This window comes from Nicotiana sylvestris, chromosome 9, assembly GCF_000393655.2.
Source record: "Nicotiana sylvestris chromosome 9, ASM39365v2, whole genome shotgun sequence".
Taxonomy (NCBI): Eukaryota; Viridiplantae; Streptophyta; class Magnoliopsida; order Solanales; family Solanaceae; genus Nicotiana; species Nicotiana sylvestris.
The window spans coordinates 20,092,881-20,164,969 of NC_091065.1; the positions used below are offsets into that span (position 1 = coordinate 20,092,881).

Consider the following 72,089-nt stretch of genomic DNA (forward strand, 5'->3'; position numbering starts at 1 on the left):
CTTGAAAACTCTAGAGCGGAGGTGCACTAATAGGAGATGGTGGTGCGTTGTAGGCTAACTGATTGGAATAATGCATATGAGGGCCATGGCCACATGAAGCACCGTCGGATGCCTGAAGTGATGAATGAAACGGCCTGGGAGGATGTCCTCTACCAAAAGTACCCCTGCCTCTAGATGAGTCACCACTAGAATGACGAAGTCTCTTGTCAGATCCCTGACCACTCCCCTGAGCTAGTACCTTCTCGACTCGCCTGGCAACATTGGCAACCATCTAAAAAGAAATCTCACTCCCAGTCTCCTTAGCCATCTGCAATCTGATAGGCTGAGCAAGTCCCTCAATAAACCTCCTCACCTTCTCTCTCGATAAGAAGCAGTAGAATAGCATGACAGGCTAAATCAACAAATTGGGTCTCGTATTGAGTGACAGACATAGAGCCCAGCTGAAGACACTCGAACTACCTCCGATAGTCCTCTCTCAATATGACAGAAAGAAACTTCTCAATAAATAGCTGAGAAAACTGGTCCCAAGTGAGAGCAGGTGACCCAGCTGGTATGGTCAACATATAATCCCTCCACCATTTGTTGGCGGAACCCGATAACTAGAATGCAGCAAAATCAACCCCATAACAACTGTCTAGATAGTCTAGGGGGTCCTCTGATGATGCACCGCTGAAGTGAAATGAGAAAAGCTTAGTAAACTTATCCAATCGCCATAAAGCCTTAGAAGACATAGTTGATCCATCACCGGTCTGTGCAGTAACACCCGACTGAACTACCCCAACTGGTTGGGCTACTGGGGTCTGGAACTAGGGAGCCATCTTCTCCAGAGTGTGAGTAGCAGGAGTCTGTGCTCCTCCCCAAGCCTGAGCGATGGCTAGTGCTACAAGAAATGTTCCTGCTTGTACCACACTCTCCATGAGGCCCACTAAACGGATCAAAGCATCCTGAAGCACTAGGGTGACAATGAAACCCTCCGGGACCTGAGCTGGAGCAACCTCAGCAAACTCCACCTAAGTCTCCACTGCTAGTGCTGCTACTCGAGCTCTAGGTTGAGCCCTGCCCCTGCCTCGGCCTCTGGAATAGCCTCAGCCTCGACCTCTGCCCCTCGTAGGAGCTGCCACTGGGGGCTATGGCTGCTGCTCAACTGAAGATGTGGTACGTGTTCTTGCCATCTGCGAGAGATTAAGAGTAGAAGATTTCAATTAACAATGAGAACAAAATCAAATGACAGAGAAGAATAGAAGTGTTTTTGTTCCTAAATTTTATAGCCTCAGGAAGATAAGTACAAACGTCTCTGTACCGATCCTCCAGACTCCACTACGCATGCTCATGAATTGTGAGAGCTAGGAAACGTAGTGCTCTGATACCAACTTATCACGACCCGAAATTCCCACCGTCGGGACCGTGATGACGCCTAACATTTCACTTGCTAGGCAAGCCAATGGTAGAAGATTATTACGCCAAACCTTACTCAATTCAACAAGTAACAGTAAATAAGTTAAAGTGAAATATCCACATACGGAATAATATAATAACTTCATCATTTACTATTACCCGGATCTGGTATCACAAATTCACAAACATTCTAGGATTTACTATAAGTAGAAGTCTGAGAAAAGTAAAACTATTTGAACGAACGAAACAGTAAAACAGAAAAAATAGACGGGGACTTCAAGGTCTATGAACCCCGATAGATCTACCTTGAGTCTCCGGTGATCCGGTCTGAGCTGCTATGCCTCTCAATCAACATGGACAAATACAAAAATCTACACAGGAAGTGTAGATTGCAGTATCAGTACAGTCGACCCCATGTACTGGTAAGTGTCGAGTCTAACCTCGGTGAAGTAGTGACGAGGCTATGAAAAGACACCTACAAATAAACCTATGTCGTATAATGGTATATGTACAAAGATAACGGCAAGTAAAAGTGAGACAAGAAATATCGGGAAGGGGACATGCTGAGGGGACCACAAGATAAAGAATCACAGCAGCAATAAGAACTTAACCAACCAATATACCTTGAACAAATAGGAACAAGTAAACACAGTAAAGGAAAATGCACGACATCACCCTTCGAGCTTTTACTCTAAACCTCACCATATCATTCAATAAAAATGGCACGACATCACCCTTCCTGTATTAACTCTCTCATAACATGGCATTGCATCACCCTTCGTGCATTAACACTCAAAATATGGCACGACATCAACCTTCGTGCATTAACACTCACAAACATGGCAAAACATCACCCTTCGAGCATTAACACTCTCCCTCAGCCAAACAACGAACAATAATAATAGGGAGATGGAAATAACATGCACAAGTCTTACTTCAATGTTTGGATCCACAATACCAACCTAAACTTTGAATCAATACTTAATCAATACCAAAGTCCATAAACATGATAAGAATGATTAACATAATGATTAACTAGTCTAAGCATGGATAATATGATCACGGAAAGCAACAATTGCAAGAATAAGACCCACCGCATGCTATGACCCATCAACAACGCATAAGTACTCGCCACCTCACCTATACATTGTGCCCAACATTCAAACATGTTGCAAATAGGCAAATAAGAGCTATTCTCTCAACCCAAGGTTAACCAAGACACTTACCTCGCTACAACGGCTAAACTCAAATCTCAACCACGTCGTTTTCCTTCAAACAAGCCTCCAAACCAATAGAATCTAGCAAATTACCAAGCAAACTATTCAAATAATTCCTTAGGGACTACCCATGATTGCAAAGAATTCAATCTTAATCCATTATTGAAATGGTCAACACTAGGGCCTGCTTGGTCCAAACCCGAAATTCGGACCAAAACCCGAATACCCATCACCCCCTAGCCCGGTTATGTAATTTATTTTGGAATCCGACCTCAATTTGAGGTCTAAATCCCCAATTTATCAAATCCCTAGTTCCTACCCAAAAACCCCCCAATTCCACCATGAAAACCTTAGATTTGGGGAAGAAATATTCTTTGGAAAATCGCCTCTAAGGTTTTAGGTTTTGAAAATATGAAGAATGGGAGAAAAATCCCGTCCAAGTCATATTTACCAGTTGTAGATGTCGCAAATGCTATTTGGAATTCGCAAATGTGAAGCCGCAAATGCGAGAAAGGATTCGGAAATGCGAAACTCCCACACTTTTTCTGCCTTCGCAAATACAAACAAAGTGTTTGCAAATGCGGAACCTGAGGATCGCAAATGCGACCCATGTCTTCGCAAATGCGAAGAATCCCTACCTAGACTTACTTCGCAAATGCGATGGATATTTCACAAATGTGAAACCTGTGTGACCCAGCTTCTCTTTGCATTTGTGATGAGAAGATCATAAATGCGAACCACTCAGAGGTTGCAAATGCGATGCCTGATCTCGCAAATGGGAGATCAGAGGCCTGCAACAAGATCAGATACGCCAGCAATATTTCCAAGTTAATTTTACGTAGCCTATCTGAAACTCACTCGAGCCTCGGGGTTCCCAACCAAATATGCACACAAGTTCTAAAATATCATACGAACTTTCTCGCTTGATAAAAACACCAAAATGACACCTAAAACTACGAATTTAGCACCAAATCAAATGAAATTTTCAAGAAAAACTTTGAAACTTATAATTTCTCGACCAGACATCCGAATCACATCAAACCAACTCCATTTCTCACCAATTTTCATAGACAAGTCATAAATATGGTATTGGACCTATACCGGGTTCTAGACCAAAATACAAACCCCATATAAAAAAAGTCAAACTTTGATCAAACACTTCAAATTCATTAAACCTTTAACTCTCAAATTTCAACAAAGTCCGATATCTCGGGCGAGGGACTTTCGATTTTGATTCTGGGCATACGCCCAAGTCAAAACTCACAATACATGCCCACCGGGATCATCAAAACATGAATCTGGATCTGTTTACCAAAAATATTGACCGAAGTCAACTCAAATGAAGTTTTAAGCAAAATTTCTTAATTTTATCAACTTTTAACATAAAAGCTTTTCGAAAACACGCACGGACTGCACACATAAATTGAGAAGGGTAAAAAATGAAACTTTTAAGGCTTAAAAGCGCAACATTGAGTTTTAAAACATAAGATGACCTTTTGGGTCAGCACAATTAAAGTTTGACTTTTGAGTAAACGACCTATGAATCGGGATTTGAAGATTCCAATAGGTTTGTATGATGATTTCAGACTTAGGCATATGTTCTCTTTGAGTACCGGGTGGTCCGGGACAATTCGGCGCTTATTATGGAAAGTTTGCATTTTGAAGGCTTTAAAATTTCCTAAGTTTGGTTTGAAGTGGACTTTGGTATTATCGATGTTAGTTTAAGGTTACGAGCCTTGGAATAGGTTCGCATTGTGATTTACGACTTGTGCGTAAAGTTTAGCGTCATTCCAGAGTGTTTAAGTACAAATCTGATGCATTCGGTGAAGTTTAAGAGTTTGAAAGTTTAAAGAAAGGTTTCGATCATCGATTCATAAATTTGATGTTGTTTGACATGATTCGAGGCTTCGACTAAGTCCATATCATGTTTTGGGGTGTATCGGTATATTTTAATGGGTTCTCGGGGGCCTCGAGGGTGATTCGGGTTGAAAATAGGTTGAAACTTGGATTTGATTGAATGTTGTTGCTACTAAAGACTGGTGTCATCGCACCTGCGGAAGGAGTGGCCGCAGGTGCGGAGGGGTTGTTGGAGGTGAGAAATTTGTGTAAGAGACTTGGGAGCGCAGGTGCGAGGAATCTTCCGCACCTGCCAAGTCGCATATGCGGGTAGGCGGTCGCAGAAGCGGACTTTGATGAGGGAGTCTGTTGTCGCAGAAGCTGAGGGTTCTCCACAGAGGCGGTCTTGCAGGACAGGACTTTGGACCTAAGAAGCGGGATTTCTGCCGCAGAAGCGGCTAGTTAGATTCTTAGTGACCTTCGCAGAAGCGGAGATTTTTTCGCAAAAGCGGACCGTAGGTGCGGAAAGTCGTTTGGGCAGATTATATTTTAGCCAAGATAGGATTTGCTCATTTCATCTCATTTTTCTCTCTTGGAAATGACATTAAGGCGATATTTGGAGGCCTATTTCATCCATCTCTTGGGGGTAAGTGTCTCTAAGCCACTTTTGATTATATTTCATAAACATATATAGGATTTTAACATGAAAAATATGGAAATTGCGGGATTTTAAGAGAAACCTAGAAATTGGTACTTTTGGATTTTGACCATGAAATTGGATGTGGAATTTGAAATAAATTATATATTTGAGTTTGTGGTGTTATGTATAATGATTATCTTCAAGAATATTTCGGAATTCATGCACGTGGGTCCGAGGATATTGTTGATTTTTCGAACGAAGTTGAGAATTATTATAAATTGTAAAATAATACACATTGGAGTATATTTTGATTGATTTGCACATTATTTGACTAGTTTCAGATCGATGGGCATTGGTTTGAGGTGTTAGAGATGGGTTGGATCCAGTTATGGAACTTCGGAGCGAAGTAAGTGTCCTGTCTAATTTTGTGAGGGGGAAACTATCGCATTGGTATTAAAAATATTATGTGCTACTAGTTGTGGGTTTTACGCATGCACATACGAGAATCCATACGTAACTAAACCATATTTAAGTCCGGGTAGACTTAGGACTCTATCGTGTAATATTTGAGTTATATGAACCCAATCCTCTAGTTTGATTAATTGAATTTATAATTGGAATCGATTTAGGAATATATATTAGGCGAGCCTTATCATCTTGAGTTGTTGTCAAATTATTTGAGAAATGGTAAAGGTTATATTCACTTTATGCCCCTGTACCTCTATGTAAGCATGTGTCTCGTAATTCATTAAGTTCCTTCCTTTCTTTTGGAGTGGGCCGAACGCCTCAATAGTATATTGAGATGCATCTACTGTTTGCATCGGTCGACCCTCGGCAATGTACACACCACTCTAGATCGGGTCGTACGGCCTCGGCATAATCGTACATTATATTGCTAGCATTCCGGATATTCGCGAGAATTCCCTTCTACTGGTGCCTAGCACTTTATATGGTATTCCTTATCCGTTTGAGATTGTCACTTGATATTTCTGATATATTGAGATATTTATATCGCCAAGGAAATGTTGGGGGATTATGCTAGTTAATGTTTTACCTCATTATTATTGTTGTACTTCATATATGTTAATGATTTATCATACTGATTTATTGGACCACTAGTAAGTGTCAATGTCGACCCCTCGTTACTACTTCTTCGGGGTAAGGCTAGATACTTACTAGGTATGCATTTATTCTAAATGAGGTAAACCCGATAAGGCTAAGGTCACAGTCTTGGCATGACAGTCCAAGATAGCGTGGTAAGGTGATAACCAGTCCATCCCTAATATGACATCGAAATCGACCATGTACAAAAGAAGCAAATCTACATGAGTCTCAAGACCTCCAACCACAACTATACATGAATGATGGACTCGATATACCACAATAGAATCACCCATCGGTATAGACACATAAACAGGATCACTTAAAGAATCACTAGACATGATCATATATGGTGCAAAATAAGAGGACACATACGAGTACGTAGATCCTGGATCAAATAACACTAAAGCATCTCTATCACAAACCAGAACCATACCTGTAATAATTGCATCGGAAGCCTCAGCCTCGGGCATGGGCCCCACCACCTTGAACTATATCTCTGGGATGGCCTGTTGCTGGCTGGCCTCCACCTCTAGTGGCCTGAGCTCCATCTCTAATACATCTACCTCTACCTCCACCTCTAGAACCTCTACCTCCACCTCTAGCTGGTTGGGCGGGCTGTGGAACACCTGGTGCCTAAACCATGGCATGGGAACCCTGATGCTGAGAGCTACTCAGTGCTCGAGGAAAATACCTAGAAATGTGCCACATGTCGCCACAAGTAAAACAAGCCCTCGGCTGCTGGGGCTAACGACCCTGGAATCTCTAAAGCGGCGGTGCACTGATAGGAGTTGGTGGTGCACTGTAGGACTGCTGATCAGAATACTGCATCTAAGAACCATAGCTACTTGAATCACCGTGAGAAACCTGAAGTACTAACTAAAAAGGCTTGGGAGGATGTCCCCTACCGTATAAATCCCTACCTCCTGATAAGGTACCACTGTATCTACCTGAATGACGAGACCTCTTGTCCAACCCATAACCGCGTCCCTATGACAGAACCATCTCAACTCTCCTGGCCACATTGTCCGCCTCCTGGAGAGATATCTCACTCCCAGTCTCCCTAGCCATCTGAAGATGAATTGGATGAATAAGCCTATCAATGAACCTTCACTCTCTCTCTCTCTCTCTCGGCGGGAAGTATAATAAGAGCATGACGAGCTAGGTCGATGAATCTGGTCTCATACTAGATAACAGTCATAGAACCCTGCTGGAGATGCTCAAATTGCCTCTGATAGGCCTCTCTCTGGGTGATGGGGAGAAACTTCTCTAGAAATAGCTGAGTAAACTGCTCCCAAGTCAAAGCTGGCGATCCAGCTGGTCTAGCCAAACAGAAATCCCTCCACCAAGTCTTGGTGGATCTAGACAAGCAAAAAGTGGCAAAATCGACCCCATTGGTCTCAACTATCCCCATATTCCTGAGAACCTCGTGACAACTGTCTAGATAATCCTGAGGATCCTCAATAGATGCACCGCTGAAAGTAGTAGTGAAGAGCTTGGCGAACCTATCCAACCTCCACGAAGCATCGACAGACATAGTCGCTCTATCACCGGTCTGAGCTACCACACCCGGCTGAACTGCTCCAACTAGATGAACTGCTGGAGTCTGGAACTAGGGAACTACCTGCTCCGGAGTGCGAGTAGCAGGAGTTTGGGCTCCTCTTCCAGCCTGAGATATGGCTGGTGTTGCGCCCTCTTTTTCTCGCGAAATCGGGTTTATGACATTTGGGAGGATAACTCGTTCCCTTTTAGGAATTGGGTTTTTTGATTTGAAGAGTCGCCACCTAATGATTAAGTGCATTAGGACACTAGGAAGAATTTGTTTAGAAAAACCAGAGTTTGGGTAAGGGCTAGAAATTATCTCGAGGGGAAGGTGTTAGGCACCTCTCAAGATCCACTAGTGTGGTTCCTGACCATGCTACAATCGTGACTTAAGTACAAACAACAAATAAGCAAATAAGGGTTTCAAATATGAGGGGTTGTCATATTGTGATTGTAAATAAGTTAAAGTTTGAAGAAACAAGGAAGCTGAAATTTGAGAAAAGGGGAGTTTTGAAATTTTGAAAGTAATAAAATAAACAAGTAAAGGGAAGGGGGTCTTAGGTTTATAAATAATATGGATCACATCAATGCAATACCCGGTAATCACTCCTCAGAAGAGGGGTTACACGTGATATTAGTGCACCGGTTATCATATCCATATCTACCTTTTCCCACCCCGTTGAGGTATTAAACGCGGAATAGTTTCGTTTACTTATTGCATGCTAGTACCTGCCCCAATCCTATCAGTCCCGGAGGCATTTGGGACTACTAGTCCTAAAGGGAAGGGAGATTTGGGCTTTGTATGGTTTAAAAGGATAAAATTCTAAAGCGACAAACAAAAACTCATAAGGCAGATATGGGAAACACATAACAATTTAAAAGGCTCAGACAGGCCTCCTCACTTAAAGAAAGATTGTTTAGCATGTCTTGTAGATACTGGTTATGGTCGGAATTAAACTTAAATGTTAAAGAGGCAGACTAGTCTATTACACATTTCAGATAAGAAACTGGATTCAGACCTGCCTGCTGGTTGGAATTAACAGAGTCTAATTCAATTAGCTAATTTACCTTATAGCTTGCCTAGGTGAAACCTATAGGCATGATATCTAAATACGAGAGAAAGATACTGATTTCAAAAGCAGGTTTATTAACAGCAGGAACATAAGTTCTGCAAGCGTTAAGCAATGCTATTACTGATTTTAAACTTATAAGCAAGTTGAGGGATTCAGATTAGTTGCTTATTCCTATAGGCATGCTTTCTAAGTGTGACTGATTTTAACCTTTACGAAAATGCAGAATCCTATAGTCATGTTCTCTATATGAAATGCAGAAATGCAAAAGCTATTGATATGATATATCCAGAACTTATAGGCAGGATTTCTAAGATACAAAAGTGTAGAAGTTTATAGACAGGATTTCTATATAAAAATGTAGAAGTGCAGAACCTAAAACAGGATTTCAAAGATGCCGAAATGCAGAACTTGCCATGATTTGCAGAAATAAAGACCTAATGAGCATGATATCTACCCTTATGCATACATGAGTACCCCTCCCCTTTCACTATAAGCCCCCATGAGTTATTACAAATTATTACAGCCCAGAATGAAGAAAGGAAAGTAAAAATTACATCAGAAAGCTAAAATCCCAACCAAGGAGAGCCTGATTCAGACTTCTGTCTGAAGCATGAAGTAAACCAACTCCAAAGATCAAATTCCAAAGCCTTTCTCCTATTTGGGATGTGTCAGAGTTCCCTAAGAGTCTCAAGTGGACTCCGGGCAGTGCTTACACCCAAATATATTGTAGAATTGGATTATAGTGCAGTGTGGAAGGGTCGTCCCTCAAATGTCCAAGTTTAGAGGGAGCTCAAGGTCCCAAAGCAAGGCTTATAGGAAGGGGGCAGAACTTAGAATCTAAGAGAGAGTGTAAGTGTATAGAGGGGATTTTGGGGAAGGCCAAGATAGGATAGTGGTCATACCCAGCAATTAGGAGTGCTGGCACACCCCTAACCAGCATGTTAGCCACATTGTTTGGGAGTTATGATCCATTAAAGGATCAGGTCCAGACATGAGCAACAATTTGTATACTCCTATGCCTGAACCTTAACTCAAAACATAGAAGGGAATAAGGGTATGAGGAATTCACACAGCAACAGATACAAAGAGAACAACATATTCAATACAGAACATAAACAGCAAGTAGACAAGATTGTTGAAACTGTAAAGCAAACACAAAGGGATGAAGCCGAAAGTTAAATTATAACATACTAGTTTTAGGTAAATAAGAAGAGAAGAGCAGTAGTAAAGCCAAATTGTGAACACACAACCAGAAGATTTTAGAAGAGAGTAGAGTGTTGAATTGAGAATGTAGAAGTATGAAATTGAAAGAGTTCAATAAATGTTGAACTCAAGGTCTTAAAGAGTATTGAATTGGAAGTGTGTAAAAGTGCAGAAGGGTCGTGCCCTTTATAGTGCAGAAAGCAAGTAAGAAAAGGTAAGAAAATAGTTTCGAAATAAATCACATAAGGTCTTCCTTCAATTAAGGGATTCTGATTTCAAACGGGCAAGATAATTAAGGAAAGAGTTTGATCAAAATATTTTCCAAAGTAGTACAATAAAGGCAGATTCACAGAAAGTATTTAAGTAAAGAGTTTGATATCAACACAGTTTGTGCAAATAAGGAAAGGCAATCAATCAACAGTCAGTAAAAATCAGAAATTGAGTTTTGGTATGAATGAATCCAACCAGAAAAGGTGAAGAAAGGATCAATTAGAGAAAAATCAGTAACAATCAATCAGTCCTTATTAAAAGAAATTCTGAATTAATCACAAATTGGCAAAACCTTTTTTGAAGGAAGAATTCATCATATATAAAGTGCACAGATATGTGAATCAAGAAAGAGTTGTCATGCTAATTAGAAAAGCCTAGCATAGAAAGGTTCTGAGTCAAAGAAGTTCGAGTTCAGTACAAAGACTCAAAACGAGTCTGAGAAACCTAGAGTTCCAAAATAGAACCGTAGTCTAAAACACAAGATCGACACTCGCCAAAAACCCCAAACCCTAGGGTTTTCAACTCGAGTCAGATAAAGAGAAAAGAAGACAAATAAGGAAAACATGCTCAGATGTATTTTTCAGAGACTTATGAGAAAAAAAAAGATGTAATAGCAAGTTTGAAACAACAAAGTGAGAAAGCTGATTTGAAGCATAAAGAACACATTTTAAGAAAGCTTGGAACTTAAACAAGTTTCAGAAGAGAAACGAGATAGTATAACACTTAAGAGAACAGTAGAGGAAACATGTTTAACAAAGAACTCAAACAAAGTCCAGAAGAAGACAACTAAAGACCTAAAAGCTTAGTAGAAAATACAGTAAAGGAACATAAGGGTAAACGAACACATAAGATAAACATGTGAAAGCATGATATAGAAACCAGTAGAAGAAAGAACGAAGCACAATAGAAGAACATGCAAAATAAGGAAAACATAAAGATATAGAAGAAGAACATGCTAGGTAGAAAAATAAAACATACAAACATAGCAGAGATAGATACACACAAATAAAAGAAGAGGAAGAGTCAGAGAAATTTTTCGAAATTTTTTCAGAAACCCTAAATCGAAGAGAAACAAATTTTGAAAGAAAAAATTGGGGAAAACATTTTAAAACTCTAGTAGAGCAAAGATATAACATAGATTTAAGAAAACAACCATATAAAAACCTCGAATGGATAGGGTTTCAAAGAAACCTTAGAAATGATAAAAGCTTGGAAGAAAAGTTCGATCTTGAGTCGGATGAGTTAGAACCAGGCTCGAAATTCTTTAGATGTGCCGGAGCAAGGCCGGGGAGGCTTCAAAACCATGGATCTAAGAGTATATGAATGGACACTGCTGAGGTCAGACCTCAAAGCTTCGAACCCCAGACATTTGAGAGTGGAGGGAGGTGAGTACAGGCCATCCATGGCCTGAGAAGCCATGGATTCTAATGAGGTTATGGTCGGAGAGGATGCGAGAGGCTAGGGTTCCAGGGAACCTTCGAGAGAGTTTGAGAGAGGAGAGTATTCAAAGGCGACTGAGAGATGGAAATGAAGGGATTAGGGTAGGGTCGGTGGATTAAAAATGGTAATGGGTGATCGTGGCCATTGATCAAAACGATCAACGACCTGGATTAAAAGAAAGGTCGGACGGGTTGGATAAACGGGTTAAGGGATTAGGTTGAAATTGAAATTGGGCTGGTCCAATTGGGGGTTAAGATTGGGTCAATTGGAGGCTAAAATTGAAATGTAATGGGGCTACAATTGAAACGAACTGAGGCTAAAATTACATAGCCAGTTTTTCCCTTTTATTTTACAAAAATAGTAAAAATGATTTTGAAAAAATATTAAAAGTACTGAATTAGTAAATAATATATAAATATTAATTTAAAAATATTGGAATAATTTTATGATTATAAAAATGCTATCAAATCTTAAAGTAGGCTAGAATTGCAATTATATGCAATTTAGCTTTAAAAATACCAAATAAATTTGTAAAAATATATGAAAATTACGTTAACTATAATATGGTATAAATATGGGAATAAAATAAATTATCCACCAAAAAATGATAATTTTGGGAGTAATATTGATTTTGTACTGCTAAAATGGACAATAAATTGGTTTTAAAAAACTTTTAAAATTTGGAAAAAATACTAAAACAATTGGGCATTCTTATATATGCGTACATATGTTATTTTGAAAGTATTTTGTATATATGAAAAAATATACAGGGAAAAATTGGGTATCAACAGCTGTCCCTCTTTACCCGGGAAGGATGAAATTGTTGTCGGGTAAAGATATGATAGCCAATTTTGACCGAACAAAATGACTTGAAGAATTTGACCGTGCTCTGGTTCCTGAGATGCCTACATTTCCCTGGCCTTACAGGAATCAGGCCATATGTAGTTCAGGATCCATCGGGGGAATATGCGGACGAAGATTTTTTCAAGAACGGACGAGATATTCGGGTTGGGGTGGATGGTTATAGTCTAATAGGGCTGTGGGAACTGGAGCGGGATCGCTCTTGCTGATATGGCCGTTGCTAGCCGGTTTACCTGCAAATGAGCAATACGAACATATATTGTGCATAATTTTAAATGTGATGCAAGTTTCCGTTGGACCATGAATGCTGTCTTTGGCCGGTTAAGATGACGTCCTCAGACCATGACGTCCTGGGCTATGACGCGTATAATAAAAGATTCGCAGGCCATGAAATGATGCTCTCAGCTATAAGGATGATGCCTCCGAGCTATAATGCCTTTGAATAATGATATGCAAAAGATAAAATGGGGTCCTCAGGCCATGGCATGGCGTTATCGGTCTTTGAAAATGGTGCCTCCGAACAATGATGTCTTCGAACAATTTGGCGATTTTCCAGCCCATGAGATGCAGAAGGTGGCGATCTTTCAGCCAATGCAAAAATGTAAATGAGGTGGCGGTATTTCAGCCGATGCAAGATGTAAATAGAAAGTGGCGATATTTCAGCCATGCAAAAATGTAAACGAGGTGGCGGAATTTCAGCCGATGCAAGATGTAAATAGAAAGTGGCGATATTTCAACCATGCAAGAAAAATGAAAGCGACAATATTTCAGCCGTGCAAGATATAGATGAAGGTGGCAATCTTTCAGCCATGCAAAAAAAATAAATGTGGCGATATTTCAGCCGTGCAAGATGTAGATGAAGGTGGCAATCTTTCAGCCATGCAAGACATAAATAAAGTGGCGATATTTCAGCCACACGAGGCATAAATAAAGTGGCGATATTTCAGCCATGCAGATGGATATAGGGCTTAGTCTCGAAAGGCAGAGTGGTAGCCTTATGCAATTCAAAAAATGCAAGTGGAGACAAAGCTTAGTCCCAAAAGGCAGAATGGTAGCCTTATGCAATGCAAGAAATGAAGATGGAGACAGAGCTTAATCTCGGAAGGCAGAATGGTAGCCTTATGCAATGCAGGAAATGCAGATGGAGACGGAGCTTAGTCTCGGAAGGCATAATGGTAGCCTTATGCAATGCAGGAAATGCAGATGGAGACAAAGCTTAGTCCCGGAAGGTAGAATGGTAGCCTTATGCAATGCAAAGAATGCAGATGGAGGTAGAGCCTAACCTCGGAAGGCAGAATGGTAGCCTTATGCAGGAAGTAAAAATGGCAAATGGCAATAGAGTTTTCTTAGCTGATAGCGGATTGCGGTATCATGATTGCTGGGGATATTGTGCCTGCTGGGGACACTGTTGTGCGGATAGCAGTTGCGAGCAAGTGCAATGGTTTGGAGAGTTGTATTCCTGAACTTTGGGAGTGAGCGTATAGTACATTTGATGATTTACAACTCAAGTGTCTGTATCCAAAGAAAAAATCATGAGTTTGTAAAGGGGGAAAAGTTAGTTCGTATCCCCGCTAGCTTTGCTTGACCTGCTCGGCTTTGATCTGGTGATACTGTACGTATCATTGGGGTAACGTTTTCTAAACAAGGCAATTTTGGTAATAAACATGCATGATTTAGTAAAAGCATAATATAAGTGCATAATTAAGAATAATTTTCTTTAGATGAACCGACGACTGCGACGTGGTTCAAGACATTGCATCTTCACTTGCTCTGGAATTTTGAGGGTCCTCCTCAACATTCTGCCCCAGTTTACTGGGTTGCTGCTCTTGACGGCTGTTAATGATAAATGGATGGAATCGACTTCGGAATTTTGAGGGTCCTCCTCAAAATTCTGTCCCAGTTTCCAATAGCGGGGAAAATGGAAATTTTATTGAATTGTGACCGAACCCATAGGGCTGCCTACGTATCCCCTCTTAAATGGGAATCAGGTCAGGCGTAGTTCAAATTACATCATAAAAGAAAGCATAAAGGTTACACATAGTATCGCTTGACTGCGTCTGAATTGATCGGCTTTGGCTAAACTTCTTCATCCATTTCTTGCAAGTATGAGGGCTCCTCCTGTCAGAACCTGGTGAAGCATGTACGGAGCCTTCCAGTTGGGATAGAATTTCCCTTTGGCTTCCTCTTGATGCGGAAAATTTTTCTTTAACACCAGCTGCGTCAGTGTGAATTGTCTCGGCTTGACTCTTTTGTTTAAGGCTCTGGACATTCTGTTCTGATAGAGCTGACCATGGCAAACTGCATTCATTCTCTTTCTGTCTATAAGAGCTAGTTGCTCGTAATGACTCTTCACCTATTCTGCGTCGTCGATCTCTGTTTCATGTATGATCCTTAAGGAAGGAATTTCTACCTCAACAGGTATGACTGCTTCTGTACCATATAACAACATGTAGGGAGTTTCCCCAGTTGATGTGCGGACTGTGGTGCGGTATCCCAATAAAGCAAATGAGAGCTTCCCGTGCCACGGCTTATGCTTCTCTATCATTTTCCTTAGTATCTTCTTGATATTCTTGTTGGCAGCTTCTACGGCTCCGTTCATCTAAGGTCTGTAAGTTGTAGAATTCTTGTATTTGATTTTGAAGGTTTCACATGTGGATTTAATCAAATCACTATTGAGGTTAGAGCCATTATCAGTAATGATTGACTCTGGAATTCCGAACCGAGACATGATGTGGTCGCGAACAAAGTCTACCACAACTTTCTTAGTCACTGCTTTGTATGATGCTTCTTCAACCTATTTGGTGAAATAATCAATTGCCACTAGAATGAACTTGTGCTCGTTTGATGTGGTGGGATCGATAGGTCCAATGACATCCATTCCCCAAGCGGCGAACGGTCACGTCGAGCTTGTTGCATTAAGCTCATTTAGGGGCACCTTTATCATGTCTGCATATATCTGACAGCGATGGTACTTTCAAACATACTGGACGCAGTCCGTTTCCATAGTCATCCAAAAATAACCAGCCCGGAGTATCTTCTTGACTAAGGCAAAACCGTTCATATGTGGACCGCAGGTCCCAACATGGATTTCCTATAGTAGCCTGGATGCTTCCCTTGCGCCGACACACCTTAATAATCCCAAATCAGGAGTCCTCCGATACAGGATTCCTCTGCTGTGAAAGAAATGGTTAGATAACCTCCGAAGTGTGCGCTTCTGAGTGGGATTTGGGAGCTCTGGGTATTCTCCTTTTTCCAAGTATTTCTTGATATTATGAAACCAAGGTTTTTCATCCGCTTCTTCCTCGACATGAGCACAATAAGCTGGCTGATCATGAATCTTCACCAGAATAGGATCTATAAAGTTCTTCTCTGGATGCTGAATCATAGATGATAGGGTAGCCAATGCATCGACAAACTCATTTTGGACTCTAGGAACATGCCGGACCTCTGTCTTTGTGAACCTCTTCCTCAACTCCTGTACATGATGCAAATACGGGAGTATCTTGGAGTTCTTAGTTGCATATTCTTCTCGGACATGATGTATAAGCAAGTCTGAATCCCCAATCACTAGCAATTCTGGAATGTTCATGTCAATGGACATCTTGAGCCCTAAGATACAGGCTTCGTACTCGGTCATGTTGTTGGTGCATGGGAATCTGAGTTTGGCGGACACCGAATAATGCTGATCGGTTTCTGATACTAGAACTGCTCCTACGCCAACTCCTTTGAAATTAGCTGCTCCGTCGAAAAACATTCTCCAACCATCATAGGATTCTACAATGTCTTCTCCTATGAAAGATACCTCCTTGTCAGGAAAATACATTTCCAGGGGTTCGTATTCTCCATCCACAGGATTTTCAGCAAGATGATCCGCCAATGCCTGTCCCTTGACTACTTTCTGAGTCACATAGACAATGTCAAATTCACTTAACAGAATCTGCCACTTGGCCAGCTTGCCAGTGGGCATGGGCTTTTGAAAGATGTACTTCAACGAATCCATTCTGGATATGAGGTATGTAGTGTAGGCACAGAAATAGTGCCTCAGTTTCTGGGCTACCCAAGTCAGAGCATAATAGGTGCGTTCCAATAGAGAATACCGAGCCTCGTATGGGGTGAAATTCTTGCTGAGATAATAGATGGCCTACTTCTTCCTTCCCGTTTCATTATGTTGCCCCAGAACACAACCAAATGCTCCATCCAATACTGCAAGGTAGAGCAATAGAGGTCTGCCTGGCTCAGGCGAGACCAAGATTGGCGATGTGGACAAGTACTTCTTGATTCTGTCGAAGGCTTTTTGACAGTCATCAGTCCATTTGGCAGCGGCGTTCTTCTTCAACATCTTAAAGATTGGCTCATAGATGACAGTACATTATGCTATGAACCGACTGATACAGTTAAGTCTTCCCAAGAAACTCATTACGTCCTTCTTATTCTTTGGTGCCGGCAACTCTTGAATGGCTTTGACCTTTGACGGATCCAGTTCTATTCCTCAGAGACTCACAATGAACCCAAGTAGTTTTCCGGCAGGAACCCCGAATGCACATTTTGCGGGATTCAGCTTCAAGTTGTACCTTCTTAGTCTATTGAAGAACTTCCTCAAATCTTCCATGTGATCAATGACTTTCTTGGACTTGATGATGACATCATCTACATATACGTCGATCTCCTTGTGTATCATATCATGGAAAATGGTAGTCATGGCCCTCATGTAGGTGGCCCCAACATTTTTTAACCCAAATGGAATCATCTTGTAACAATACATTCCTCACGGCATAATGAAGGCCGTTTTCTCAACATCTTCTTCATCCATCCAGATCTGATGCTACCCAGCAAAACAATCAACAAACGACTGTAGCCCATGCTTGGCACAATTGTCAATTAGAATGTGTATATTTGGAAAGGGGAAGTCGTCTTTGGGACTGGCCCGGTTGAGGTCCCGGTAGTCGACACAGACTCTGACCTTCCAGTCCTTCTTTGGTACTAGCACGATGTTGGCTAACCATGTTGGATACTCTACTACTCTAAGAACCTTAGCTTTGACTTGCTTGGTGACTTCTTCCTTGATTTTCAAACTCATGTCAGGCTTGAACTTCCTGAGCTTCTGCTTTACCGGTGGGCATGTCGGATCAGTTGGCAGTTTGTGCGCCACAATAGATGTACTCAAACCAGTCATGTCGTCATACGACCAAGAGAATATGTCCTCATATTCCTTCAGAAATTCTGTGTATTCTTCCTTTTCTACCGGTGACAAATGAACGGTGATCTGAGTTTCTTTGACATTTTCTGCATCTCCCAGGTTAACAATCTCGGTCTCGTCCAGGTTGGACTTAGGTCTGTTCTCAAAATCCTCAACCTCTTTAACAACCTCTTCTGGTATATCATCTTCCTCTAAGTTTGTTTGTCGCGTCGTCTCATTACATGTCACAGTTGTTGGTTCATCAAGATAAGTAATAGTAATACTATAAATAAAGTAAATGAGAGAAAGTAATAAGAGTAAGATTCATAAGAAAAAATCAAAATGCTTTGAAAAATTCCATAACTATTTTGAACATTGAAGATCTTATTGCGAAATTAAAAGGCAAAAGGAAAGTCAACTAGTAAAAATGAAAAATAGTGCATGATGCTTGTTCAGCCTTGCTACCCCGAGGCTTTCCGGGCTCTGGTGGTTCTGATGGTCCAGTTATTGAGGCATGCTCCTCTGCTCACTGCTTCCATTGTTCCTGTTTCTGACGGGACTAGGATGAGGAGTGGGTGGAGGGCCCTTGGATCTTGTGGAGTATGATGATGATGCCAGAGTGCACGAACTAACCTTTGGGGAGGGGAATAAAACAAAAGTAAAAACAAAAAGGTAGCAAGTTAGTGTGGATTATAAGGAAAAGATGTTGCGATATTTAAACACATAGTGCGAGAATATAAACCGTGTCCTAATTTAGGAGCCTCGTTGTGCCCGAGGTAGGCCTAACGACAAGTTGATTTGGAGAACTTATAATGCTAAATGCCTCATTTTATTGATAAAGATAAGACGAATCCCAAAAACGACACAAAAATAGCAGAAGATAAAATGTCACTACTGGCCATTGGCCTTATTACATTTAAAGCAAAAGAAAAGGAATCCTAACTACTTGGTCCCAGAAGGACCTTCCCCAGACTCGGCATCTTTGGCTCTATCGAACAGTTTCAACAGCTCATGAAGTCCCAGCAGCAAGTAGGCTCTGGCTAGGTGTCCACCTTCGTTTCCCTCAGTATTCTGATAGTCCTCGATCCTTTTGAGAAACTTTCTTTCCAGCTCCACTAAACCCCGCTCCAAGTATCCTAATCGCTTGTTGGCACTGAAAACCATGTCTTTCCATTCTTCAATAAGTTTTTGGTTGGCTTCTTGTATCTCCCGGTGCTCGCTTTCACATTCCCGAATCCTCTTGCGTAGTTGGTTGTATTTGACCTGTGCTTCTTCCCTTTCATTGATGATTCTGTGACCTCGAACAAACCCAGGTTGGCCTAGACCATTGTGATTATCCTCCAGCCAGCCTGAATAGTATGGTGTGCAACCAGCATGGTATCTGTCGGGCTCGATAGTATTTCTCCCCATGATTATCTTGTAATGCCACATATGCTGAGCTTGACACTTATAAGGACTGTCATCAGCTTGGAAATCGTCCCAGAAGTGACTCATCTTGTCGACCCTTGGTATAACCAGTTTCCTACCAGCCTGTCTCATAACTCGGAGAGGGACATAAGGGTAGGTTCCTCTCAAACCGATCAGTATCAGAAATGGAGCGTCCCTGGATTGGGCGATGAACTCTTCATTAGGGAACGACTCGAACATCCATTGTATTTGATCCTAAGTTAGATTTTTAAACAGCTCCACCGCACCCCTTGGCATCTCCTGGCTGAGCAAACATGTTGGGCATGTAGTTCATTCGCCTTGGTTGATAGAAGGCTATATGATCATCCCAGTCTCTACGCTGAATCTCTTGCCAATATTCACCCCTTTGAAGATGCTCCATGATCCAGAGTTGGAGTAGCAAGTTGCAGCCCTCGAAGTGTGAGGCTCCTTGTTGACACTTTTCTAGGGCTCGGTACATCTCTGTAATAATCATGGGCACTATGCTGAATGGTTGCCCGCTAATTCCCTCCATTAAGGTCTTGGTGACCATGGCTAGTCTGGTATGGATCCTAGCCTTCTCCATAGGAAATACTATCATCCCCAAAAAGCAGAACATAAAGACGAAGACCCTTCGATGTATTGATACCCAAATTTTTTCTATGTATTTTTATATACAAAATACTTTCAAAATAGCATGTACATACATATATAAGCATGCCCAAGAGTTTTGGTATTTTTTCCTATTCTTTTTAGATTTTAAAATCAATTTATTATCTATTTTTATCAGTACAAAATCCAATAATTATTCCCAAGATTATCATTTTGGTGAATAACTTATTTATTCTTATATTTACACCAAAATATAATTAATGTGATTTTTGTATATTTCTTACAAATTTATTTGATATTTTTAAGCTAAATTGCATGTAATTGCAATTATAGCCTATTTCACGATTAGTAGCATTTTATAATTATAAAATTATTTCAAATATTTTTAAATTAATATTTATATAGTATTTGTTGGGTTAGTGTTTTTAATTTACTTTTAAAATTATTATTACTATTTTTATAAAATAAAAAGAGAAAATAGGCTATTTAACACTTGGCCCATTTCTATTTCAATTACAGCCCTTTCACCTTTCAATTTTGGCCCTCAATTTGACCCAATTCCGCCCCCAAATTAAACCAGCCCAATCCCAAAATTACCCGACCCCTCACCCGATTAAAAAAAACCCACCCCGCTCCCCTTTGATCTAGGCCGTTGATCATTTTGATCAACGACCGTAATTCACCCTTTCCTTTTTAATTCCAAACCCCCTTGACCTAATTCATTTCACCTGAGATGCCGCCTTTGAACTCCTTTGTCTCTCAAATACTCTCGAGCCTCTCCGAAACCCTAATCATCTCCCACCTTATCTCACCATGTTTCCACCGGAATCCATGGCGTCTCCGGCCACGGATGGTCAGTACTCATCCTTTCTCACCATCAGACCTAAAATATTCAAGGTTTTGAAGCCCAACTTCAATGTCTCTCTTTAGATCCTTCTCAGATCTGTAGATCTATCGCTTCTCCGGCCATTACCCCGGCATGTTCAAGCAATATGAGTCTTTTCGACTTAGGATCTGACTTTCCTCAAGACCTTTCTCATTTCTAGGGTTTTCTCTGAAACCCTAAGCGGTCCGAGGTTCTTTACTTGCTTATTTTCTTAGATCTGGAAAATGTCTGTGTTCTATTGAACTTTTTAAAGGTTTTTCCCCAAAATCTCTTTTCAAAATCATTTAATTTCGATTTAGGGTTTCTGAAAGTTTTTTCAAAAGCATCTTTCTGATTCCTTTTGTTCTTTCTTTATGTGTATTTGTCTGTGTTATGCTCGTATGACTTCTTTTACTACGCATGTACTGTTCTTCTACTTCCTTTTTCTACTATACACGTTACTCCTGTACTCACATGTTAATCCGTATTATGTTTTCCTTACTCTTCTACTATATGTGTTTATTGTGAGTTCTTTGATGTTGTTGGCTTTACTGGACTATGTTTGTGTTCTTACTAAGCATGATTCATCTGTTTTTGCCTAAGTTTGTATCACTTTTTCTTCTGAACTTGTTTAAGTTCTGAGTTTTTCTCAAAACGTGTTCTCCATGCTCTTAACTTGTTATCGTGTCTTCTTGTTTCTCATAAGTCTTTGGAAAAGACTTCTGAGCCTCTATCGAATGGCTTGCCTTCTCATCTCTATTGTCTGATTCATCTTGAAACCCCAGTATTTAGGGTTTCCTTTGGCAATTTTGATTTTTGTGTTTGAATAAAGGTTCCACTTTGGGACCCTGGACTCTCAGACTCATTGTGAGTCTACAAGGGACTTGCAGCCTTTCTTGCTTATGATTCTGAACCTCTCTTTGATTAAACTCTCTTCTAAATAAACTTCTTGATTCATATGTTTGTGTGCTTTTATATATGAGAACTCTTCTTTCAAAAGGTCTTTACCAACTAATTGATTGATTTCGAATTCCTTTTAATAAGTCGTGACTGATTGTTACTGATTTCCTTTAATTGAACCCTCTTTACCTATTCCTGACTTGGTTCATTTGAACTAAACCTGTAATGTTGATTTTACTGGCTGTCTGATTGATTCCCATTCCTTTTTCTTTACAAACCAAGTACCAATGGACTTTTGCCTTAAATAAACTCTATATATTTACCCTTTTTATGCTACAGTGAAAGGATTTTAATTAAATTTCTTTCCTCAATTGTGTTCTACCCGTTTGAAATCAAATCTCTTAATTGAAGGGAGATCATATGAGACTGATTTCAAAGTTATTTCCTTACCTTTCTTACTCTCTTTCTGCACTATAAAAGGAACTACCCTTCTGCACTTTTGACACCACTTCGAGTTCAATACACGACATCTTCACACTACCAATCTTTAAACTTTCAATTCAATACTTACAATACTGCTTTGAATTCAATACTTCTTTCAATACTCTGCTTTGCTTGAGATCTTTTGGAACTGCTTTGCTTACAACTTGGCTCTTTCAAGAGTACTTTTACTTGTTTGTTTTCCCTGAAGCTGGTATGTTCTAATTTAGCTTTCCTGCCTCACCCCTATGTGTTTATTTATAGTTTTTTGCAATCCTATTTACTTTGTTGTTCATGATTAATGTTAACTATGTGTGTTCTTTCCTTGCATCTATTTTCTGTTATGAATCCCTACCTCTATTCCCTTCTATGTGTTTGAGTTAAAGTTCAAGGCCTGGCAGTATCCAAATTACTGCCCAGGTCTAAACCTGATTCTCAATGGATCCTAACTACCAATTTTGGCTGACAGGCTAGTCAGGGATGTGCCAGCACTCTTAAATTGCTGGGCATGACCACCAGCCTGCCATGGCCTTTCCTAATCCCCCTCCATGCACATACACTTGCTCTTAGATTCTAAGTTTTGTCCTCCTCTTATGAGCCATGCTTTGGGACCCTGAGTTCCCTATGAACTTGGACATTTGAGGGCTGACTCTTCCACACTGCACTATAATCTAATTCTGCAATGTGTTTGGGGTGTAAGCACTACCCTGAGTCCCTTTGAGACTCTTGTGAACTTTGACACATCCCAAGTATGAGAAAGGCTTTTGGAAATCCGATCCTGGAAGTTGGTTTATCTCATATTGTTGGACTTTGAGTCTGAATTAGGCTATTTGGTTGTAGCTGGAACTTCTGATGTAATTTTTTACCTTTTTTTCTGAGTCATTCGGGTCTATAATAATTTGTAATAACTATTGGGGATGACTAGTGGAAAAGGATGGGATGAATGTATGCAAAGGGGTAGATAACTTGCCTATAGGATTTTTTGATTCCTGCATTCACATAAATAACATGCCTATAGGTTACTTATAAATTTCTGCATCTAAGCAATTATGCCTATAAGTTCTGCATTTCTGCATATAGAAATCCTATATCTAGGTTTCAGCATTTCTGCATATAGAAATCTTGTCTCTAAATTTCTGCATTTATGCATATAGAAATCATGATCATAGGGTTTCTGCACTTCTGCATATACATGTCATTAGGCAAACAATCATAGGTTTAATAATAATCAACTTCATTCTAGATATCATGCCTATATAGGACTCTTGCATTTTTGCAATCGTTTAAAAACCAATAACGCTTAGAAATCATGCCTATAGGAGTAATCAATTGAATCAGTTTCACTATTCCATCTTTGAGTTTAAAATCAGTAGTAATATCGTTTACAATCTGCAGAACTCTTGTTTATAAAACCAGTAATCCTTTCTTTAAAATCAGTGTTGTTAGATGTCATGCCTATAGGTCTCACCTAGGCAAACCATTAGGTGATCAATTAACTGTGTCAGTTTTGATAAACTACAATCAGACAAGGCTAATTCGGACTCCTCATCTGAGAAATATGTGATAAATCAGCCTGTCCTAACGCTTTAATTCAGACCATAACCAGTATTTGAAGTCATGCTATATATTTGCTCCTTTGGGTGAAAAGGCTTGTTTGAGCCTTAACTGCTATTTGTTTTTCCCCTAATTGATTATGTGTTTTGTTTGTCGCCTAGACTTTTTATCCTTTTAAAACTCTGAAAAGCCCCAACTCCCTGCCCTTTAGGATTAGTAGTCTCAAATGCCTCCGGGACTGATAGGATTGGGACGGATAATAGCATGCAATAAGAAACGATACTATTTCGCGCTTTAATACCTTAACAGTGTGGGAAGGGTAGATATGGATATGATGACCGGTGCGCTAATACCACGTGTATCCCCTCTTTTGAGGAGTGATTACCGGGTATTGCATTAATGTGATCCATATTATTTGTAAACCTAGTACCCCCTTTCCTTTATTTGTTTATTTTATTCTCAAACTATTTCTTTAAAATTTCTGCTTTCTTTACTTTCGTCAAACTCTCAACTTGCTCGCAATATTATGTGAAACCCCCCTCTACTTGAGACTTCTATTTGCTTACTTGTTATTCAAAGTCACAATTGTAACATGGTCGAGAACCACACTAGTGGATCTTGGGGGGTGCCTAACACCTTCCCCTCGAGATATTTTCTAGCCCTTACCCAAACTCTGGTTTTCCAACTCGAACTCTTCTTTAGTGTCCTAATGCACTTTAATCATTAGGTGACGACTCTTTAACCCAAAAAGCCTAATTCCCAAGAAGAAACGCGTTGTCCTCCAAAATGTCATGAACTCGATTTCGCCTTAGAAAAAGGGGGCGTGACACGATGGATATGTCCTAATGACATAAGGGCGAACTCATCAGGATACGTACGATAGGATTTTTTGTGATCGTACCTCTCGTACAAATAATCAAAGGGAATGTACGACTCCTTCAAGCAAGTTAAATCCGGATTCTTCTTTAGACCCATCTTCTTGAGAAAACCTCTACCTTTGCGATTCTCTGGCATTAACAAACTCGGAGTCTCCCATGGTATACTAGTCAGTCCTCCTATTTCCTCTAGTAGGGGTGTCATCTCAATCTCCCCGAAGCGAAACACAGACCTATCGCAATCCCAGAACAGGGTGGCAGCTACAATAATTTTGTTGGTGGGTTGGATTTCTAGAAAGGAAGGTAAATTTCCCAAGTATTTTTGGACGAGGGTCTAATCACTAGAATGAAGGTCTTCCCACCAATTTAGCAATTTCGGGTGGATGTTGGTGACCATGCCGAATCTGGGGACTTTTTGCCTCATTTCTGCAAAACAAAAGTGTTAGGCCCTTACCCCCACCGGACTCGACTATTTAACTATCAATAATTGGCATAAGCAGCATTTAGTTCTCCAAATAAATGCACAGAACGTGGTAATGTCCATTTGGGTTTCAAGGAAACCCAGTGGACTTTGGACAAGGCAATCTTAAAGAGTCATTATGTGGACAACATAACTGACTCGGCTAGGTTTTGATAGTGATGCATGCATAATTAAATAAAGTAGGGTTTTTATGGGGTATTAAACTGATACCCTTGAGTGGATAACTCAAGAGGGAAAGGCACGGAAATATCGACTACACCTTTGATCGACTGATTTTACCGCAAATACGCCTTTGCCAAATTTAGGAGGTAATAATATCAGAAGGGCGCAACCACTCATTATAAGCATTGCTATGGTATTTTGTTTGGCACGAGTGGAATATGATGTTGAATATGCAGTTAGAATAATTAAACAAATTGTCATTTATTTGCACATTCATAAGGTAATAATTACAATAATTGCTCAAAATTACAACAGTATTAAAGGAAAGCGGTAAAAGAAAGCATTAAGAGAAATAAAGAGAAGAAACGAAGAGCCAAGTCAGTTTTCGAAGTAGGAGAGCAAAATAAATACTTAAAGAAATTAAAGACATTCACAGAAGCATAAAGTCACAAATAGCATGAAATGGTAAAATCCTTAAAGAAATCCCCAGCGGAGTAGCCATGCTGTCGCGCCCCCTTTTTCTCGCAAAATCGGGTTTATGACATTTGGGAGGACAACTCGTTCCCTTTTGGGAATTGGATTTTTTGATTTGAAGAGTCGCCACCTAATAATTAAGTGCATTAGGACACTAGGAAGAATTTGTTTAGAAAAACCAAAGTTTGGGTAAGGGCTAGAAATTATCTCGAGGGGAAGGTGTTAGGCACCCCTCAAGATCCACTAGTTTGGTTCCCGGCCATGCTACAATCATGACTTAAGTACAAACAATAAATAAGCAAATAAGGGTTTCAAATATGAGGGGTTGTCACATTGTGATTGCAAATAAGTTAAAGTTTGAAGAAACAAGGAAGCTGAAATTTGAGAAAAAAGGAGTTTTGAAATTTTGAAAGTAATAAAATAAACAAGTAAAGGGAAGGGGGTCCTAGGTTTATAAATAATATGGATCACATCAATGCAATACCCGGTAATCACTCCTTAGAAGAGGGGTTACACGTGGTATTAGCGCACCGGTCATCATATCCATATCTACCCTGTCCTACCCCGTTGAGGTATTAAATGCGGAATGGTTTCGTTTTCATATTGCATGCTAGTACCCGCCCCAATCCTATCAGTTCCGGAGGCATTTGGGACTACTAGTCCTAAAGGGAAGGGAGATTTAGGCTTTGTATGGTTTAAAAGGATAAAATTCTAAAGCGACAAACAAAAACACATAAGGCAGATATGGGAAACACATAACAATTTAAAAGGCTCAGACGCCTCCTCACTTAAAGACAGATTGTTTAGCATGTCTTGCAGATATTGGTTATGGTCTGAATTAAACTTATACGTTAAGGAGGCAGACTGGTCTATTATACATTTCATATAAGAAACCGGAATCATACCTGCCTGCTGGTTGGAATTAACAGAGTCTGGTTCAATTAGCTAATTGGCCTTATAGCTTGCCTAGGTGAAACCTATAGGCATGATATCTAAATACGAGAGAAAGATACTGATTTCAGAAGTAGATTTATTAACAGTAGGAACATAAGTTCTGCAAGCATTAAGCAATGCTATTACTGATTTTAAACTTATAAGCAAGTTGAGGGATTCAGATTAGTTGCTTATTCCTATAGGCATGCTTTCTAAGTGTGACTGATTTTAACCTTTACAAAAATGCAGAATCCTATAGTCATGTTCTCTATATGAGATGCAGAAATGCAAAAGTTATTGATATGATATATATGCAGAACTTATAGGCAGGATTTCTAAGATGCAAAAGTGCAGAAGTTTATAGACAGGATTTCTATATGAAAATGTAGAAGTGCAGAACCTAAAACAGGATTTCTATATGAAAATGTTGAAGTGCATAACCTAAAACAGGATTTCAAAGATGCCGAAATGCAGAACTTGCCATGTTTTGCAGAAATAAAGACATAATGAGCATGATATCTACCCTTATACATATATGAGTACCCCCCCCCCCTTTCACTATAAGCCCCCATGAGTTATTACAAATTATTACAGCCCAGAATGAAGAAAGGAAAGTAAAAATTACATCAGAAAGCTAAAATACCAACCAAGAAGAGCCTGATTTAGACTTCTGTCTGAAGCATGAAGCAAACCAACTCCAAAGATCAAATTCCAAAACCTTCTCCTATTTGGGATATGTCAGAGTTCCCTAAGAGTCTCAAGTGGACTCCGGACAGTGCTTACACCCAAATATATTGCATAATTGGATTATAGTGCAGTGTGGAAGGGCCGCCCCTCAAATGTCCAAGTTCAGAGGGAGCTCAAGTCCAAAAGCAAGGCTTATAGGAAGGGGCAGAACTTAGAATCTAAGAGAGAGTGCAAGTGCATAGAGGGGATTTTGGGGAAGGCCAAGACAGGCTGGTGGTCGTACCCAACAATTAGGAGTGCTGGAACACCCCTAACCAGCCTGTTAGCCACATTGTTTGGAAGTTAAGATCCATTAAAGGATCAGGTCTAGACATGAGCAGCAATTTGTATACTGCCATGCCTGAACCTTAACTCAAAACATAGAAGGGAATAAGGGTATGGGGAATTCACACAGCAACATATTCAATATAGAACATAAACAGCAAAGTAGACAAGATTGTTGAAACATACCAGTTTCAGGGAAATAAGAAGAGAAGAGCAATAGTAAAGCCAAATTGTAAACACACAGTCAGAAGATTTTAGAAGAGAGTAGAGTGTTGAATTGAGAATGTAGGAGTATCGAAATTGAAAGTGTTCAATAAGTGTTGAACTCAAGGTCTTAAAGAGTATTGAATTGGAAATGTGTAAAAGTGCAGAAGGGTCGTGCCCTTTATAGTGCAGAAAGCAAGTAAGAAAAAGGTAAGAAAATAGTTTCGAAATCAATCACATAAGGTCTCTCTTCAATTAAGGGATTCTGATTTCAAATGGGCAAGATAATTAGGGAAAGAGTTTGATCAAAATATTTTTCAAAGTAGTACAAGAAGGGCAGATTCACAGAAAGTATTTAAGTAAAGAGTTTGATATCAACACAGTTTGTGCAAATAAGGAAAGGCAATCAATCAACAGTCAGTAAAAATCAGAAATTGAGTTTTGGTATGAATGAATCCAACCAGAAAAGGTGAAGAAGGGTTCAATTAAAGAAAAATCAGTAAAAATCAATCGATCCTTATTAAAAGGAATTCTGAATCAATCACAAATCGGCAAAACCTTTTTAGAAGGAAGAATTCACCATATACAAAGTGCACGGACATGTGAATCTAGAAAGAGTTGTCATGCTAATTAGAAAAGCCTAGCATAGAAATGTTCCGAGTCAAAAAAGTTCGAGTTCAGTACAAAGACTCAAAACGAGTCTGAGAAACCTAGAGTTCCAAAATAGAACCGTAGTCTCAAACACAAGATCGAAACTCGCCAAAAAACCCCAAACCCTAGGGTTTTCAACTCGAGTCAGATACAGAGAAAAGAAGACAAATAACGAAAACAGGCTCAGAGGTCTTTTTAGAGACTTATGAGAAAAAAAGATGTAATAGCAAGTTTGAAACAACAAAGTTAGAAAGCTAATTTGAAGCATAAAGAACACATTTTAAGAAAGCTTGGAACTTAAACAAGTTTTAAAAGAGAAACGAGATAGTATAGCACTTAAGAGAACAGTAGAGGAAACATGTTTAACAAAGAACTCAAACAAAGTCCAGAAGAAGGCAACTAAAGACCTAAAAGCTTAGTAGAAAATATAGTAAAGGAATATTGGGCTAAACGAACCATAAGATAAACATGTGAAAGCATGATATAGAAACCAGTAGAAGAAAGAACGGAGCATAATAGAAGAACATGCAAAATAAGGCAAACATAAAGATACAGGAGAAGAACATGCTAGGTAGAAAAAGAAAACATACAAACATAGTAGAGACAGATATACACAAAGAAAAGAAGAGGAAGAGTCAGAGAAACTTTTCGAAAAAATTTCAGAAACCCTAAATCAAAGAGAAACAACTTTTGAAAGAAACAATTGGGGAAAATATTTTAAAACTCCAGTAGAGCACAGATATAGCATAGATTTAAGAAAACAACCAGATAAAAACCTCGAATGGCTAGGGTTTCAGAGAAACCTTAGAAATGAGAAAGGCTTGGAAGAAAAGTCCGATCTTGAGTCAGAGAGGTTAGAACCAGGCTCAAAATGCTTTAGATGTGCCGGAGCAAGGCCGGAGAGGCTTCAAAACCATGGATCTAAGAGGATCTGAACGAACACCACTAAGGTCAGACCTCAAAGCTTCGAACCCCGGACGTTTGAGAGTGGAGGGAGGTGAGTACAGGCCATCCATAGCCTGAGAAGCCATGGATTCCAGTGAGGTTATGGTCGGAGAGGATGAGAGAGGATAGGGTTCTAGGGAACCTTCAAGAGAGTTTGAGAGAGGAGAGTATTCAAAGGCGGCTGAGAGATAGAAATGAGGGGATTAGGGTAGGGTCGGTGGATTAAAAATGGTAAGGGGTGATCGTGGCCGTTGATCAAAACGATCAATGACCTGGATTAAAAGAAAGGTTGGGCGGGTTGGATAAACGGGTTAAGGGGTTGGGTTGAAATTGAAATTGGGCTGGTTTAATTGGGGGTTAAGATTGGGTCAATTGGAGGCTAAAATTGAAATGTAATGGGGCTACAATTGAAACGAAATGAGGCTAAAATTTACATAGACAGGTTTTCCCTTTTATTTTACAAAATAGTAAAAATGATTTTAAGAACAAATTAAAAGTACTGAATCAGTAAATAATATATAAATATTAATTTAAAAATACTGGAACCAATTTTATGATTATAAAAATGCTATTAAATCTTAAAGTAGGCTAGAATTGCAATTATATGCAATTTAGCTTTAAAAATATCAAATAAATTTGTAAATATATATAAAAATTACCTTAACTATATTTTGGTATAAATATGGGAATAAAATAAATTATTCACCAAAATTGATGATTTTGGGAGTAATTATTGATTTTGTACTGCTAAAATGGACAATAAATTGGTTTTAAAAATCTTTTAAAAATTGGGAAAAATACTAAAACACTTGGGCATGCTTATATATGTGTACATATGTTATTTTGAAAGTATTTTGTATATATTAAAAAATCTACAGAGAAAAATTGGGTATCAACAGCTGGTGCTACAAGAAGCAAACCTGCCCGGGTGATACTCTCCATAAGCCCACTAGACGGACCAGAGCATCCTGGAGGACTGGGATAGCAATAAACCCCTCTGGGACCTGAGTTGGGCCTACCGGAACTGCTGGGGTCGGAACCTCATCATCAAAATCAACCTGAGGCTCTGCCACTAGTGCTGCTGCTCTGGGCTGAGCTCTGCCTCTACCTCGGCCTCTAGCACGACCTCAGCCTTGCCCTCTGCCCCTCATGGTAGCTGCTGCTGGGGGCTCGGGCTACCGGTCAGTGGATGAGGAAGCACGAGTTCTCGTCATCTGCGAAAGAACAGAGTAGAAATTCAATTAGCATTGAGAAACCAAACTGCATGATAGGAAGGAATAAATGTGAAGTTTTCCTAACTCTGTAGCCTTTGGGGGATAAATACAGATGTCTCTGTACCGATCCCTCAGACACTACTAAGCTTGTCTATGAAATATGAGACCCATGTAACCTACAACTCTGATACCAACTTGTCACGATCGGGATTTCCCACCCTCGGGAGTCTTGATGGCGCCTACTAACGTGAGCTAGGCAAGCCAATCCTTTAACTACTTACTTCATTATCCAATTATTTATTTCTAACAAATATAAGGCGATTACGTGATAATAGCGGAAAAATCCAAATTTAAGCGAAAGACAACAATAACTTATAAGAGATCTAAATCTATTACAAATACTTAAGCCTTAACCACCCAAAACCTGGTGTCACAGTATCACAAACGATTTAAGATTGCTACATACAAAGTCTGAAGAACTAATAGTACACTGTTTCTGAATAAAAGGAAAAATGAAACAGGAAATAGAGATAGAGAGAGAAGCCAAGGCTTGCGGACGCCTGCAGGTCTACCTTGGATCTCCGGGTGGACTGAAGGAAACCTCCAAGCTACGGTCCAAGAGCTACTCCGAGATCTGCACATAGTGCAGAGTGTAGCATCAGCACAACCGAGCCCATGTGCTAGTAAGTGTCTAGCCTAACCTCGGTGAAGTAGTGATGAGGCTAGGACCAGACTACCAAAAAAACCTGTGCAGTTATATAATATACAACGGAAAGTAAAGCAGGAATAAACAAATAAACATGGGTGGGGGAAGCATGTTTTAGGGGGGATAACAGGTAAAAATAGAATATCAAGAGAATTACAAAGGAATCAAAATCCAACCACTAACAAGAATAAGGAAAACAAAGGCAGATTTCACTTTCTCTTCACGTCTTGTTGCAGGCGTGCAACCCGATCCCATTTCCTGTATCTCGTGGCAGGCGTGCCACCCGTTCCCATTTCATGTATCTCATGGCAGGTGTGCCACCCGCTCCCATTTTATTTATCTCTTGGTAGGTGTACTACCCGCTCCCATTTCATTATATCTTCTGGTAGGCGTACCACCCGCTCCCATTTCATTATACATTATGGTAGGCGTACCACCCGCTCCCATTTCATTATATCTTGTGATAGGCGTACAACCTGCTCCCATTTTATTATATCTTGTGGTAGGTATACCACCCGCTACCATTTCATTATATTTTGTAGTAGGTATACCACCCGCTCCTATTTCATTATATCTTGTGGTAGGCGTACCACCCGCTCCCAATTACAAGCCAACAATAATCACAAGGAATCCCGGTAAGGGAACAAGGGCAATATAACAACTTTCCGGCAAGGGAACAATGATATTTCAACAACATCCCGGCAAGGGAACAATAATATCAAAACAAATATCCCGGCAATGGATCATTAATATCAAACAAACATCCCGGCAAGGGAATAATGGTGATAATAACATACGAAGCGCAATAAACCATAACAGAATCATAACAATTATAATACAAGACTCACGGGCATGCTTGACACCAACGTATAGATACTCGTCACCATGCCTATACGTCGTGCTCCACAATTAACATGTAGCAAATAAGACACAACTCCTAATTCCTCAAGCTAAGGCTGGACCAAACACTTACCTCAAAGCCACGAGCACAATCAAGCTTCAACTACCACTTTATCCCTTGGTTCCACTTCCAACCCGCTTATATCTAGCCACAATTTACTTAATTACATCAATAAACACTAAATGAATCAATTCCAATGCATGAAAATGAGTTTTCCAAAGTTTTACCCAAAAGTCAAAAATTTCCCCGGGCCCACATGGTCAAAATCCGAGTCTCTAACCAAAACCCGATTACCCATTCCCCCACGAACCCAAATATATAATTTGTTTTGGAATCGGACCTCAAATCGAGGTCCAAATCCCCATTTTTGAAAAACCTGGGTTCTACCCAAAACACCAAATTCCCTCATGAAAATCATTGATTTTGAGTTGAAATCATGTAAAAAGATGTTAATGATTGAAGAAAACGAGTTAGAAATCACTTACCAATGTTTTGAAGAAGAAAGGTAGAAGAAAGGTTGTTTGAAAAATCGTCTCTTATGTTTTTGGGGTTTGAAAAATGAAAAATAACTGAAAATCCCATCTTAATATACCCCTTCCAGACTCCCGCCCCCCCCTCCCTGTGCGGACCGCACAAAATCAAGTGCGGCCTCACAGCTCCCATGTGGACTGCAGTAACATGCTTTAGTATTTTGGCCATAACCTACAGATGTCCAAAGTGTGATTTCTTTACCTTTCTGGAAACTAGACACGAAGGGCTATAACTTTCGTTTTTGAATTATCGTAAAATTCCTTGTAGATCAAAAGATATAGGCTTCCGAAGTCGGACCAGTGAAAATTTTCTTCACCGCGGTCTGCACAAAATTCAGTGCGGCCGCACAGGCCCCTCCGCGGCAGCACTCCATTTTGTGCGGACCGCACTGGTTTGTTCAGTGACCTTCCACTTCTCTGAACCTGGAAAAACTATGTTTTAGGCCTAAGACATCCCAGAACCTACCTGAAACTCACCCGAGCCCTCGGAACTCCAAACCAAGTGTGCAACTAACTCAATGACATCATATTGACCTACTCATGTGATCACATCATCAAAATAACATTTAAAATCATAAATTAAACCTCAAAACTCAACATTTTCATCAAGAACTCTCAAAGTTCATAACTTTTCAACCGGAAGTCCAACTCACATCAAATAAACTCTGTTTTTCACCAAATTTCACAGTTATCTTTCAAATACTATAACAAGTTTGTACCGGGCTCTGGAACCAAAATATGGGCCCGATAACAATGGTTTCAAATATTAATTCTTTTCTTTATTTCTTAGATAATTCAGTAAAACAATTTCTTTCAAAAATTGATTTCTAAGGCTTACGGCCTTGGAATTCATTTTCGGGCATACGCCCAAGTCCCATATTTTATTGCGGACCTCCTGGAATCATCGGAATACGAATCCAGGTCCGTTTTCTCAAAATGTTGATTAAAGTCAACCATAATCAAATTTTAACTCTAGAATTTCTATCTCTCATATTTTCACATAGAAAGTTTTCCAGATATAGGTCTGGACCACGCACGTGAATCAAGGTGAGGTAAAAGGAGGTTTATAGGCCTCAAAATACTGAATTCACTTGCAACACAAGTGATGACCTTTTGGGTCATCACACTAATATTAGTTCACTACTAATTATTTTTAGACAATTAAAAGCAATATAATAAGAGTTAAAGTTGTAGAATTTCAAAATAGACATAATAATTCGAACGCCAGCTAGCCAAAACTCGAATCTGGTGTAGCAAGTACATGAGGCTGCAGTTTATACTTTATGCATCTTTGGATCTGAGGCCGCAATTATGTATACGTATACTTGGCCCGAGGCCGCAGTTTGTGCACATATATATTGGGCCAGAGGTCGCAGTTTATTTATTCAGATAAACATGTGGTTCATCATTCAGAAGATGGGGTATTCATATCCTTACTTCCTATGTTCTATTCAGTTATCAGTTATCATTTTAGTTATCAATTATCATTTCAGTTATCCGCTATCATTTTAGTAGTTATCATTTCAGATATCAATTATCTATTCTCAATTATCAGCTCAGTATCAGTTTTAGCACATACAGTTCTTTCTTTCAATTGCTTTACATACCAGTACAATTCAAATGTACTGACATCCCTTTTGCTCAAGGCCTACATCTCACGATGTAAGTAATGATTTACAGGTTGACGATTCAAAGCGCTTGGATTCTCATACAAGCTATTTGGTAATCCCTAGTTCTTTCGGGGCATTATAATTACCTTACAATCTTCAGTATTTTCAGACAATTGGTATTTTCAGTACTTCATTAGATGCTTCATAGACTAGAGTAACAGTTAGACAGAGTCGTAGGCTTTTCAAATTAAGATATGTTGGCTACAAATATATTTTAGAATAGTATTAGTGTTTTCGCATTTTGATTTATTATCATTCAAACTTTCAGTATATCAGAATATGTTAGTACATCTTCCATATTCAGTATGTTAAGATATCACCTGTTGATTCAGCTAACAGTTGGTTCCTAGGTCACATATAGTCAGGCACTAAGTGTCATGTTACGCCCAGGCCATGGTTCGAGGTGTGACACTTACAATTTAAATAGAATACATAATAAAAGTGTGTAAATGCTAAACAAAAATCATATCTTCTAAAACATCCCAAAACCCGGTGTCACAAGTACATGAGCATTTACTAAGGAGTACAATAATAATACAATATTTATTTGGAATATAAATAAGACAGGATAGAGTAAATGGTACGATGAGACTCTGTGGGCTGCGATACATAGCCTGGAATGCAGCTCACTATAAAGTCTCCTCAATGGCTACGCCTACACGCACAAATAACCACCAATTGGTGCAGAAGTGTAGCATGAGTATATAAATCAATGCATACCTAGTAAGTATCTAGCCTCACCCCGAAGAAGTAGTGACGAAATGTCGACATCGACACTTACTAGAGGTCCAATAAAGCAATATGATATATCATAAGCAGTATGAAACATAACATCAATAATGGGGTAAAATTGTAAGTTACATAATCTTCCAAAAATTTCTTTTAAAGATATGAATTTCTCAGTCTCGTATTCCATCTCAATAACTCATATGTATCAAGTGCCAGTATCAAACGGATAAGGAATGCCATATAAAATGCAACGCATCAGTGGAAGGATAATCTCGTGAATAATCGGATTACAAGCGGTATAACGCACGATTATGCTGAGATTGTTCGGCCCGAACAAGAATAATGTGTACACTGCCTAGGGCCAAAAGAAACGAACCATAAATGCATCTATTATACTACCGAGGTGTTCGGCCCCCTCAACAAGAAAGGAAGGAAATTAGCAAATTACTAGACATGTGCTTACAATACAGCACATGAGCATAAAGTGAATATAACCTTTATCTCTCTCTCTCTCTCTCTCTCTCTATATATATATATATATATATATATATATATATATATATATATATATATATATATATATTTCCTAAATCATTTTTATAGATTCAATTAATTAAGCCAGCAAAATGAGTTTAAATAATTCAAATATAACATGATAAAGTCCCGAGTCTAGGCGGACATAAACATGCTTTAGCTACGTACGAACTTTCATCACCTCGTACGTACGTAGCACCCACAACTAGTAGCACATAACAATTACATCACCTAGGGGTAGTTTCCCCCTCACAAGGTTAGACAGGAGACTTACCTCGCTCCGAAGTTCCATAACCTGCTCCAAAGCCTCTCTAACACCTCAACTCAAAGACAAATATTCCAAAACTAGTCAAACAACGTGCAAATCAATTAAAATATACTCCAGTGCTTACAATTTAACAATTTAAAATGATTACCAACTCCGCTCGAAAGACAATAAAGTCAACTATCGGGCCAACGTGCCCCGATTCCGAAATTATTTGAAGATAAACTTTACTCATAACACCACAAACTCAAATATACAATTTATTCCTAATTCCATGTTTAACTTCGTGGTAAAAGTCAAAAATACTAATTTCTTGATTTTTCTTCAAAATCTAAAAAAATTTCCATGTTAAATCCTTATACAATTCATGTAATTAACTTACAATATGTGAGAATTACTTACCTTGCAATAGATGATGAAAATCTTTCCTTGAAGCTCTCCAAAAATCGTCCAAACCAAAAGAGATAAATGGAAGAAATGAGCTAAAACCCGAAATAAATTGAAGTCTGCCTAGACCCTTTCCTCTTCGCGATCGTGAAGGCCAAAAATCCACTGACCCTAAAGTTCTTCTTCGCGTTCGTGTGACCTACGCCGCGTTCACGATGCCTCAAGGTCCTGATGCTTTGTATTCGTAGTCACATAGCAGCGTTCTCGAAGGCTTAACACCTCCAGGCCCCCAGCTCCCCTTCCTTCTTCGTGTTCGCAACCTCCATGTCACGTTCGCATAGGCTGCCCCATGTCTCTTCTTCGTTGGAGACTCGTGTGTCGCGTTTGCAATGAACAAAAATCTAGTAGCCCAAAATCCTTCTTCGCGAACGTGTGAGACCCTCCATGTTCGCGAAGAACAAAACCAGACACCAGCACCCGTAGCTGCAAACCACCCAAACTTGGTCTGAAACCATCCTGAAACACATCCAAGGCTCCAGGGACCCCGTCTAATCACAGCAACCAGTCCCAAAATATGACACGAACCTGCTTGAGGCCTCAAATCAAACCAAACAACATTAAAACTACGAATCGACGATCGAAACCTTTCTTTAAACTTTCAAACATTCAAACTTCGACAATGCGTCCAATTTATACTTAAACAGTCCGGAATGACACCAAACTTTACGCACAAGTCACAAATCACGATACGAACCTATTTCAAGGCTCGAAACCCCAAACGGACATTGATAACACTAAAATTCACTTCATATCAGACTTTAGAAATTCTTGAAATTTCAAAATGTCAACTTTCCATAATAAGCGCTGAAATGCTCCCGGACCACCCAATACGCATTCCGAACATACTCCCAAGTCTGAGATCATCTTACAAACCTATTGGAACCTTCAAATCCTGATTCTGAGGTTGTTTACTCAAAAGTCAAACATTTAGTCAACTCTTCCAACTTAAAGCTTCCGAATTTAGAATTTCCTATCTGAGTCAACTCTAAACTTTCCCAAATTTGATTTTGACTATGCGTACAAGTCATAAAATATGAAGTGAAGCTACTCAAACCACCGAAGACACGATAGAGCTCAAAACGACCGTTACAGAAGCTTTGGGAACAAAAACTATAATATAGAATACTATTATTACTGGAATAATCTTGTATATATTCTTAAGTATTCTAATATAGAAGAGTTTCATATAAATCAAAACGTATAAAAGTCTTTAAAAAATTCGACCACTTCCATTATTGTCCAAAGGCAAACGTATTTCCTCTTTCTTTAATATTTTTATTCTTCCTTTATTTATTTTATTTGTTATTTATGTATAACTTACGTGTAAAATTTATATAAGGTAAATTATTTAATTTTTTTAAAGTTCTAAATGTTATAATTTTTGATGTAGTTCAAATAAGGAAAAAATTTATTATACAAACTCCTAAATGTTAGAGAATTAATTAAATGGCTATTTCTAAATATGAGAAACATAATCAAATGATGATATTATTTAGTGCGAGCTGTTTTTAAAGGGTAAAAAACGACGAGCGCCATTTTGCTAAGAGCCTTCGTGCTTTTAATATAATACAGATATAGATAGAGATAAGTATATTTAGTGCGTGAGAGTGTCAACTTTTTAGGAAGAAACATACTCATACCTAATTTCAAAAAAGGAATATATTTATATAAGTTAAATTTTACTTGACTTTAAATATCTAAATATTAGGATTTTTTATACCCAAATAACAAAAAACTTAGTAATCAAACATTTAGTTTCAAGCTCCTAAATATCAGGAAAATAGGTAAGTGACGATTTTGTTTAATATCATTACTATTTTAAAAAGATAAAAAAGACAAACGACATTTCGCTAAGAGACTTCGTGCTTTTAGTATAATACAGATATAGAAGATATAGGTATAGATTATTGGTTGTAATAGTCTTTCCATATGAGAGTTAATCTCAATCAAGTCATTTTAGATAGCCATATTTCAATTTTTATACCTAAGTTAGTTAAAAATTAATTATGATTCGTGTAGTTTATTTGTTTTCATTAATACTCTTGGAAACTTAGCCATTTACCTTTTCTGACCTCTTTTTCCATATTTCTTGCACATTTCTTCCTATATATTGTTCATAACACCTTAATCCTGACACGAAAAGCCCCATAGATACAGTTTTATTTTTTATCTTTTACTGGTATTGATAAAAAAAATCATGAAGAATTTCTCGAGCATAGCTTTCTTTATATTTGCCCTCTTTGTTCTTCTTGGTAAGTTGCATATACATATGTCCAATCCTTTTAATTAATGGAAATCTTATCAAATAGTTGTTCAATTTTCTAATCTCAAAATGTTTTTATTTTTGTCCAAACAAATGAAGACGCTAAAACAAGCCTCGGAGATCAAGAAATATGTAAAATTCAACCCCCGGGAGCTGCCATACCTTGTGAAATAACAAACTGCTCCAACACATGCGACAAGTTCAAAGGAAAGCCTGCACCTCCTGGTATTTTTGGACCACTTTTTGGGGCGAGTTGCTCATCAACTGATACTTGTATTTGCAATTTTTGTTGTAAACCCCACTGCCAATAATATCTCCGTACATCAGTTCTTTTGCTAGCCTTTTTTTTTTTTTTTTTTTGGTTTTTCATTTATCGATATCGTATTGAGGTCCGATAAATTTGAATATTTTGAGTTTTCTTGCTAGCTATTTCTTGATGGAGTAATTAAATTTATACCGTTCCTTTTTGTTATGGTGTCAGGTTCCCCTTTCCTTTTGAGGTAGTGGCTTTTTAAACCCAAAGTGAAATTAATTTTCTTTAATTTGTCATTGGGTATTCACAAATCTTTAGAAAATTCATACGCACTCTGACAATAACGAATAAACGGAAGTTTTACCCAGGAAGTATTTAATTATCTAAGGAATATATGAGCGAAAATTCAAAAGTAATACAAATGATACTGTAATAATTAACAATTCAAAATATTTAAAGGTATATGACAAAATTATCGTTAAAAAATTATTTGACTCGCGAAATCCGAACATCACTATATAATTTGGGACGAAAAATGTGCAACATTTCCTGTATAGTCGAAGGGCTCCATGTATGTTTCTTGTACAAGCCTAAGGGCTCCATATAATCCGAACATTTAATGATTTATGTGTAAATTCCATTTTTTGAAAGCCAAAGGGCTCCATGTATGTTTCTAAGGTTGTGAATGATCATTTATAATAGGAAAAATGATATTGTATAGTCGCTGTAAAAATATTAGCCAATATATATATAATTTATATATTTTTTGTATATTTATTATGTATGCTATATACAAAAATTATACAAATTTTATACATATATATAATTTGTATATTTTTTGTATATCTATTATGTATGTTATATAAAAAAATTATATAAATTTTATAAACTTTTTTAGCTATCAAAGGTAAATAGTTTCTGATGCGGGCTAAAAGTGATAATACCCTTTATATTAGGTATACAACTTTTCACGAGTTATTTATATAATTAGTGGTTCGTTCGATGAAAGTTTAAGGAATATGGTGTCGGTCATGCGCTCGTCCAGAATTTAGCGTGACAATTCATTTGATTAAAACTTTATTTTCAAATAACTTAGATACCTTTAATAATTTTTATTTGCTTAAATATTTATCCATATCATCAAGATATCTGCATAAGTTATCGCATTCCTTAGTTTTTTAGGAACTAAATTATTTTAGTTACTCGTTGGGCTTCCTCTTTTCCTAATTTTGTGTTTTATCATCGATTTAATCATACTGGCTTAGGTAATCTCTAAATATTTATAATTAACTAGTCTTTGTGTACATATTTTGTGCGTGAATCCAATTTAATGATCATATAGTTTTAAAATTATTTAATTATAATATTAAATAATATATTTGAGTTTTAGAATGAATACTAAAGAAAACAAAAATAGCCTATGATTATTTTGTGTGTAATCAAATTAAAAGTTAATAATTTTTTTCTCACCAGTTTGACTTTATTTATGGTCAATCATCCACAATTTTAATGTAAGTGATGTTTGTTGCCTTCATTAATCTATAAAGATTTTCTTTTATGATTTATTTTCTATTTCATATAAAAACTATATGTTATAAATATACACATAATTAAAATTTATTATCTTTGTGTAAAACTTAAATGATGATTTATAGACTATCATGCAATACAATACTAAGTAACTAAATTAAGCTACAATTTCTGTTGGTTTAAACTATAAGGTAAACTTTGAATAAATTATTACTTTGAGATTTGAAGTAAATCATATATTGGTCGCTCCTATTCCAAATCATGCAAAAAAAAAAAAAAAATATGAATCCCTATTGTCATTGGAAAATCACATTTATGGAAGAAGAAAAAACCTTTCGGCAAGTTGTCCTCATCGAAAATTAAAGTATATTAACTATTCATACTATATTAATTTTAAATTTTAAATATTAAGACTTTGTCACTAGTTAATAAGTACTATTCAATAATTAAAATTTCATGATTTCAAAGTCCTAAATTAAATGGTTATTTGTAAATATTCGGGAATTAATTAATTCTAAATAGTAGAAAATTAATTAAATAATTATTTTTAAATATTAAAAAAATAATCAAATGACTATTTTATCAGTGTGAGCTCTATTTTTAAACTTCAATTTAAAAGGATAAAAAAAGCGAAAGACATATCACTAAATACCTTCGTGCTTTTAATATAAAATATTGAAGATATAGATATAGACTACTGGTTGTAATAGTTTTTCCATATGAGAGTTAATCTCAATCAAGTCATTTTAGATAGCCATATTTCAATGTTTATACCTAAGTTAGTTAAAAATTAATTATGATTCTTGTAATTTATTTATTTTCATTAATACTCTTGGAAACTTAACCATTTACCTTTTTCGACCTGTTTTCCCCATATTTGTTGCACATTTCTTCCTATATGTGTTGTTCATAATACCTTAATCCAGACATCAAAAACCCCATAGATACAGTTTTATTTTTGAACTTTAATTTGTCATAGGGTATTATAAGTTCTCTTGCTAGCTATTTCTTGATGGAATAAATTTATACGCTTCTTTTTTGTTAGTTTCAGGTTTCCCTTTGCTTTTGAGATAGTAGTATATGGATCTTTTGACCCCAAAGTGAAATTAATTCTCTTTAATTTGTCATAGGGTATTCACATATTTTAAAAAATTCATACGCACTCTAACAAGAACAAATAAACAAAAGTTTCAATCAGGAAGTATTTAATTGTCTAAGGGATATAGGAGCGAGAATTTTATCTGATGTATAATGTATTAAAATTAAAAGTTTTCTTCTTATCTGTCAAAATTTTAGCGTGACGAGTTATAATATTTAACAATTTAAAATATTTTAATTTGACTCTGGGGATGGATTTTTTCTGTGGAGTGTGGACCTCCAAATAAAATTTGTTTGAGCTCCAAACTGCACCAACACATTGTTAACCAGTTAATTATTTGCGTGAGGAATGGAATCTAAATTAAAGTAGCCTTAGCTAGAGTAACTCTACGTGCTAAATTAAGATATTTACTTTTCCAACCATTGAGTTTATTCTTAACGGATGGGTTTTCAATGTTTTAATCTTATGATTTGATGATCTAACAAACTTACTCTCAAGAACCAGATAGGGAACTTGACATACTTGGTCTGAATTGCAAATCAACGGAGTCCAGCTAAATGTGAACTGGTATAACTTCAGGAAATAGAGACCCAAACCAAGGACCTGATACCCTTGTGGTTTCCTCACAACAGTACGAAGTCAATTGGGCACAGCTGGAAAGCGATGCGACTGCCTGCACTGTTCTGTCTGCACTGCACTGTTTCCCGCGGTCACTTGTCCTTTGATCAACCAAGTACTTACATCATTCAAGTGATATCATCAAGGTGTATTAACAAAAGCATTATAATAAAACATCACTTGAACACTTGAGAATTCACTTCAAGCATTCAAGCCTTCTGCAAAACAGTGAACTTAATTCTCAAGAGCTTGAAGAACAACTTTTACTATTACAAGTACTAACATCTTATACAAGTGTTATTATCATTATAGCATAGCAATCACTATTATTAATACTAGTACTACTTGTAACTATATTCTATATTAGTATTATATTATTTTTTATCGTTAGTTACTGTTACTACTAACTGATTTCGTTTACTATTTTTTTTCATAACATCTATTGCTAATTAGTACTAATATAATTACTATTATCATTTACTATTACTACTACTATTAATAATAACAACAACAACAACATTATCATACTACTATTTTTATTTGATCGCTTATTATTTTTGTCATCTTTGTTGTCCTTGTTATTCATCACTTTCTTTTAATTATTTTCTTCTAAGTACTACTACTACCACTTTAGGAGTTAAGTTCAGTTTTTTTTTTTAGAATTTTGAGTAGTTTATAACCCGCTTTCAATAAAAGAGTTGGTCAATTATGATCCTGAAATTGAAAGATTTCTTCGATTGCGCAAGAAAGGACAAGCATTATCTTCCCAAAGCATAGCTTGTGAAGGTATGGAGAATCAGGAAGTAGAAAATATCAACCCACACGAAGTACCACCACCAGTACAAATAGAGGATCAATTTGATGAAGTGGCACCAAGGCCAGCAAACAGAATCCTAAGGGATTATGCTAGACCTAACTGCTTCAACTGTGAATCTAGTGTCAAAAAACCTCCAGTGGCAGCAAACAACTTTGAAATCAGGAATGACCTGATTCAAAGAATTCAATAGTCTTGCATCTACACTGGAGACGCAATTGAAGATGCACAAGTCATTTGATTGACTTTTTGGAACTTGTTGAAACAACTAAGTATAATGGAGTACCTCCTGAAGCTATCAAGTTAAGGCTATTTCCTTTCTCTTTAAAAGGAGATGCCAAGACTTGGTTGCAAATTTTGCCACAAGGTTCCATTACCACATGAGATCAAATGACTCAGAAATTTTTAAACAAATATTTTTCCCCTACTAAAACCACAAAGTTAAGACAAGACATATCTAATTTCTAGCAGAATGACACAGAGTCAGTTTATCAAGCTTGGGAAAGGTTAAAAGAAATGTTAAGAAAATGTTCACACCACGATATTCCTGAACATATGCAATTGTATATTTTATATCACGGGCTAAAACCCACTTCTAGAAATGTGATAGATACAGTTGCAGGAGGTTCAGTAATGGGAAAAACAACAGAGGAAGCATTGCAATTGTCGAATAAAATTTCTGAGAATGCCATCCAATGGCCATTTGAGCGTATAATTATCAAGAAGGCAACTACAGTAAATCAGGTTGATGCTTTAAATACACTAACACAACAAATTATTTCTGTAACGACCCGACCGGTCGTTTTGAGCTTTTGCATTTTGCTCTCCAGTTCTCGGGCATGACTTGCCCCGTGTAATACAATATGACTTATGTAAATCGTTGGTGTTGGGTTTCAGGTTAATCATAATTTAATTTGGAAGAACAGTCTCAGTTGAAAGCTTAAAATTTGAAAGGTTTGACCAATATATGACTTGTTTGTATATGATCTCGGATTAGAATTTTTATGATTTGGTTAGCTCCGTTAGGTGATTTGGGACTTAGGGGCGTGATCGGAATGCATTTTGGAAGTTCGTGGAAGGTTTAGGCTTGGATTTACGAAATTGAGATTTTGGCGCTTTCCGGTTGGTAGGTGAGATTTTGATATAGGGGTTGGAATGGAATTCCGAGAGTTGCAGTAGTTTCGCTGTGTCATTTGGGATGTGTGTGCAAAATTTCAGGTCATTCGGGCGAGATTTGATAGACTTTTTGCTCAAAAGCATAATTTAAGAGTTCTTGGAGTTCTTAGGCTTGAATCCTATGTTAAATTGGTGATTTGATGTTGTGAGCGTTCCGAAGTTTTGAACAAGTTTGAACAATATCATGGGATGTGTTGGTACAATTGGTTTGAAGTTCAGGGGGTTCCGGGTAGGTTCCGGGATGTTTTACTGCAAAAATCATAGCCGTAGCAGGTTCAGAAGGGTTGCAGGCCCCGGAACTCACCCACGCGGTGTGCACAAAAATGAGTGCGCCCGCGGTGAGTGCTGTGCGGACCGCACAAAAGTGGCCGCGGCCGTGGTAGGTGTCGCGCGGACCGCACAAAAGGGGGCGCGGCAGCGGTGAAGAACCTTCCCGCTAGTCCAACTTCGGAAGCTCATATCTTTTGATCTACAAGCAATTTTGAGGTGATTCGAAAACAAATGTTGTAGCCCTTCGTGTTTAATTTCCAGAAAGGTAACAATATTGCAATTTGGACATCTGTAGAATAGGTTATGGCCAAAATACTAAAGCCTGTCAATTCAGAGGAAGGCCGGTGCGGCCGCGGTTGTATTTGCGCGGACCGCACTGGCTTGTGCGGACCGCGGTCGATTTGGTGCGGCCCGCGGAGGCTGAAATCTGAGGGGTACTCTATAAATATGAGGTTTTGGATTTTATTTAATATTTTGACCTAGAGATCTCAGATTTTGACGATTTTTCGAAGGTTTTTCAAGAAATTCATCGGGGTAAGTGATTTTAACTCAGATTTGGCTAGAATACATGAATCTATCACTGGATTCATCATTTAATTTGTGATTTGGGATTGAATTTGGGAAAAAAAATTGTGAAACCTTGCAAAAATGTAAAATAATAATTTGAAGTACCAAATGGTATCGAAATTCCCCAGTTCAAATCCGGGTATTGTCTGATCAACAAAAAACTTGAAAGCTCTTATTTTGAATAATTTTGGTATGGTTAGACTCATGAGGGTATGAGGATTATGAAAATGTAAATTTTCCCCGATTCCGATACGTGGGCCAGGGGCTCGGGGTTTGCTAATTTCGGGATTTTTGATATTTTTCGAATGTTTTCGCTTGGGCTTTGTTCCCTTGGCATATTGTGACATATTCGTTCTGAATTTGGATAGATTCGACGCGCGTGGAGGCCAATTCGAGGGGCAAAGGCATCGCGAGCTAGAAAATTAGCCGGTTCGAGGTGAGTAATGATTGTAAATGATGTCCTGAGGGATTGAAACCCCGGATTTGCACATCGTAGTGCTATATTGAGGTGAGACACGTGCTGGATGATGAGCGTGGGGTCTTTTACTACTAAGGATTGTGACTTTGTCCGTCCCGATTGATGATTTTACTGCGTATTTGGCTGAAATTCATTTGTTATCATCATGATTTGGGCTGATTGTCATATTTGGGGTTCGTGCCAACTATTTGAACCCTTCGGGGATTTTTATCACTGTTTCCTCACTGCTTGACTTATTATTTGAACTCAGGCCTGTTGATATCTACTATTTTACAAACTCAGCCACTTTTACTTAGATTTGAAACTTAAATGATATTTCTACATAATGTTTTGGACTGAGAACTACTGTTTTACTAATGCCCAAGGGGCTTGTGATGATTTTTGGACTGAGTGAGGCCGAGGTCCATATGTGAGGATATGCTGAGTGATATGTAGCCGAGGGCCTGAGATACTTTATATGCCACGAGGTGGCTTGAGTGATGTGAGGCTGAGTGTTAAGTGATGTGAGGCCGAGTGCCAAGTGATGATGCCACGAGGTGGCTTAATATAGCGCTTGGGCCGTAAGGGGCCCCTCCGGTGTCTGCACACCCACAGTGAGCACGGGTACCCATTGTTTTGAGTGATTGATTTTATGCCCGAGGTGCTGATATAAGTGATTGTGAGGTAGCCCGAGGGGCTGATACTATTTTGAGAGTGAGCCCGAGAGGTGTTACTGTTCTGATATTGAGCCCGAGGGGCTGACATTGTTCTGATACTGAGCCCGAGGGGCTGGTTCTGTTGATATTATGCCCTAGGGGCGGTTTGATATACATGTTTTGCCCGAGGGGCTGTTTATATTTCTATCATTTTTGTTACTCACTTGTAAACTACTTGCTTTACTTGTTGGAAAAAGGGATTTTCACTTGATTTCTCACTGCTTTACTGTTTAAAGTGATTTTACTGCTTCAGTATGGAATGCCTTATGTTTTTACGTGATTTCTTGCCTTCAGTCTTTATTTATTATTATTACTCACTGAGTCAGAGTACTCACATTACTCCCTGCACCATGTGTGCAGATTCAGGCATAGCAGAGTCCGCACCTGAGCGCTGATTCCTTCCAGGCTAGGCAGTGATTTGTAGTTACGAGGTAGCTGTTGACGTCCGCAGCCACTTGTCTCTCTTATCCTCTATCATTTATGTTTTCTTCAGACTGTTGTATCAGATTCCTTACTTTGTAGACCTATAGCAGATTCTATAGTAGCTCATGACTTGTGACACCCCGGTTGGCTTTGTCGGGATGGTTTCCACTGTTGTTATCGTTAAAGGTTTCGCAATTTATGAATATTATATTATATGTTATTACTGTTTATGATGATTAACTGTTTAAAAGAGGTGTTCCGTTTTGGTCTGGCTGGCCTTGTCTTGACGAGAGGCGCCATCACAACCGGGTTCGAGGGTTGGGTCGTAACAAGTTGGTATCAGAGCCTAGGTTACGTAGGTCTCGCGAGTCATGATCAGGTTTAGTAGAGTCTCGCAAATCGGTACGGAGACATCTGTATTTATCCTCGAGAGGCTACAGAACCTTTAAGAAAACTTCTCATTTTTGAATTCTAATCGTGCGCCCTAGATTCAGCTTGAAAAGTAACTCTTGAATTTCTTCCACGCGTTCGTATGCGCACATGAGCGCTCAGTATCAGATGTGCCTCGATGGCTTAGGATTCCCTAATCTAGGGGAGAGATGTGATCTCTATGAGTTGATGTTGGGCCAGTCTGGAGGACTTGAGGCCGAATCTTTGCCTATAGCTTGAGCACTGAGGTGCTGATTGTGTGAGCAAGTATTTTTAAACATATATGTTTGGAATTGTCCCTACTAGTGGAAGTGATGGCTGGATAACTATGTGATGAGTATGTTGGTACTGCGAGATGTATCCACATGATTTGGAAGCGACGAAAAGGTGTGCTAGAGGATATAAGAACTATTAGGTACTTGAATTCCATCTTGATTCGAGGTATAGCCCCAAGTTATGGCGTGTAAAGGATCTTTTCATGTTTCCTAGTTGCGAGTGAAGTAAATTTCATGTTGCGGTATGAGTTCAGACTCAGGAAGACTAAATGATTGCATACAGATTATGATGATGGAAGGTATATAGAAATGTTAGTTAGAGGCAAAGCAGGTGGGTTGTCACCTACGAAATGTTCTGAGGTTGTACGATCCTTATGTGCTGTTAGAAGATCTCATTTGCTAGTGAAGCATAGGTGTTTCAACTTAAATTGGATCGCTTAGAGAGTGGGTGTAATTGTTACGAGAGTGGAATGCGATATTTGCAGAAGAGTTAAAATTCTAGATGATCTGTGTTTTCACAGGCTTATAAAAGATTTGAGTTTAATCTTACTATGGTATCATGGCATCAATAGAGTATAATCATTATGAGTTATTGAGTGTGTGCTGATCTATGGCTTCGAGCCAAGTGGGGGAGCCTGCTATTGATTAGGCGATTGCACGGTTAGGTGCTATGTTGGTTCCAGTTTGAGGCGTGCTAGTGAATCAGTTATGGCTTGCGGAAATTGAGACCGAGGATGGATCGAGTAAAGGAAAATTTTGACGAAGATTATATTATGCTTCATAGGTGTGTGAGAATCACGGGATGTCTTGAGTTGTTATTGGCAAGAATGCTCGGTACATAGAGCAGGAAGTTGTTTGGTTGTATTGGAATGAGGTTACATTCTACGGTGTCGGAGTGCCAATGAGGCATGGGTTGTTTGGTTCATTTGATCAGACTAATTGCAGTTTGAATAGAGTGAATGACTCACGAGAATGGTTCTAATGTGTTCAAGATTCTATATGTAACAATTGGGTATTTTAAAGTTGTATATGTGGTTAGGAACTGTGTTTTCATTTGGAAGATGTCAAGACTTGTGGTACTTTCTACATTAACTATGGGATTCTATATATTAGTATTAGGAAGGTAATGGTTCCAGATTCGCAGTAAGTCCCTTCGAGGAAGGTATTTTGAACGTGGTGCTTTTGAAAACATTTAAGAGAGTACTCAGCGGCTTATGAGCCTTAGACAGTATGGTTTCATGCTTAAGACTCGCGTGGTGAGTCTGGGTTAAGGAATTGTGGCATTGTAGCAAGAAGAATTTCAAGTTAACGGTAGGTCAGAGGGAAACTCGAATAGATGGGATAGCGTGGTAGTATGCCAGATCGGTATGGTAAGGATATGATTAGTGCCTTGGGTGTTTTCAAGGTAACGAGTGTCTGCAGGTGTTTTGCAGCAATTCTTTTGGGTTTTAGTGACATGCGTAGCTCGGTTGAGTTAGAAGGATTCAGTCCTGATGAGTTAGTGTTGTGCAAAAGGAATTCGGGTAGTTCTAGATGGTTTCCAGCACAGTTAGAGAGGTATATTTTTCCTATTGTTGTGAGGAGCATGGGATGCATAGTGATTTCCCTCTAGATGGGATCAATGGAAAGTTCCTGACTAATGGAGTACGTAGATGTTTTTGGCTCAGAAGGGAGATAAAGTTCTCATGTTATCCTAGGATAGTATGGTATATGCGGTGTGTTGTGGAGGATTGAGATTTGTGTGTGTAAGGTTACAGTTCATTCTTGAACGGAAAGTCATAAAATTCTTAGGCAGCACAGGCAGTTTCAGATGATTAGAGAAATGAGCTTCATATGATTAGGGGGATGATCTCCAGATAATTAAGGAAATGTTATTGCTAAATTGTAGTGATTTGACGAGGGTATATGTTTCAGAAGAGGCAATGTGATTAAGTTGATGGTGCTTCGGTAGAATTGCGGTGCTTTCTCTTTAGATCGACTGCTGATACTCAAGTTGTGTTGTGGTTGTAAGTCATGTGCACCGGCACTGTTTAGTGACTATCGGGGTTTGAAGACTCGAGCGGATCTTTTGTGCTTGGCATGTTAGATTCTGGATGGGATACTATGTTCAGACTGGTTGTCTCCTTATTGTATCATTCTGTACTATTGCGCTAAGGCGGCACTGTTGGCTATGCCGGAAATGCCACGGATTGAGTGGCGAGGTCCGTAAGATTATGCCCTAGTGGAGTGGTTTTTTATTTTGAAGGCCCAACGGACGGCTAGGAAGGATTGTCTTTCTTATTTAAGCTTTCGTGATGGATGTTAGTGTAGAGGCTTCTACTATTGATTCAGTTCCGGTGGTGAGGGACTTTTCGGATGTGTTTCTTATGGTCGGGCATGTCGCCGGGCAAGGTTGTTGATTTCGGTATTGATTTGATACCGGGCACCATATCGTATGGCACCGGCAGAGTTAAAGGGGTGGAATGAGCAGCTTCACCTTGATAAGGAGTTCGTTGGCAGGCCAATATGGATGTGTATTCTAACTTGAGTTGGCTTGGTTGGCTCCGAATTGTACTGTTGAGGGATGTGTTTATTCGAGTGTTATTGAGCTTAGTAGTAATCATGGGAGATCCATGAGTTACCTTTCTGTGTTGCGAGATGTTATGATTTGTTGGTTATGGGCAGATATGGTGCGGTTCTATTGAGGTTTCATAGTGGAAGTCGAGCGGGAAGAGTGATGGGTGTTGCTCAGTGAATGGCGTATCGGTTATGTCCTTTCGGGTTAGTATGGTGTATGTTATTTGCTTCACCATGGGTATGATGGTTTGATTTGGTTCCAGACATCGAATTGTGCGTGGTTGTCGATTTCGAGCAATGTGACTAAGGTGGTTCATGTGGAGCAGTGTTGGATAGGATCACACATCGCAGTGAAGTTATGTGGAGGTATGACCTTGCAGGTTAGATTCGTGTGTTCTGTTCCTATGATGTGAGACGGGTTCTCAGCCTTGTGTTGTGGTGGTACTAGTGAACTTGAGGTTCACCCCTTTCATTTGAGTCATTTTCATGATTTGAGTATGTTCGGACTGTTGCTTATTGATGCGTGTATTGTGCAAATTGTGGCTTAGGTCTGTATGGATGTGTCATGTCACCAGGGTAATGTATTGGATTAGAGGAGATCGTTGGGGATCATTAATAAATACGAACGGATACGATTTCAGCATGTTGGAAGGAGTATCGAACTTCGGTTTGGAAATTTGTTGGTTATGGGCACATATGGTGCGGTTCTATTGAGGTTTCATAGTGGAAGTCGAGCGGGAAGAGTGATTGGGTGTTGCTTAGTAAATGGCGTATCGGTTATGTCCTTTCGAGTTAGTATGGTGTATGTTATTTGCTTCACCATGGGTATGATGATTTGCTTTGGCTCCAGACATCGAATTGTGCGTGGTTGTCGATTTCGAGCAATGTGACTAAGGTGGTTCATGTGTAGCAGTGTTGGATAGGATCACACATCGCAGCGAAGTTATGTAGAGGTATGACCTTGTAGGTTAGATTCGTGTATTCTGTTCCTATGATGTGAGACGGGTTCTCAGCCTTGTGTTGTGGTGGTACTAGTGAACTTGAGGCTTAGCCCTTTCATTTGAGTCATTTTCATGATTTGAGTATGTTCGGACTGTTGCGTATTGATGCGTGTATTGTGCAAGTTGTGGCTTAGGTTTGTGTGGATGTGTCATGTCACCAGGGTAATGTATTGGATTAGAGGAGATCGTTGGGGATCATTAATAAATATGAATGGATGTGATTTCAGCATGTTGGAAGGAGTATCGATCGTCTTGATGATTTAGAAGAGGAAATGTGGTTCTATGGTTTATGGACTAGGATGGATTGTGAAATTTCAGTTATATTGTGTTATCGAACCTATGTGAGATAGGGTGACGTGGGATCACCCCCGGGTATGTGCATGGTGAGGTTATTCAGCAATTGGTTAGCTTTTGGAACAACTCTAGGCACATTCGAGAACGAACGTATGGTTAAGTGGGGGAGGATGTAACGACACGACCGGTTGTTTTGACCTTTTGCATTTCGCTCTCCAGTTATCGGGCATGATTTGCCCCGTGTAATGCAATATGACTTATGTAAATCATTGGTGTTGGGTTTCAGGTTAATCAGAATTTAATTTGGAAGAACAGTCTCAGTTGAAAGTTTAAAATTTGACACAGTATAAATGTGAGAATCTGATCGTGTTGATGATTTGGACATAGTATAAATGTGAGATTCTGATCGTGTTGATGATTTTAGAAGAGGAAATGTGGTTCTATTGTTTATGGACTATGAGGGATTGTGAAATTTCAGTTATATTGTGTTATCGAACCTATGTGAGATAGGGTGACGTGGGATCACCCCCGGGTATGTGCATGGTGAGGTTATTCAGCAATTGGTTGGCTTTTGGAACAACTCTAGGAACGTTCGAGGACGAACGTATGCTTAAGTGGGGGAGAATGTAACGACCCGACCGGTCGTTTTGAGCTTTTGCAGTTCTCTCTCCAGTTATCGGGCATGACATGCCCCGTGTAATGCAATATGACTTATGTAAATCATTAGTGTTAGGTTTCAGGTTAATCAGAATTTAATTTGGAAGAACAGTCTCAGTTGAAAGCTTAAAATTTGAAAGGTTTGACCAATATTTGACTTGTTTGTATATGATCTCGTATTGGAATTTTTATGATTTGGTTAGCTCCGTTAGGTGATTTGGGACTTAGGGGCGTGATCGGAATGCATTTTGGAAGTTCGTGGAAGGTTTAGGCTTGGATTTACGAAATTGAGATTTTGGCGCTTTCCGGTTGGTAGGTGAGATTTTGATATAGGGGTTGGAATGGAATTCCGAGAGTTGCAGTAGTTTCGTTGTGTCATTTGGGATGTATGTGCAAAATTTCAGGTCATTCGGGCGAGATTTGATAGACTTTTTGCTCAGAAGCATAATTTAAGAGTTCTTGGAGTTCTTAGGCTTGAATCCTATGTTAAATTGGTGATTTGATGTTGTGAGCGTTCCGAAGTTTTGAACAAGTTTGAACAATATCATGGGATGTGTTGGTACAATTGGTTTGAAGTTCAGGGGGTTCCGGGTAGGTTCCGGGATGTTTTACTGCAAAAATCATAGCCGTAGTAGGTTCAGAAGGGTTGCAGGCCCCGGAACTCACCCACGCGGTGTGCACAAAAATGAGTGCGCCCGCGGTGAGTGCTGTGCGGACCGCACAAAAGTGGCCGCGGCCGTGGTAGGTGTCGCGCGGACCGCACAAAAGGGGGCGCGGCAGCGGTGAAGAACCTTCCCGCTAGTCCAACTTCGGAAGCTCATATCTTTTGATCTACAAGTAATTTTGAGGTGATTCGAAAACAAAAGTTGTAGCCCTTCGTGTTTAATTTCCAGAAAGGTAACAATATTGCAATTTGGACATCTGTAGAATAGGTTATGGCCAAAATACTAAAGCCTGTCAATTCAGAGGAAGGCCGGTGCGGCCGCGGTTGTATTTGCGCGGACCGCACTGGCTTGTGCGGACCGCGGTCGATTTGGTGCGGCCCGCGGAGGCTGAAATCTGAGGGGTACTCTATAAATATGAGGTTTTGGATTTTATTTAATATTTTGACCTAGAGATCTCAGATTTTGACGATTTTTCGAAGGTTTTTCAAGAAATTCATCGGGGTAAGTGATTTTAACTCAGATTTGGATAGAATACATGAATCTATCACTGGATTCATCATTTAATTTGTGATTTGGGATTGAATTTGGGAAAAAAAATTGTGAAACCTTGCAAAAATGTAAAATAATAATTTGAAGTACCAAATGGTATCGAAATTCCCCAGTTCAAATCCGGGTGTTGTCTGATCAACAAAAAACTTGAAAGCTCTTATTTTGAATAATTTTGGTATGGTTAGACTCATGAGGGTATGAGGATTATGAAAATGTAAATTTTCCCCGATTCCGATACGTGGGCCAGGGTCTCGGGGTTTGCTAATTTCGGGATTTTTGATATTTTTCGAATGTTTTCGCTTGGGCTTTGTTCCCTTGGCATATTGTGACATATTCGTTCTGAATTTGGATAGATTCGACGCGCGTGGAGGCCAATTCGAGGGGCAAAGGCATCGCGAGCTAGAAAATTAGCCGGTTCGAGGTGAGTAATGATTGTAAATGATGTCCTGAGGGATTGAAACCCCGGATTTGCACATCGTAGTGCTATATTGAGGTGAGACACGTGCTGGATGATGAGCATGGGGTCTTTTACTACTAAGGATTGTGACTTTGTCCGTCCCGATTGATGATTTTACTGCGTATTTGGCTGAAATTCATTTGTTATCATCATGATTTGGGCTGATTGCCATATTTGGGCTTCGTGCCAACTATTTGAACCCTTCAGGGATTTTTATCACTGTTTCCTCACTGTTTGACTTATTATTTGAACTCAGTCCTGTTGATATCTACTATTTTACAAACTCAGCCACTTTTACTTAGATTTGAAACTTAAAATGATATTTCTACATCATGTTTTGGGCTGACAACTACTGTTTTACTAATGCCTAAGGGGCTTGTGATGATTTTTGGACTGAGTGAGGCCGACGGCTATATGTGAGGATATGTTGAGTGATATGAGGCCGAGGGCTTGAGATACTTTATATGCCACGAGGTGGCTTGAGTGATGTGAGGCCGAGTGCTGAGTGATATGAGGCCGAGTGCCGAGTGATGATGCCACGAGGTGGCTTGATATAGCGTTTGGGCCGTAAGGGGCCCCTCCGGAGTCTGCACAACCACAGTAAGCACGGCTACCCATTGTTCTGAGTGATTGATACTATGCCCGAGGTACTGATATGAGTGATTGTGAGGTAGCCCGAGGGGCTGATACTATTTTGAGAGTGAGCCCGAGGGGTTGTTACTGTTCTGATATTGAGCCCGAGGGTCTGGCACTGTTCTGATATTGGGCCCGAGGGGCTGGTTCTATTGATATTGTGCCCGAGGGGCGGTTTTTTGTACATGTTTTGCCCGAGGGTTGTTTACTTTTCTATCATTTTTGTTACTCACTTGTAATCTACTTGCTTTACTTGTTGGAAAAAGGGGATTTTCACTTGATTTCTCACTACTTTACTGTTTAAAGTGATTTTGCTGCTTCAGTATGGAATGCCTTGTGTTTTTACGTGATTTCTTGCCTTCGGTCTTTATTTATTATTATTACTCACTGAGTCGGAGTATTCACATTACTCCCTGCACCGTGTGCGCAGATTCAGGCATAGCAGAGTCCGCACCTGAGTGCTGATTCCTTACAGGCTAGGCAGTGATTTGGAGTTACGAGGTAGTTGTTGACGTCCGCAGCCCCTTGTCTCTCTTATCCTCTATCATATATGTTTTCTTCAGACTGTTGTATTGAATTGTGTACTTTGTAGACCTATAGCAGATTTTGTAGTAACTCATGACTTGTGACACCCCGGTTTGGGCTGTGTCGGGATGGTTTCCACTGTTGTTATCGTTAAAGGTTTTGCAATTTATGAATATTATATTATATGTTATTACTGTTTATGATGACTAATTGTTTAAAAGAGGTGTTCCGTTTTGGTCTGGCTGGCCTTGTCTTCCCGAGAGGCACCATCACGACCGGGTTCGAGGGTTGGGTCGTGACAGTTTCTTTGGCCCAAAAGTTTTAAACTTTTCAGGTGAATACACAACAACCAAGCCAATCTGAGGCTTGTGACATGTGTGGAGGAAATCATCAGAACCATGAATGCCAAGCAACCAATCACAATGATGAACATGTCAATGTCATCGGTTACATGCAGTATCCTTTTGGAAGTCCAATGGCATAGAAACATCCAGGATTTCAATGGAGGAATCCAAATGGTGCAGAGAACTCTTAAAGCTTCCAGAAGCAACAAATACAGGGTCCTCCCGGATACCAGAATCCAAACTATGGTCAATCAAACTTTAGACCTTATCAAAAAGCAGGGCCCTATCAGCAAAGTCCTCAACAAGCTCATTCAAGTCTTGATGATCTTCTGTATAAGTATATTAAGGTCACTGATGAAAAGGTGGAGAGATAAAATTCATCCCTCAAAAATCTGGAAATACAGTTGAGCCAATTGGCAGCTCTTGTTTCAGAAAAGATTCAAGGTCTCTTACTAAGCAATACAGAGAAAAACCAAAGAGATCACCTTAAGGCCATCACCTTACGATCAGGTAAGGAGCTTGATGAACCCTATGCAGACCAGTCAGAACAATAGGTAAACAACGGTAAAAATGTTGAAATACCCTCTGAACCATCTCAAAAGAATGAAGTCAAGAAAAAAGAAGAAAAAATATTGAAAAATTGACTCCTCTCCCTGTGAATATTCCCTTTCCACAAAAAATGAAAAGAGAAAAGCTTGACAACCAATTTGCAAAAGTTTTGGAAATTTTAAAACAAATTCACATCAATATTCCTTTTACTGATACCTTGTTACAAATGCCTTCATATGCCAAATTTTTAAAGGAAATTTTGTCAAGTAAAAGAAAATTAGAAGAAGTTTCTGTGGTAATGCTTACGGAAAAATGCAGTGCTATACTTCAAAATAAGCTACCACAAATACTTGGTGATCCAGGCAGTTTTACAATTCCATGCACTTTGGGAGGAGTATATTTTGAAAAAGCACTTTGTGATTCTGGAGTTTCAATAAATTTAATGCCATTTTCTATCTTTAAAAAGTTAGATCTTGGTGAAATAAAAGACACAAGTATTTCTCTTCAGTTTGTAGATCAAAGTACTAAGAAACCTAAGGAAATAATTGAAAATGTACTCGTAAGAGTAGATAAGTTTGTTTTCCCTGTAGATTTTATAGTACTTGAAATGAAAGAATGTCCTAATGAACCAATAATTTTAGGTAGACCATTTCTTGCTACAGGAAGAGCAATTATAGATGTTCATCAAGGACAATTAATTTTAAGAGTTGATGAAGAAAGAGTCATATTTGATATGCAAAAGATACTAAGATATTCAGGAGATGAAACATCATCTTCATGTTTTTTAATTGACATGATTAGTTATCTTACAGATGAATTCAAAGATGATCAATTAATTCCAGATTCAATGGAAAGATGCTTGATCAAATCAGACACCACACAGGATAATGATCCCACCATCAGAAAAGAAGCTGAAATATTGGACAAAGATTCAGAAGAAGAAGAAGAGATGAAATCCTAAAAAGCTCAATCAAAAATTGAACTCAAAACTCTCCCTTCTCATTTGAAATATGTTTATCTTGAGCAAGAATTATTTCCAGTAATTATTTCATCTTCTCTTACAGTAGAATAAGAAAATAGTTTGATTAAAGTATTGAAAGCACACAAAGGAGCCTTGGGGTGGACTGTAGAAGATATTAAAGGGATTAGTCCGACTATTTGTACACACAGAATCCTCATGGAGGATAGCTACAAGCCAATAGTCCAGCCGCAAAGAAGATTGAATCCAGCAATGCAGGAAGTAGTGAAAAAAGAGATCGTAAAGCTGTTGGCAGCAGGTATTATATACCCCATTTTTGATAGCCCGTGGGTAAGTCCCGTTCAGGTAGTACCAAAGAAAGGAGGTATGACAGTTATAAAAAATGAAAATAATGACCTCATACCTACCAGGACTGTTACAGGATGGAGAGTCTGTATTGATTACAGACGTCTCAATGATGTCACTAGAAAAGATCATTTTCCTTTGCCATTTATTGATCAAATGTTGGAAAGAATTGCCAGATATGGTTTTTACTGTTTTCTTAATGGCTATTCAGGATATAATCAGATACTAATTGCACCAGAAGATCAATATAAGATAACTTTCACATGCCCTCATGGAACATATGCCTATAGGAGAATGCCATTTGGTCTGTGCAACGCCCTTGCTACATTTCAGCATTGCATGTCAGCAATTTTTGCTGACATGACTAACAAATTTCTTGAAACTTTTATGGATGATTTTACACTCTTTGGCAAAATATAGAAGGATTGTCTTAACCATTTGAACTTAGTTCTTAAAAGATGTGAAGAATCAAACTTAGTTCTTAATTGGGAAAAATATCATTTTATGGTTACTGAAGGAATTGTTTTAGGACATAAAATCACTGCTAAAGGGATAGAAGTTGATAAGTCAAAAATTAATCTTATAGCAGGATTACCCCCTCCCACAACTGTGAAAGGAATTAGAAGCTTTCTGGGTCATGCAGGTTTTTACAGACGATTCATAAAAGACTTCTCAAAGATTTCAAAACCGCTGACTAACCTCTTGATGAAAGACACTAAGTTTGATTTTTCAGGTGGCTGTGTGAAAGCATTTGAAACCCTTAAAGAAAAGTTATCAACTGCACCTGTAGTTGTGTCCCCTGACAGGAACCAACTTTTTGAGGTCATGTGTGATGCTAGTGATACAGCAGTTGGAGCTGTTTTAGGCCAAAGAAGGGATAAGATTTTTTGTCCCATTTACTATGCTAGTAGGACATTGAGTGAGACTCAAGTGAATTATGCCACGACAGAAAAATAGTTACTAGCAGTAGTGTTTGCTTTTGATAAATTTAGTTCCTATTTGATAGGAACCAAGGTCACTGTTTTTACTGATCATGCAGCTTTAAAATACCTCTTAGCTAAGAAAGATGCTCGACCTAGATTATTACGATGGATTTTACTTCTGCAAGAATTTGACCTTGAGATAAAGGACAAAAAAGGGACAGAGAACCAAGTAGCTGACCATTTGTCTAGATTAGAAAATCCTCCCCTTGAGTTTAATGAGATAAAAGAAGAATTTCCGGATGAACATATTTTTTCAGTTGACACAATTGTGACTCAACCACCCTGGTTTGCAGATATCGCGAATTACTTAGTTGGAAAGTAGATAACACAACATTACTCTTACCAGCAAAGAAAAAAGCTTATATCTGATGCAAAGTATTATCTGTGGGATGAACCTTACTTATTCAAAAATTGTACAGATAATATCATTAGAAGGTGTGTACCTGAAGAAGAGATGAATAAAATTCTATATCACTGTCATGATGGAGCAATTGGAGGATATTATGTAGCAAATCGAACAACTTTTAAAGTTTTAGAAGTCGAATTCTTCTGGCCCACACTCTTTAAAGATGCCCGAGCATATGTAGCACAATGTGACAGGTGTCGGAGAACAGGTAATATCACCAAGAGAGATGATATGCCACTGCAATCAATACAGGTATGTGAAATATTTGATGTTTGTGAAATAGATTGTATGGGTCATTTTCCTTCTTCTCACTCTTTTGAATATATCCTTGTGGCTGTGGATTATGTGTCAAGATGGGTTGAAGCCATCCCTACAAGAAAGAATGACGCTCGAACAGTGTGTAATTTTCTTAGAAAAAATATTTTTACCAGATTTGGTACACCGCGAGTCATCATTAGTGACCAAGGAACTCATTTCATCAATAGGCAATTTTTTGTTTTAATATCAAAATATAATGTGACTCGCAAAATAGGAACACCATATCATGCTCAAACTCAAGGGCAAGTTGAGGTTTCCAACCGCGAGTTAAAAAGAATTCTTCAAAAAACGGTTGGAATCTCAAGAAAAGACTGGGCTTTAAAATTAGATGATTCATTATGGGCACACCGAACGGCTTTCAAAACGCCAATTGGAACATCTCCATATAGATTATTCTTTGGAAAAGCTTGTCATTTGCCCGTAGAATTAGAACATAAAGCTTTTTGGGCATTGAAACCACTGAACTTTGATTTAACCTCCGCTGGTAAAAAGCGATTTATTCAGGTTAATGAATTGGAAGAACTGAGATTGGGAGCCTATGAAAATGCTAAAAATTTTAAAGAAAAAACAAAAATATGGCATGACAAGTTGATCCGACCAAAGAGTTTCAAAATTGGAGATCAGGTACTTCTTTACAATAGCCGACTCAGGTTATTCCCAGGAAAATTAAAATCCAGGTGGAAGGGTCCTTACAGTGTTATAGGTGTTACTCCGTACGGGGCAATTGAGATTTAGAAAAATGGAGGAGACAAGTTTAAAGTAAATGGTCACAAGCTAAAGTTATACTATGGAAGACATTTTGAACAACATACATTGGTTACTTTGATAGACTGATGAATTCTGCAATTAATAAGTCGAGCTGGCGACGTTAAACTCAGAACTAAGACTCAAAACCCGTAGCCATTGAGGGAGAAGCAGTGGAGCCTCATAAGACCGACATAGATTTGGGTAATTAAATGTTTAATCAATTGATCTGGTCAATATCCAGGTTATTGTACAACCAGAACATCTCATGAAGGCCTTTACAACAACAGAGTCACCTGTGCAGGAGTAACTCCATGGTGATCGGTATTCCTAAGTAACTGGTTGATTAACCATTTAATGAATCAATTCAAAATATTGGCACAGGTAAATTTGTTGGTTTATATTTAAACCAGAACCAAGTGACTGATAAGGTCTTAAATTAGTCAGTCTATTACATATAAAAACATGTGTTGTCACACACTCTTTCAAGTTTTTTCTTCTCTCTCTCCCTCCCTCTCTCTCTCTCTCTCTCTCTCTCTCTATCTATCTATATATATATATATATATATATATATATATATATATATACATCTTTTATTATATTCTTAATTATTGTTCTTGTACAATATTAAAGTTTCAAAGTAAAAGTTTACATATTTTTCAAACATAATTTTTTTCATTTATGCCATATAACTTCCAAGTTTGTCATTTTATTTTTGTGAAGGCAAGAACGAGTATCTCCAAATTTGAGAAAGTGTTGGAATTGAGAAGCATTATGATCTCAACAGGTAGAATCAATAAAATTCTGTTAGAACATGCCCCAAATGTCTATCAAGGCGAAATTCTAGACAACACTATTTTTAGAATGAAATTAGGCTTTCTTTGACACCTTTTTTTAGCCTATCTATTTTTAACCACAAATATTTATATTTTACCTTTTAGCACCCAACTTTGAGCCCCTCCCCCCCCCAAAGAAAAGAAAGAAAAAAAAAAGAGGGATAAACCAACTTTTATTGATACACCATATTGGTTTACCTTACAAAAAGATTGATACTACTCCTTCCGGCTATAGTTGAGCAAAAATGATTATTAAAGCAAGCAATGAAGGAATACTTATGGAGTAAATGTTCTATTTTACTCTAAAAAAAACAAAAAGAGGAAAACAAGGTGTATATACTTGTAAAATAAATTATTGGTTCAAGAAGCTTGAATTTAAGAAATCTATTGAGAGAAATGATGAATTAAGTGATGTTAATTATGAAATTGGAGACCGGGACCTTTAGCCCAATCTCTAGAGTTATTTTCTTGTGTTGAGTTGTACATAGTTACTTTGATAAAATAATCGGCTCTCATAATAAAGCTGGATGGAATAAAGTCACTACAAATATATCCTTTTACCTTACCAGTATTAAGCCTATCATTACAAGCCTGAAAAAGTCCTAAAATAATTTTAGAAATTAGTGTTGATTCTACATTAGTGGAGAGTGACATGAAGGGCAAGCCTATGGACAAAATTTGAGAAACTCGACATTGTAATCATAATGTTATCAATCTCAAAAGGTTCATCAAAAGAGGAGTTGAAAGTTTTTGGCAAACAAATGCAGAAGCAGAAACAAGGTATAGATTTGGCGACTTGGAAAACCTATAGGTTTTGAATTTTATGTGAAACTTTATTTTTTTACTTTTCTACTCTACAAGAAACAACAATTATTAATAAAATTACTGCCTCGAGAACGAGCAAGGATTCAAGTGCGGGGGAGTTTGATGACTATAAAATATTCATATATTATATACTTAAAAAAATTATTTTAAATATATATATATAATATGTCAATTATCTGTATTTCCTAATAGTATTTTGCAGGAAATAAAAATATCATGATAAAGCAAATAAAGGAATAAAAAGAGAAGCGCGAGGCGTCATAGCAATAGAAGCACGACGATCATGGAAATAGAAGCACGACACATCATGGCAAAAGAAACGCGAGGCATCGTGGCACCTTATGAGATTTGATTTCTATAAATAGGATGTTTGTGTTGAAAGGGGAGATAGATCATACGTGCCTAATTAGCAAACTTTTCTCTAGCTTTGGTCTTTACTTCTCTCTTTATCTATTTCATTTTATCTTGTAGTCTTTGAATTTTCTAAGAGTGTTGATAGTATTTTAAAAATTTCTTTCTTTGTGAGATTTAAATACTCCATAATGGAGTAATCTCTTTTGTTGGGATAGTTGATGAAGCTCGATAGCGTTATAATATTAATCTCAATTTTACTACATGCTTGACCTGAAACTTTCTAATTATATTTCTATATTGTGCTGAAATATTAGTTTTAATTAATTATTATCACTTCTATCTATTTATTCTCCAAAGTTAGTTGTATGTCAATTTTGTAATTTTTACGAAGCAAAATTAATATACGATAACTATTGGGTAAAATAATAGAGTGAGAGTAATTCTTTTTAAGCTATCATTCCAAGTCTGTAATCTTGCTTACTTCCATTCTAATTCTCACGGAGGAGTTGTAGTTGGCAAGATTATTGATTTTTAGTAAAAATTAATCGCAAGAGGTTTTTGCTATCTTTTAGCACAATTCAGGCAAGAAAATTATTTCAGTTTAATCGTCACGAGTCATATATCAATTGATTTACTTAACCTCGCGGAGTGTTATTAATTGATTATTTCTTAGTGAGCAAAATATAATTATATTAGCAATAAACAGTTATTCCTAAGAGAAATACATGTAGAAGCTAAGATTTTATTACTATCACGCTATCGAGTGAATTCAATGATTCCCAACTCTTTTTAAATATAAATCTTTCGAAAGTTATTTTGTTTCAACTTAAGCAATTTAAATTTTCAATAAACAAAACTTCATCAATCTGATTCTCTCAAATAGTAGTACGAATATTATAAGTTTGTAGCTAGATTCTCCAATCTCTGTGGGACGATATCATAAACTATACTAGAATTTGACAAAGTACGAGTAGCAAAATCTTATAAGCATTGGCCTTGTCAGGACAAGAGATACAAGAACATCTATGTTGCTGATTTTGAGTCCTTACATAGTGGTGATCTGAGTTTTCTGAAAGCTATTGATGATGATGCCGAACTCTGGCACAGAAGATTGGGACACACAAGCTTCTCTCTTCTGAACAAACTAATTCAAAAGGACCTGGTCTATGGTCTGCCCATGTCAAAATTCAAAGTACAGAAAATTTGTGATGCCTGTGCTAGAGGAAAGCATGTGAAGTCCTCTTTTAAGTCTCAAAGGGATGTAAGCACCTCAAATCCACTCGATCTTCTGCATATGGACCTATGTGGCCCTATGAGAGTGCAAATCAGGGGAGGAAAAAGATACATTTTGTGATAGTGGATGACTACTCCAGATTCACATGGACTCTGTTTCTTAGAACTAAAGATGAAACCTTTGAAGTGTTTGTGGCTTTTGTGAAGAAAATCCAGGTGAAGATGGAGTCTAGAGTCGCATGTATTAGATCAGATCATGGAACAGAATTTGACAATGCCAAATTTGATGAGTTCTTCAATGAAAATGGCATTACTCACAACTTCTCAGCTCCTAGAACCCCCAACAAAATGGATTATTGGAAAGGAAGAGTAAAACTCTTGAAGAAATGGAAAGAACAATGTTGATCGACAGAATTGCAAAGAACTTCTGGGCTAAAGCGGTCTACACTGCCTGCTACTTGGTGAACAGGTGCATGATCAAATCACTCCTGAACAAAATCCCCTATGAGTTGCTGAATGGAAGGAAACCCAAGATGACTCACCTAAGAATATTTGGGTGCAAATGCTATGTTCTCAACATTGGAAAGGATCAGCTTGATAAATTTGATGCCAAGAGTGATGAAGGAATATTTTGGGATACTCTTCTCAAAGCAAAGCTTACAAGATATACAACAAGCGGACTAAATGTGTTGAGGAAAGTGTTCATGTTATTTTTTATGAGTCTATCCCTCTTGTGAGAAGAGTCATGAAGAGGATCAAGATGGAGAACTCTTACTAGTCCCTGGTGAAGTCATTGACATGACAAATAGAAAGTCAAATATGATGAGCCAAGTAAAAGAGCCGAGTAAAGACAATGTTGTCTCTTCTTCAATGGAACCAGGTACCTCAATTACAACCACTGAAGTTGAAGAAAGAGTGATTGATGCAGTCCAGGGTACTCCACTAGTACCTAAGAGAAAAATACAAGAAAACCAGTTAAATATACCCACCTCCTCTATAAATGAACCTCAAATGTCTAACTGGACACACAAAAGTTCTCATCCTCTTGACAACATAATTACTCCCCTAGATTTCGGAGTACAAATGAGGTCAAAAGACAAAAATTCACTTGCCTTCTCATCCTTTCTCTCTTAAATAGAGCCCAAAAATATCAAGGAAACCCTGAAAGATGTAGATTGGATTACAGCCATGCAAGATAAGCTGCATCAGTTTGAAAGGAACAATGTTTGGCACCTAGTACCTAGACCCTCAGATCGAACAATTATAGGAATCAGGTGGGTATTCAGGAACAAGTTTGATGTACATGGAAACACCACAAGGAACAAAGCCAGGCTAGTGGTTCAAGGCTACAATCAGGAGGAAGGAATTGATTATGATGAAACGTTTTCTTCTGTCGCTCGCATGGAAGCTTTTAGAATCCTAATCGTCTTTGCATCTCATATGGAATTCACTTTGTTCCAAATAGATGTCAAACGTGCATTTCTGAATGGACTTCTTAAGGAAGAAGTCTATGTGAAGCAACCTCTAGGGTTTGAATGTCATGAACACCCTGAATATGTGTTTAAACTAGACAAAGCATTGTATGGGTTGAAACATCCTTGAGCTTAATATGAAAGGCTGTCAAAGTTCCTCTTAGAAAATGGTTTTAAAAGAGGGAAAATTGACAACACTTGTTCCTAAAGAAACAAGGAAGGAACCTGCTCATTGTTTAGGTCTATGTTAATGATATCATTTTTGGGGCAATAAGTGATTCTTTGTGTGAAGAATTTGCAAAACTTATGGGAAGTGAGTTTGAAATGGGCATGATGGGGGAGCTGAATTTCTTCTTGGGCTTTCAAGTGAAGCAGTCCTCAAAGGGTACTTTCATTTCTCAGTAGAAATACATCAGAGAGCTCTTGAAGAGGTTTGACATGGAAGCATCAAAGATGATAGACACTCCCATTGCTACGGCCACTCGACTAGACATGGATGAAACTGGATCTCCTGTGAATCAAACTATATATAGAGGCATTATTAGGTATCTTCTCTATCTCACTGCCAGCAGACCTGATATTGTCTTTAGTGTGGGGCTATGTGCAAGGTTTCAATCAAATTCCAAGGAATCTCATTTGAAGGATGCCAAAAGAATTTTGAGATACCTTAAGGGAACAGGTCTTTTATTACCCCTCAGATGACAGTTTTAATATCACTGGATATGTTGATGCTGACTATACAGGTTATCTTGTGGACAGGAAAAGCACTTCTAGAATGCTCACTTCCTAGGTTCATGTCTCATCTCTTGGGGCACAAGGAAACAAAATTCAGTGGCCCTTTCAACAGCTGAAGCAGAATATGTAGCTGCAGCATCCTGCTGTGCTCAACTCCTAAGGATTAAGCAGCAACCGGAGGATTTTGGGGTACTTACTGAGAGTGTGCCCCTTCTATATGATAACACTAGTGCACTCAACATGGCCAAGAATCCAGTTCAACACAAAAGGACCAAGCATATTGATGTGAGGCATCATTTTCTGAGGGACAATGTGGAAAATGGGTTGATCTGTATGAAGTTCTACATCACAGAAGACTAAAATGCAGATATATTCACCAAAGCATTGAGTAGGGAACATTTTGAAAGAAACAGGGTAAAGCTGGGGCTTTTGAAGCCCAATTGAGAACATGATTCCTCATCAATTGGCTATGAAAATCACATTCAGGTAAAACTAGCTAAAGTGTTTTCTATCCAAGTCTAATTCACTTCAATACCGTTGCAGGTAAACACGCATGATGAGTATAGAAGTTGTAGATGCAGTGCATGGATGATAAAAGAGGATTGATATTTTCAAATAACGAGTCAAAAACCTGGTTCTTGTACCAAAGGTTAGTAGTTCTATGCATTCGTTAATGGAATAAAATTTAAACAAATTCTCATTCTGATTTAAAAAAATAGTAATATGACTTAAATAAGCAAAGTTTCTAGTACCACCTTTCATGCATTTTTTTTTATTCAATCTTTCCATGAAGATGCGGCAATCACAACAGACTACTTATTTACTTAAAGAGCAACCCCAAGTGTGAACAAAAGCAAATACCCAAAACCATTCAATCCTAAGTACTCATATGTAAACGAAAGCAAGTTAAGTACAGATTATAGAATGATGGGATCATATTTCTAGCTGTGAATAAACAAACCATTACTTGACATTCTTAACATATTTAAAGGTGAATTGATGCTAAAATAGTACTGACTTAAACAGAAACCGAACAGATATCCCCAAAAACTATGAACACCAAACGAGTTCTTTACAATAGCCTTAAAAACCCTTCATATAAACATAAAACTTGAATTCATTTACCCTCGTCTGCTAGAGTTCATAATTCTTACCAAAGTTAGAAACACATTCAATAAGAACCAGGAAGAAACGAAGGTGACAAGAAAACTAGGAATCTGATTGATCTTAAAAAAACAAAAGAAACTACATCTACAAGTTAGTATGGCACAGTTTGCCATTTAATCAAGTAAAGCTCTTGTTCTTCCACTTCACATATCAATGGAATGGGAAATACCTAGAAAAGCAAAGAAAATAAGAACAAGGAAAGGTCAGCAGCAGCAAAGCAACACCAGCAGCAACGTTACAGTGCTTAACTAGTTGAAAACTCACCCACACCTCAAACCAAACTCCACACAAATCGAAATCAGACTTCTAGACTTATATTCAATCCATTTTTACATCCAGATTAATCAGAAATTCTTCAGAAATTGAAGGTCTCCAGAATTATAGAAGAAATGCAATGGAACAGTAATTTGTTTTTCTTTTGATATTTTCAACCGTTTTTGATTTCTATCACGTCTGATTCCCTTGAATGGCAAGATAGGGTCCCTTTTTAGGCAAAGCATTAGGTCACCCTTTTAAGAATTAGTTTTGCCCCCTTAGTCTCCTTTCAATTTTTATTTTTGCCTAGATATCCCTATTTAGTTTTCAAAGTTTCAAAACAATCCCAAAGTCAGCTTCCTAGAAGCTTCCATTTCAGTTACACCCTAGATTCCCTAAACCAATTACCTAAATTACCCTCTCAATTCTCTAATTTTACTCTTTAAACCCAACCTGGGTCAACTGACCAAACTAATGGGTATATATACCAAATTAAATCCCTACCCATACCCTTTTTGGGGCTTTCGAAATTCAGAAGCCCAATTAGGATCAAACAAGGAATCCTATTCTAAGAACTAATCCAAAGTTCCCAAAGGAAAAACCCCCGAAAACCTTTAAAAATATAATCAAACAGTGATGAAGGCACATGAATCAATTATCTTAAGCTAATAGCAAAAGTTAACTAAATTAACCTATTTAAATTAACTAAGTGAAAATTACGAAACAGAATTTGATCATGTTTAACGGACTAAAAAAACAGAAATGGATTTCATAAAGTAGAAAGGAGAAAGGAGAAAAGGAAAACCAAAATGGTGAACAAGAGGAAACTTTGAACTCAGAGGTGAATCAGATTATTATGAAAATTAAGTTAAAGAAAAAGAGAGGAGGATAATAGGAGAAAGAAAACACAAAAGGGACAAAAACTTACCGGATCGGACCTTGAAAATAGACGGAGACAAAAACTTAACCAAACTTATGTCGAATCTATTGTTCTTTGTCAAGAACAACTGAATTGACATCAGTTTCGTCGAGTCAGGCCCTCAAACTTTGAAAGAAAAGTACTCCACGATTATGCATGTCACTAGGCTTGGCGAAAATGATTTTTGAACTTTTGAGGTTTGATCCCAGATTTAAGATTCGAACAATTCCACGTTGATTCGAGGGTAAAGGGTTGGGTATTTAGGATGGGGAGATGAAAAGGATCCTAGGGTGTTATTTTGGGGAGGAACAGAGTAGTTTAGGGCTGCACAGCCAGGCTTCTTGGTGGTGGAGAAAAGGGGCGGCTAGGGTTCTTGTTGGGGTGTCTCTGAGAGAGAAAAATGAAAGAGACAAGATGGGGGGGTGAGAAGTTCGGACCGTTTTATGTTACACCCTCCCCACTTCCCAACCGTTGGATCAAAGATCCTCGACAACTCAAATGAATCCTAACTTAAACGGGTTCGTTTGGTTGGGTTATGGGAAACGGACCGGGTATTGAGTGGACTGGGCTGGATTTTAAACGGGTAAAAGGGGACCGAAACTGGGCTTAAAACTTTGAACCTGACTTGGCCCAGACCTGATTTTTATTCCTTTGCTTTTCATTTTTCCAATTTTCTTTCTTTTCTCTTAATTATTTTTTTTTCAAAGTTAAATTAAAATCTAAATTAAATCCTAGAACATACTTAACCTAAAAAAATACTAATTAAACCCAAATAAAAATTATCATCACTAACAAATTAAAAGAAAACTACTCAAAATCAAAGTTAAAATTAAAGAGTGCAAATTAAACTATTTTGTTTTTTTGATTTTTTTGCATTTTGTAAAACAACTAATTTGCTAATTAATCCTAAAATGTGTAAGTACATCCTACATGCAACTGCAATACATTTTTGTATTTTTCATTAATCGAAATAAAATAAATATGCACAGACAAATGCAAACAATTTGACAGAAAATGCCACACAAAATCCACATAATTGCAAACAATGGGAAAAAAATTTGTTTTGAATTTGTGGGAGTAATTCATATATGGCAAAAATCATGTGCTCACAGCTGTCCCTCTTTGCTCGGAAACACGGAGAGTTTTCGTGCAAAGATAAAGTGAGCACATTCGAGCGATTTTTGCCCGTTTGAATACTCCGTGGGAAGCACTTTTTGAAAGATTGACCGCACCCTGCTTCTGAGGTTGCCTACATATCCTTGGCTATAAAGGAATCAGGTCAGTGTAGTTTGGGAAGTTTCGATAGTTGGGACTACCATGAATCTGTGATTTCACTATTGTTGTTGCTGCTTACTGACCTCCTTATTACACCATGACAAAATAAAAGAATTTAGACTAAACTATGATCTATACATTACAAAAATCCTATCTGTATCTTCAAACTTGATCTTATGATTCTTGTTGCCTTGTTGACTTGTATTCTTCCGGTGAAGTCCCTTTGTTGAGTTGTGATCTGAGACATTTTCCCTTTTCTTCAGGTGGATGCCTGATTGCTGAATTCAAATTATAATCTGAGATGATTTCCTTTTCTCCAGGTGGACGCCTGATTGCCAAAACTTGAACTGTATTCCCGTGCTCTCCAGGTAGGCGCCTGATTGCTGAACTTGAATAGTATTCCCGTGCTCTCCAGGTGGGCTCCTGACTACTGAACTTCAATCGTATTCTTGTGCTCTCCAGGTGGGCTCCTGACTACTGAAATTGAATTGTATTCTCGTGCTCTCTAGGTGGGTGCCTGACTGCTGAACTTGAACTGTATTCCCGTGCTCTCCAGGTGGGCGCCTAATTGCTGAACTTGAATTGTATTCCCGTGCTCTCTAGGTGGGCGCCTAACTGCTAAACTTGAATTGTATCCTCGTGCTCTCCAGGTAGGCGCCTGACTGCTGAACTTGAACTGTATTCCCGTGCTCTCCAGGTGGGCGCCTGACTGCTGAACTTGAATTGTATTCTCGTACTCTCTAGGTGGGCGCCTGATTGCTGAACTTGAATTGTATTCCCGTGCTCTCCAGGTGGGCGCCTGATTGCTGAATTGAATTGCTTCTCCCTATTCTCCAAGTGGGAACCTGATTTCAACAAAAATAGACAAAACAAAGAAAATTTTCTGCCCCAGTTTGGTAGTTGGGCACATATCTGAGTATTACACTGAATCATATTACCAAATATTACTAAGAATTTGAAAGCTAGATCTCGTTATCCAGGAGGGTCCTGACAGCTCCTAGTTAAACGACAATTTTAAATCTAAATTATATCTCCTAAAGGTATTACCTTTGCTACATCTTGTTATCTACGCCGATCTTAAAACTACACCTCATTATCAAGGAAGGTCCTAACAACTCTTAATTAAACGACAATTTTAAATCTAAGTTATATCTTCTGAAGGTATTACTTCCGCTACATCTTGTTATCTAAGAAAGTATTAAAGTTGCATCCCATTATCCAGGAGGGTCCTGAAAGTCAAAAATCAATTAGTATCCTAAGGGTGACAATTTTTACGGTTGAATTACACTACCCTACAATAGAGCTTACGCTAAATCTTGTTATCTAATGGAAGTCTTAAAGTTAAGTCTCATTATCTAGGAGAGTCCTGAAAACTTCTAATCGAATCCTATCTTAAACATGCAAACTTTGAAACCAACTTATATTCCTTTGTGGTACATTTATGCTAGATTATGCTACTCATGATTGTTTTGAATTTTAAACTAGGTCCTATTTTCCAGGAGGGTCCTGAAAATTTATGGTCAAACCTGTCTGGTGCTTGCCTTTCCTTACGGAGGGTTTCTCCGAAACAAACGAAATTTTCCTGTCCCTGTTTCAATCAAAGAAAAATCTTATCAGTTTAAAATGTGGTGGTTAGTTTGTGGCATTCTTGCTGAAAGTGGCCTCCCCGCTGTCATACTTTGTTTTGACTGACTTCCCTGAACTGGCCAAGAACCGCTTGACTTCCCGACTGACTTTCAAACCACATGACCTCGGATGACCCGAGTGTTCTATACCTGAACCGTTGTTTTACACCTCTGACCCCTTTAACTAAACCTCTACATCTCCAACGAAATTACTAAATCATTCAGCCGATGGAACTTTTGCGGGCACTTTATCCCACTTTACATCATATTATCTTTGGTATGTTTTGGCCACACTGTGCTTTGCATTTTTTGAAGTTGGTAGTGAGCTTTGAAATCCTTTCTTATTTGCTTGACCAAGACTGACATTGAAACATCTTAGAAAAATGAAAACCCAAAAGAACTAAAATGCAATGACCCTGAGAGTTAAGGATAAAGAAAATCCAAAACTGGATAACTTTCTAAAAAGGAAAAAGGAAAGAGACTTATCTGAGTGGAACAGCTGGTACCAATGACCATGACATGCATTTCGGATTAATCGGCCCAATCTGTCCAACCAATCAACTTTCAGTTTCCATACTTTGTTGCCCCCGAGCTTCCATAACTTGACTTCTTCGCCAAAACCTTGACCTTGTTCGGCCTGCGGTTACCTGAAGGGTTTTTACCAATAAGCCTCTCTCATTTGTTCATCTCTCAACTCACTTTTGCCTTACGGTGACCGTGAGGGTTTTCACCAATAAGACTCTCTCATTTTTGATTTCTCTCAGCTCCTGTCGCCTTATAGTGCCCATGAGGGTTTTTACCAATAAGACTTTCTCATTTTCATTATTTTTTCCTGCTTGGACCAGAGTGTTGCCCCTGATATGAATCACCTCCACTTGCCTGACTTGGCATTTCTCAAAGATTGATCGGAAGGTCTTTCTTTGGACTGTAATGTGGGCTTTGGATAGGGTTAGAAAGAATGGGTATCAAAGGCTCAAAACAATTCAAGTGGGTTCAAAATTACAACTTTTGGAATCAGATTTCTTGCAACAACCACAACTTCTGCCCTAGTTTCTTTGCTTGGGGACTTTTGGATTTTTATTTTGATGGTACCGAACCGTGAGGCTGCCTACGTATCCTTTAAAGGAATAAGGTCGAACGTAGTTCATGTCATAGAAACTGCTTTGTTGTTGTGATTTTATTTTTCTTTTCTTTCTCTTTTTGCTTTCTTTTCCTCTTCTTGTTGTTTTGTTATCTTTTTTTTTTGTTTCTATTTTTTTTTTTCTTTTTCTTTCTCTTTTCATTCTTTTCCTTTATTTGTCTTTCAAACTTATGTTTCTGATCTTGTCTACTGATTCCAAAAGAGGGGTATGAAAAGAAATAAGCAAGGCTCAAAGGGAGAACAAAGGATAAAGTGTCTAGATAGCGAATAAAATGTCTTCGTCATTCCAATCTTCAAAACATGCCAAGTACGAACAAATACAATCTAAACAAAGAAATCAAACATAATATCTCTTGACCGCATCAGAATTGATGGTCATTTCTACACATTTGCCTTCTACGTCTGTTAAATACAAAGCACCATTGGACAACACTATCGTCACGATGAACGGCCCCTGCCAATTTGGGGCGAACTTGCCTTTTGCTTCAGCCTGATGAGGAAGGATACGCTTCAATACTAACTGACCCACTTCAAACTTCCATGGACGCACCTTCTTGTTATATGCTCTTGCCATTCTCTGTTAATACAACTGACCATGATAAACTGCTGCCAATCTCTTCTCATCAATTAAACTCAACTGTTCCAAGCGAGTTTTGACCCATTCATTGTCATCAATTTTGGCCTCAGCGACAATCCGAAGGGATGGGATTTCAACTTCCGCAGGTATCACTGCATCAGTGCCATATACCAACAAATAAGGAGTTGCCCCTACTGAAGTACAAACAGTAGTGCGATAACCCAGCAATGCAAAAGGCAGTTTTTCATGCCACTGTCTAGAACCCTCCACCATTTTCCGAAGTATCTTATTTATATTCTTGTTGGCTGCCTCGACTGCTCCATTCGCCTTAGGGTGATATGGGGTGGAATTGCGATGCGTGATCTTAAATTGTTGACACACCTTTTTCATCAAATGACTGTTGAGATTAGCACCATTATCTATAATGATTACCTTCGGGATCCCAAACTGGCAAATG

The 72,089-nt window shown here is 38.3% G+C and overlaps 2 protein-coding genes and 1 non-coding gene across 3 annotated transcripts; 1 reads left to right on the forward strand and 2 right to left on the reverse strand.

Moving 5' to 3' along the window:
- Positions 1-9,869: 9,869 nt before the first annotated feature.
- On the reverse strand, positions 9,870-16,179 carry LOC138877310 (uncharacterized). Its single transcript, XM_070156907.1, has 2 exons — positions 15,776-16,179; positions 9,870-9,945 (listed from the first exon to the last, which is right to left on the reverse strand). Exons 1-2 carry the CDS (start codon positions 16,177-16,179, stop codon positions 9,870-9,872), a joined length of 480 nt encoding a protein of 159 aa, XP_070013008.1.
- Positions 16,180-43,337: 27,158 nt separating this feature from the next.
- On the reverse strand, positions 43,338-43,444 carry LOC138878868 (small nucleolar RNA R71). Its single transcript, XR_011402640.1, has one exon. It is a non-coding gene; the product is annotated as a small nucleolar RNA R71 (small nucleolar RNA).
- A 12,128-nt stretch (positions 43,445-55,572) lies between these two features.
- On the forward strand, positions 55,573-56,403 carry LOC138877311 (uncharacterized). Its single transcript, XM_070156908.1, has one exon. The coding sequence runs from the start codon at positions 55,573-55,575 to the stop codon at positions 56,401-56,403; it is 831 nt and encodes a 276-aa protein (XP_070013009.1).
- The last annotated feature ends 15,686 nt before the right edge of the window (positions 56,404-72,089 follow it).

Bases quoted from the DNA above. Each gene is read 5' to 3' on its own strand.
- LOC138877311 (XM_070156908.1), top strand. From the start codon at position 55,573: ATGAAAAGAGAAAAGCTTGACAACCAATTTGCAAAAGTTTTGGAAATT.
- LOC138877310 (XM_070156907.1), bottom strand. From the start codon at position 16,179: ATGTCCATTGACATGAACATTCCAGAATTGCTAGTGATTGGGGATTCA. The intron at 9,946-15,775 runs GTTATCTAACCA...TTTGCTTTACAG, and splicing joins CAGAAGCGCACACTTCGGAG to TTTCAACAATCTTGTCTACT.